Raw genomic sequence first — 54,469 nt, forward strand, 5'->3', positions numbered from 1 at the left:
ATCTTGTTATAAAAGGCGATAAGAAAATGAAAGGTTCTGAACAAAAGAACAAAGGGCATAAAAATTCTAAGGGTAAACCGAAGAGTGAGCCCACTTGTTTCTTTTGTAAGAAGAATGGTCATTTTAGAAGTGATTGCACAAGGTTTAAGAGCTGGCTGGAAAAGAAGAAAGGTCTAAAAGGGAAAGACTCAGGTATTAATCTTTCCTTAGTGTGTGAATCTAATTTTGTTAAATCCTGCTATGATTCATAGTGAATTGATTCGGGTGCAACAACCCATATTGTTAACACCATGCAGGGACTGCGAAAGACAAAGAAACCGAAGCCGGATGAACATTTCATTTTTCTGGGAGATGGAAATAAAGTGGCAGTAGAAGCCATAGGAGATTTTGAAATAATTTTAAGTACTAGTTATAAATTGATTTTGAACAATGTGGTGTGTATACCTGGATTGTCTAGGAACTTAATTTCAGTTTCTAAACTAGTACTTGATGGTTATAGACATAATTTCTTTGATTCAAAGTTAGAGATATTTTATTCATTTAGATTAATTGGTTTTGGAGATTTGATTGATAACCTGTAAAAATTGAAATGTTCATCGGATTTGGACAACTTAGTGTCCTATACTGTTGGAATAAAAAGGAGTTCAACAATAAAGGAAAGGAAAACAAATCATGAGCATTGAGGACTTTCCTACATGTCTTGATTGCACTAAAGGAAAGCAAATCAAAAGGAAAGGAAAGAAAGCCATGAGAAGTGAAGCGAGATTGGCTTTGATTCACACAGACATATGTGGACCACTCCCTACTCCCTGTTTGAGTGGGCAAAGATATTTTATAATGTTTATTGATGACTACTATATATATATATATATACCTCTTTCATGAAAAATCTGAAGCCTTGCAAGCGTTTAAGATTTTCAAGGTAGAAGTAGAAATCCAAACCGGAGACACAATAAAGTTGGTCCGGTCTGATAGAGGAGGAGAGTATTATGGGAGGCATACGGACTTGGAACAAAGTCCTGGTCCCTTTGTGTTGTTCTTAAGAGAAAATGTAATAGTCACACAGTACACCATGCCTGGATCACCAGATCAAAATGGTGTAGCTGAGAGAAGAAATAGAACCCTTATGGACATGGTGAGGAGCATGATGAATGACACCGTTGTCCCCATAAGCTTGTGGGGAGAAGCTCTAAAAAGTGCGGTATACGTATTAAATAGCGTACCAACTAAATCAGTATTGAAAACTCCACACGAGTTATGGGTTGGAAAGAAACCCAGTTTAAATCATGTACATATTTGGGGTTGCAGAGCTTAAGTAAAAGTATACAACCCACAGTTAGGAAAATTAGACCCTAGGACCATCAGTGCACATTTTGTCGAGTACGCTGAAAGATCCAAAGGGTTCAGGTTCTATTGTCCAAATAATTCTCCAAGAATTGTAGAGGCAAGAAATGCAAAGTTCTTAGATGACCTCTTAGAGAGGAAAGAGAATCTCTGGAGCATTGATATTAGAGAGGTCCAAAACATTGACAGACCTCTCAACATTATTCTGCCTACAAACTCTATTGTAGCACGAGAAGAACAACCGTTAGTATAACACACTACTGAAGTAGAGGCGACGATTACTCATCAAGAAACTTGTGGAGGAAATACCATCGGCTGTAGTGAGCACATAGGCGACAATGCTTCTAAGGAGATCAAATCGAATTAGAAAAAGCACCACATCCTTGGATTATGTATACTTTCAAGAAACTGAGTTTGATTTGGGTCCCTTTATAAACCCAATCACATTCAGAGAAGCCATGGAAAGTTGTAACTCCGCACTTTGGCTTGAAGCCGTGAAAAGCAAAATTAACTCCATGGTCACTAATGGCATCTGGGATGTAGTACCATTGCCAGTAGGTGCCAAAACAATTCCATGCAAGTGGATATTTAAGACTAAAAGGTCACCTAATGGTGAAATTGAGAGGTACAAAGCAAGACTAGTGGCCAAAGGGTACAATGCGGAAAGAGGAGTTGGCTACAATGAGACTTTTTCCCTAGTCTCTAAGAAAGATTCATTCAGAACAATCGTGGCATTGGTAGCTCATTATGACATGGAGCTACATTAAATGGATGTGAAAATAGCCTTTCTAAATGGTGATCTGAAAGAAGAAATGTACATAGAACAACCTGAAGGGTTTAAAGCTGAAGGCAGGGAACATATGGTTTGCAGATTAAAGAAGGCAATCTATGGATTGAAACAAGCCTCCTGCCAATGATACTATAAGTTCCATAGTGTAATTACATCATTCGGATACAAAGAAAATGCAGTAGATCAATGTATATACCTCAAGGTCAATGGGAGTAGTTTCATCCTACTGGTGTTATATGTCGATGACTTCCTATTGGCTAGTAGGAACATGAGCCTGTTGCATCAAACAAAAGAATTTTTGAAACAAAACTTTGATATGGAGGAATGGGAGAAGTTTCTTATGTCCTAGGAATTGAGATCCTAAGAGATAGAACCCGTAAAATTCTAGGGTTATCCCAAAAGGCCAACACTCAAAGAGTCTTAAAATGCTTTGGAATGGAAAATTGTACATCAAGTATAGTTCTCATTCATAAAGGGGATATGTTAGACAGTTTAGTGTGCCCTTAGCTCCAATCAATCTGATGTACTTATGGCATTTATTGTAAATGAATAAAGTACATATTTGATTCATGTTCCTGTGGTGTGTTTCTGTGTAATACCCTTAAACTGGACATTTATGAGACTCGTGTTAGTTTAGAACGTTCACAGCCAGTGGGTCGGTTTGGGGAGACCTATCCTGATAAGGCTGACACTGATGTGCCGCCAAGTTGGTTGGGGTGGCCTGTCTCTGCCACCAAGGTGAGACCCGAGGTATATGCAGTGTAGGATTAATTGAATATTTGAATCTGACCAGGTTTCCAGTATTGCCCTGGACCTTGGAGATTGGTGGGCAAAACTGGAAAATTACACCTGACCCCTAAACTCGATTATGATACTACACTAGGTGTCGAATTGGGATGTCTTTGATATGCCAATTAGTGAGATCCTTAGCGGGGTCAAAACTTGGGTATGTTGGGACAGTTTGAGAATTCATCTGAGTGAGTGATCATAGTGACAGAATCAGCCCCTTTGTCGGACAAAGGTAATGATCGGGGATGCACTCTCTCTGATGGAAACCAAGACTGCCGATAGCCGATTTCGATTGTTGAGATTTGTTTTGCAAAATATATTTTATATGAGATATAAAAGTATATATTACGGTTTCTAACTGTTTGCAAAATGTTTTAATTCCCGGGCAGTGTATGATCATTATGGGCTGAGAGGTTAAGTGTAAGACCATTGAGGGTAATACCCGATGGGCTAATCTTGCGTCTGCCCACAATCCTTGGCTGTTACAAGGCGGCTTGACCTAGGGACCACTTAGGGTAAGTGTTGGGCCCATAGAGCCCATGTGATGGGTTTCAGGGGGTGCACTGTCCATAACACTGTATTCGGCTAGGCCTTGTAACAAAGGCTGGGCTAAACCCATGTGACTGATGTGTAGATCAATGTTTGGGTCCCACGCCATACAAGGAAGCCCAACTGGGCAGCAGTTTGGAAGGCTAAGTGAGCACATAACCTTATTGGGCCTAAAACCCATTTTCGAATTGGGATGATTTGATCAGTTTAATAAGGGGTGAATTCTAAGATTAGATTAGCAGATAGGATTGGGTCTTAACCCTATCCACTTAGAGAACCTCCTAAAAGGATTAGGAGGTGGTTGATCTAATCTGTAGATAAGATAAGAGTTTACCCTTATCACTTAAAGGGAATTCTGATCCAAATATGATTTGGATCAGCAACTCCTAATGGGATTAGGAGCTGATCCTTTTAAGCTTATAAAAGGAGGAGGGGGTGACAACTTTTAGATGATACACATATTCACATCATTTTTAGAGCTGAAATCACAGAAGAGAGAATTCAACATCATTGCACTAAATCTCTCTTGCCGCCTCCTTCCTGTCACCGCCACATCTTCCAGTTCATTCTCCTCTTGTCAGTAGGTGATCAAGATAGGATTTTGATATCAGTCCTTTGTGAAAGGGATGATTGGAAGTAGTGCTCATGTGCCACTCAGCTGATTCTTGTGAAGGATCCGGTTCTTGTGAAGAACACTGCTGATTTTGCTCCATTCTGCACTGTGCCATCTTCAGTGGGAGCAGTTTTTGGTTCCTTCCTTGGGCGTGAACACCTCCATTGGGAGATACTATTTCTCCGTATCAGGTATATCCCTTTCCTACTTCTTTTGTTCAGATCTAGTTTAATTCATGGTTCAAGATTGATCATTAAAAAATATGATTTTTCTAAAATAGGGAATACGATTCCCGGATGGAGAAAAATTTTTGAAATTCGCCCATTCTATTCCGCAAGATTTGGGCGTCCATACGATTGATATTTCATCCCCTTCAGGATAAGCTTAGCAGTGAAAGTTGTCCTCAAATTGTACATCAAGTATAAGTGCCCTAGTATTGGATTATGTAGATAAACCAATACAACTTTACTGTGATAATGCACCAATTGTGCTTTTCTCCATAAATAACAAGAGCGGTAGCCAAAACAAGTACATAGATTTGAAGTACTTGGTAGTGAGGAACAGAATACAAAAAGGCAAGGTAGACATCCAACATATCAAAACTGAAAAAATGTTAGTAAACACCATGACTAAGGGGTTATCCCCAATGATTTATCAAAACCATGTGAAAAACATGGGTATTGTTAGTTCGTTTGATGAATGCAGTTTGATTCTGTGACATGTGTCAATGCCTTATATAATTGTGGATGTCCCGTGGTCTGTCGTATTGTGCACATATATGAGATAACATGCTATCGATTGGAAACACAACAGGGTCCATACACTGAGGGTTGTGATGTGTAATTTTATAATACATGGAAGCAAGGTTCAAAATATCGATACGCCTGATACGCTAGTATGGGCGTATTGGGCGAATCGATACAGTGTTTTAGGCCCTTTTTTTTTTCGCAACTAGTTCAAGGGGGCTGGTTTAGGTCTCCTCTACCCCCTGAACCGGTCAAACCTTCGATACACCCACTGTAGGGGCATATCGAAGGGGTCCCGGAACAATACGTTTCGGTCGATACGTGTCGATACTTTGAACCTTGCATGGAAGGAAACTTGGACGATACGAGGGTACTACCATGATTTACATTATGCTAACAATTATTTAAGTGGTTTGGTTCAGAATGTGTACTTACACATTCATTGGCCTTGATCAAGCCAACTGTTAGTATATATAAATATATACATATATGTAAATGTCTCTATGGCCACCTTTTGGGCCAAGTGAGAGATTGTTAGAAACATTACCCATAAGGTAGGATCCGGATTGTGGCCCATCATGGTGGCCATGATCTAGATTGAATTGGTCCAAATCCAATCACCCTAATTGGAGCTCATTTATGAGGGTATTGGACTTAATCAATTTACAAATAAAACAACCCATAAATTAAGGGATTTATGAAATTTAAATTTGAATTTTAAATCTCCCATTTACAAATTAGGAATCTATAGGGCTGATTGATTGAGAGAAATTATGGGAATTGAATTCCCTCTAATTAGGCAAGATCTTTGATAGGAAGATTGCCTAATAGAATGACTAGAGATGGGACCCATCTCCCCTAGGCGTGTGATCCCTCTTGGCCTCTTCCCCTTCAAGCTTTTCTCTCATTCAGCTCTCTCAAGCAAGAGAGAAAGAGTGTTCGCTATGAGCACTGAACTAGAGTGATAACACAAGAGAGATCGAATATAGCATTAAGGGGATATTACAGTTCTCGCGATTCACCGATTCCAATCGGTGTGTAGATGTTGGGTGGTTTGACTGCATCAATCCATAAGCAAGGAACCAGATCCGACGGGGTTTGAATAGAACAAGAAGGAAGCTTCAATCTCAACCAGTATATGCATATACTATTATATATTCATATATAATATCACATATTAATAAAACTTAAGTTTCGAAAATTTGAGATTCTTGCCCAAACGCCCCTAGCTCCAACTCCCAAGACCCCACCTAACCCAATTGATTCGGTCATATCACATTTCATTCCCATTTTAGTCTATACGAAAATCTCTCTCTCTCTCTCTCTCTCTCTCTCTCTCTCTCTCTCTCTCTCTCTCTTATATATATATATATATATATATATATATATATATATATTAAAACAAAGCGGTCATGAAATTTTCTCATTTTTTAATTTTTTTATTCCATGTCATTTTCAAGACAACCAATGATAAATATATATATATATATATATATATATATATATATATATATATATATATATTAAAACAAAGCGGTCAAGAATTTTTCTCATTATTTGTTTATTTTTTATTCTATGTCATTTTCAAGACAACCAATGATATACTTTCCTAATAACCTGAATAATCTATTCTCCTAAACTACCTCCCCCACTATCCCTTACTTTCTCCAAAATAATCTCTAATTCCTATTTATCTCCAAAATTATCTTTAATTTAGTAGAGAGTTTGGATTAAAAAATTATCTCTAATTCCTATTTATCGTTTCACCTACTTTTAATCTATATCTTTCTAAAGAAAGTTTAGATTAAAAAATTTAATAATTATTTAAATAATCTAACAAAATTATAAAATAATTTTAAAATATTTATTAAAAATACGAAAAATAATTTTATGTTTTTACAAAATATATCACAAAATTATATACTAGCAATGTAAATTATGTTTTTTCGGACTACGAATTTAAATGTTTATTAAATATTTGATAATATGTAATAACTTTAAATAAATAAAATTCAAATAACAAAATATTTATATATAATTTAAATATTTAAATAACTAAATGTTTACCACAAAAATATTTTAAATCGATAAAATAACGAAATTATGTAATAAATTTAAAACATTTCTTCTAAGTAGAAAAATATTTATAACATAATATTGAAATTAATAATAATTTAATATATTCAATAAATAATTCATATTTTAAAATTTAAATGTTTTACATATTAGTTAGCTATTTAAATAAATAAATATTTTAAATAACAAAATATTTAACATAACTAGATTTTAAATAGTTAAAATAAAGAAATTATGTAATAAATTTAAAAAATCCTTAAAATTAGAAAAATAATTATAACATAATATTGAAATTAAATATAATTTAATATTTTTACATAATATTGTCATTAACTAATTTCATTTTTATCAAGTAATAACTAAAGAAAATAACTTTCAAAAAATAATATTTATTTATAATAATTTTAAACTCTTAATCTGTATTGATTATATAGTATTATATACTAAAATTAGTGTTTATTGAATTTATGTAATTATTTATTGTTTTTTGTGATAAATGTATTTCCAATAATTATGTATAAATTTATTTTGTTTTACTATTTAACAGAAAACTTATAATAATTATAAGAGATGAAAAAACTATTATTGAAAATTTTAAATTTAATTTATTGTACTTATTGTATTTATTATATTTTTGTTATAACTTATTGATTAATTTTTATTATAAATTAAACTATTATTTGAGATTATACTATTTATTGACTAAGTTAATTCTTTTTTTAGTACTTATTGTATTTTTGTAATTACTATAATTTTTGTATTTTTTTTATTATCAATATGTTTTTAATAATTGTGTATTTTTGCTATAAATTTTGAATAATTATTGGAGATTAAACTATTCTTATTTATCAGAGATGAGACTAAGTGTTCGTGAGTTGGTTCGGTTCGACTGTATGCTACCTGGCCAACCAAATTGACTTGGTTAGTTTGGGGAGTTGGTCAGCTGAAACCGATTGACTTTTTGTGAAATCCAACCCACTCAAATTTTATCGGTTTGGGTCAATTTTTTGGTTTGGTTAGTTGATTTAAAAGATTTAAACTTAAAAATTTAATTTAATTTTAAAAATTATAGTTTAATTATTAGAAAATAAATTAAAAAAATAGATTTATGATATAAAATATTTTAGACTAAGAAATATGGAAAATTTCCCACCTTTTCATATTAAAATATAAAATATTAATATATATCCATGGTTAGATTGTACGATTTTGGTTGGTTTACAAATGGCCAAAGTGGAACTGATCCAACTTGGTTAAATTGAGAAATTTTTGAACCAAAGCCAACCTAAAATACTAGAAAAATGAACAACTCAAGTCGAGTTGATCAGGTTGGTCAGTTTCATCAGTTTGATGAATACACATAGCTAAAATTAATTATTTTTATTTTTTATTATAAAAAAATCAAAGTAGTATATAAAATATGAATAATTATTAGTTATTTTAAAAGTTAAAAAATATAAAGCAATTGTATACTCTTATGAGTTTCTATTAGGGTCATTTACTAGAACACACAGACCTGATTTCCCCTATCTGATGGGGCCGAGGATGGGGATTGTTTTGGTGGAGTGGGGGTGGGGGCGGAGATGGGGATTAATAAGAAATCCCTAGTCAGGGTTGGGGATGGGGATTGAGGTCCCTGCACTGATCTGACCCCGATATATTAAATGTTATTTATATTAAACATAATATTATATGATTTATATTATATATATATCAAAACATATTTAAAACATTATTTATAACTTAAAATTTTTATTTATTGTAAATTAATTTATTTTAAAAAAATATTATTATCTGAAAACATTTTGGGGATTCGGGTGTCGAGGATGGGGTTAATTTTAGAATCAGGGTCGAGAACGGGGAATATGATCCCCGCCCCGTTGCCATTCCTACACACCTTATAGTTTTACATATTTATTTAAACCTACCTTATAGTTTTCATTTTACTAAAACATCCCATATATACAACTTATTTACTTAACCAACCTTTCATTAAGGAGTGTTTGTTTTGCCATTAGACCCATGGTTTTTTATTTTTTATTGCCATTAGCAAATAGAGTGGTTGTTGTATCTTATTAAGGGAAAATGGTATTTTTATTTTTAATTTCTTTTGATTAAATGTATTTAGATGAACATTAGGGTCAACATTGTCATTTTCCACTATCATCTAATAGAAGATTGATTAAATCCATTGCAAATTATAAATGTTCTTTTAGTAAAATGCTAATTATAGGGTAGATTTTAGTAAATCCATGAAACTATAAGATGTATTTTAGTAATTGACCCTTTCTATTATTTAACTTATGCTTTAGTGGGTCAGTTTTCACAAAAGGTCAATTGGTTTCAACTAACCAACTCCCCAACCTGATCAAGTCAATTTGGTTGGCAAATAGACTACGACCGAACCAAACCAGCCAAACCAAATAACCTACCTTATAGTTTAAATTTTATTAAAATATTCCATATATTTTATAACTTATTTACTTAATCAACTTTTCATTAAGGAGTGTTTATTTTGCCATTAGGCCCATGATTTTTTTATTCTAAAAATACCTTTAACATTTTTTTTTTGTACAGAAAACAAAATTAACCAAATATAGCCAATAGAGTGGTTCTTTTGATTAAATTTATTTAAATGAACAATAGGGTCAACACTTCATTTTCCACTGTCAACTAATGGAAGATTTATTAAATCCATTGCAAATCATAAGTGGTGTTTTAGTAAAATTTTAACTATAGGATAGATTTTAGTAAATCCATGAAACTATAAGGGATATTTTAGTAAATGACCGAGTACAGCTCGGCAATTCGGTGGATGAACTACTCGTTAGGAGCCGCCTCACCCGCACCTCCTCCCCGAGGTTAAGGCACTTCGGGACATCCCGAGTTTGGGACGTTCTGACCTCTCTTAAGGCCCGAGCTCCCCCCAATGGATATCGGGCCACTCCCAGGCAAGAACGCACCGATCCACCTCTAGAAACCCCGAGGCATGGACACCTCGGGACAGCCATCTCGGCATAACCTGCTACAGGCAGCTCGTCACTCAAGAGACAGCCCAGCTCAAGGTGATTCGCGGAAGAGCAGTTCGGTATACCACAGGAAAGCTCCCTGCTCGACCGCCGTACCCGACAAATCTGTGAATAGTAGACATGTCTCTCGTTAGATAGCGATGTGCTTGTCACCTTCAGAAAGGTGTCTCACGCTTGACAGGCACGTACCCTGCAACGACGGCCCTGCACGTGCCACCTCAGCCTTGTCTGTAACGGCTGTGGCAGACTGACAGTGGCGGTTATACCTGCATTGTCAGAAGCCAGAGGGCCTAAAGCAATGGGATTCCGTTATAAGAAGTTGATTCTCAAGGAACAAGGTATCTTCAAAAAACCATTTGCGCAATCTGCACTCTTAGCCTTTGCTTTCCCTTTGCTTCTCACACAGAATACTGACTTAATCATCAGAGTGTTCCTGCCAAAAAACCCCCCGGGAGTTCTTCCTCTTTCCTCTTGTCTCAGGTACCTCTTAGGAGCCACGCGAGTGCTAGTTAGGAGTGACCAGATTGCGCTACATCATTTGGCACAGTCTGTGGGAAATGCTTCAAAAGGCCTTTCTCTCTAAACTTTCATAGTTCTCTTCTTCCTTGAAAAAAAAAATCCAGCACTCATGGCTTCCTCTAGCAACGTTGGACGAAGTGCGGAAATGGATAACTCCAGGGAACAACCCCAGTTTCCTACTGTCTATATCAGACAATTCACTGTCCCCCTCTCGGCAGACAGAATCCCCAGCTTGAATGTGCCTCTCACAATGGCACCTGTCATCGCCCCACTCCCTGCTACAGTTGGAATGACGTTCACCGAACCTTCGGTCGTGCCCCCAGCGACCAACCCGAACCAACTGGAGGACTTGATGCAGTGCATGCGGGCCATGCAAGCCCAAATGCAACAGTTCCAACAACTTCAGCTCTATCAACAACTCGTACTGCACCAGGTCTCCTAGTATTAGTATCAGCAACAGTTCCCCCAACTGCCTCAACCTCAACTTCAGCAGCCGCAGTTCCCACCCCAGCACCCAGCCTCGCAGCAAGCTAAATCTCGCTGCCAAGATGAGCACCCCTCTAGCCAAGGAGAGGCCCCTTAAAACCTTCGCCAATTGTTCCGGGTTCCTATAGTGGACCGATCTGATTACACCCCACTGAACGTGAAGCGGGCCGAAATCCTGATGGCGATCAAAGATGCCCCGTACGTGAAGTGGCCACCCCATCTGAGGGGGAATCCCAATGAAAGAAATAAGAGTCTATATTGCAGTTTTCATAAAGATCACGATCACAGTACTGAGAGTTGTAAAAACCTCCGTGACGAGATAAATGAGCTCATCCATCACGGATATTTGAGAAACTTTGTACAAAATAATAATAACAATAGTAATAGAGCGGGTCGGCAAGGGGAGCACAGTAAGGATTCTCCCGAGTCCAGCAGCAGGCCGGCCAAACAACTGCAAAGGCAGCCTCCGGAGGAGAGGCCAGTTCGGGGGACAATTCACATGATAGTGGGAGGTTCGGTCATTGTGGGTTGCACTTCAGAAGCATCTCGGATGTCAGTTCATGAGGCCACCCAGGAAGAGCAGAACCCCCCAAAGCGGTTGAAGACGGGAGACCCAATTTTCTTCACAGAAGACGACACGCGAGGGGTCCACTACCCCCACGATGATGCGCTCGTAATAAAGCTAAGAATCAACGACTTCGAGATCAGGCGCGTACTCGTTGACTCAGGCAGCTCAGTCGACATCCTTTTCAAAGCTGCGTTCAACCAGCTTCAGTTGCAAAGAAGTGACCTGAGGCCTATAGACATTCCTTTGGTGGGCTTCAGCAGAGAAGAAGTCCGTCACCTTGGGAAAATAATAGTACCCGTGGAGGTCGGCACATGGCCTTGTGTGGTCAGATTCAAACACGACTTCCTGGTGGTCGCGACCCCCTCCCCCTACAATGCCATAATAGGTCGACCGATCACCCATGTCCTACGGGCGGTGGTCTCCACTTACCATTTAGCTATGGAGTTCCCAACAGACTTCGGTGTGGGGGTAGCGCGGGGCGACCAGCTCGAGTCCCGCAAGTGCTATGTTGCCGCCCTGAAGGGGAAAACCAAGGTGGCTGACGACCTCGAATTGGAGCAGCCCACGGAGCAAGGCGAAGAGCGAGCCGCGCCCACAGAAGAAACAGTCATGGTCCGCGGCAGAGATGCCCGGTATAGACCCCGACCTTATAACTCACAAGCTGAATACTGACACTGTAGTTAGGCCTGTTAGACAGAAGAAACGCAACCTAGCCCCAGAGTGGTGGAAAGCGGTCGACGAGGAGGTCGAGAAGCTCCTCGCAGCTAACTTCATAAGAGAAGTCCACTACTCGAGCTGGGTAGCCAACTTCATCCTGGTAAAGAAGGCCAACGGTAAGTGGCGCATGTGCGTCGACTACACCGACCTGAACCGGGCTTGCCCAAAAGACAGCTTCCTGCTCCCTATAATCGACCGTTTGGTGGACGCGACCTCAGGGCATGAGTTGCTAAGTTTCTTGGACGCCTATTTTGGCTATAACCAAATCAAGATGGACCCGCGCGGACGAATAAAAGACTGCCTTCATCATGGAATTCGGCCAACACTGTTACAAGGTTATGCCCTTCGGTTTGAAAAACATAGGGGCAACCTTTCAAAGGCTTGTAAATAAATTGTTTGCGCCGATAATCAGTAAAAAAATAGAATGCTATGTAGATGACATGGTTGTCAAAACTCAATTCTCACATGAATTAATACAAGACTTGCATTCTGTTTTTGAAATTTTGCGTAAGTTTAATACGAGACCGAACCCAAACAAATGTGTATTTGGTGTGACCTCGGGCAAATTCCTGGGATACATCATTAACTGGCACGTCATTGAAGCCAATCCAGATAAGATTAAGGCCATTTTAGATATGAGACCACCCTGTAAGTTAAAGGAGGTTCAGAGGTTGAATGGCCGCATAGCCGCCTTGAGCCGCTTCATGTCCAAATCCGTGGACCGCTGCCTGCCATTCTTTAAGGCAATCAAGAGCAAAGGGTTCGAGTGGACCCAAGACTGTCAGTTCGCGTTTGACGAGCTCAAGAAATACCTCGCTAGTGTTCCAATCTTAACCCGGCCCGAGGAGGGTGATGTTTTAGGACTTTACCTCTCGGTAAGCGACGAAGTGGTCAGTTTGGTACTAATAAAAGAGGTAAATCGGGTTCAACGACCCATCTATTATGTCAGTAAAGTATTGCAGGGAGCAGAGACGAGATACCTAGAGATAGAAAAGCTAGCATACGCACTGGTAATTGTAGCTCGGAAGCTCTGCCCATACTTCCAGGTTCACACTGTTATCGTTCTCACCGACAAACCTCTGAGGCAGGTCTTAGTTAAGCCTGAGGTCTTTGGTCAGCTAACGAAGTGGGCCATTGAGCTCAGTGAGTACAATCTCGAGTACAAGCTGCAAACTACCATCATGGCCCAAGCCTTAGCAAATTTCATAGCCGAGTGCACATTTAGCTCCGAAGCCCCCAGGCCGGTTGAGCACAAGGCTCCCAGCTCGGGTGAGCCCGAAGCTCCCACACTAGTCAAGTCTGAACCTCGTGAGGTAGCAACCAGTGTGGCATCTCTCCTGGCTCGGCCAACCGCGATTTGGGATACAGAGCCTTGGATCCTTCACATAGATGGCTCCTCAAACCAACAGGGCAACGAAGCCAGAATAGTTCTCCACGGCCCAAGTAGCACGAAACTGAAGTGTGCGCTATGCTTCGAGTTCACGGCATCTAACAATGAAGCGGAATACGAGGCATTGATAGCTGGACTAGCTCTACCCAGAGAAGTAAAAGCCAAGCACATCGTTATCTGCAGCGACTCTCAGCTTGTGGTCAACCAGGTCACTGGCGAGTATGAAGCTCGTGACCCAACCATGATTGCCTACTTGACCAAAGTTAGAGAGGCCCTGCTCAACTTCCAGTCACACTTCATCAGGCAGATACCAAGATCAAAGAACGTTGAGGCCGACGCCCTGTCCAGACTAGCCAGTGTCAGCGACATCACCATGAGGATTGTGTACATAGAGGACTTGCTCCGGCCTAACATTCTCGGGGGGGGGGGGGAGAAGAGGTCGCTCCTATCATTCAAGCAGAGCCGAGCTGGATTGACCCACTCACGACCTTCCTGCTACACAGGACCTTCCCTGCAGATCACAATGCAGCCAGAAGGGTGCAGCGCCAGGCAGCCAAATACGTCATGATAGACGAACGACTGTACAGGAGATCCTACACGCTCCCCTATCTGCGTTGCCTGTGACCTACCGAAGCTGAGATCGTACTCCGCGACACTCATGAGGGATTATGCGGCGGACATTTGGGGGGTAGAGCCCTCACCCAGAAGGTGCTTCGATAGGGGTATTATCGGCCAACAATGAAAGCAGATGCTATTGAGCTTGTTAGAAAATGCGACAAATGCCATAGGCATGCCAATATTCACCACCAACCCACTGCCAACCTCAAGTATCTCACCAGCCCGTGGCCCTTTGCACAATGGGGCATCGATCTACTCGGGCCATTCCCACCAGGAATGGGTGGGAGGAAGTTCTAGTAGTAGCAGTGGACTACTTCACCAAGTGGGTAGAAGCTGAACCCCTTGTAACGATCACAGCCCGGAACATTCAAAACTTATTTTGGAAGAACATCGTGTGCCGTTTCGGGTTACCTCGGGTATTGATTTTGACAACAGCAAGCAATCCGATGACATTAAATTCCAAGACTGGTGCCAAGACATGGGAATCAGACAGAATTTTACTTCAGTCGCACACCCTCAAGCAGACGGTCAAGCAGAAGTCACGAACAGAGCCATCCTTCGCAGATTGAGCTAAAGGGTTGTGGGCAGATGAGCTACCCAGTGTTGTATGGGCATGTCGGACCACAGAGAAGACCGCCACGGGAGAGACACCCTTCAATCTCACTTACGGCACTGAAGCAGTGATCCTCCCAGAGATCGAAGTACCTACGCTACGACTAGAAGCATACACTGATCAGACAAACGAATATGAGCTACGTACCAACCTTGATCTACTCGATGAAGTAACGGATCTCGCGTACATCAGGATTGTAGCCTACCAACAGAGAGTAGCTTGGTACTATAATGCCAGGGTCAGAAGGCGAAACCTCCACGTTGGCGACCTGGTCCTTCGTAAAGTTATGGTACCCGAGCTCGGCGCTGGCAAGCTCAGGTCTAACTGGGAAGGTCCCTACTAAGTGAAGCGAGTGCTCGGGGAAGGAACTTACGAGCTCGAGACCCTCGAAGTGAAACAATTACCTCGGGCATGGAATATTGTCAACCTAAGACAATACTATCTGTAAGAATTGAGTAGGCCATGAGCCACTCCCAAAGCCTAAGGGCCAGAATACCGAGCTAATATGATCTCGGCACAATAGGACCCAGTCGCCTCTATGGCGTGGGCAAACTTCGAGAGTGGGCCACGATCCACTCCTCCAGCCTAAGGGCTAAAATTCCAAGCCAATGAAGGAACCTCGGCGACATACAAAGTTAAGTTGCCACATCAGCACGAACTAAGTACTTGCAGCACCTGAGGTGCAGGCGGCTCGGGCACGAACCTTACGACAAATAGCCTACCCTGGCATGCGAAGAGTTAAACCCATAAGGACAACTGACAGCAGGCTACCTCGGGTGCAGACAGGTCGGGCATACGCCCTACTATGTCCCTCACCCCGGCATACACAAGTTTATCCCTACTAAACAGTTCAGGGCCACGATAGTCGATTAAGGAACACCCACTTCGGAAGTTCAATAAGGTAGGCTAACAGCTCGGAGTGAATGACCACTTCGACAAAATAAATTGCACAAACTTTTGGTAAAAAGAAAAAATCTTTTCATTGTAGAAAACTCATTACATAAAATCTATTAAGGAATGTCTTGGTTACGAGAAAGAAAAAGGGGGATGGCGCCAGTATCCTCTGCCTCATCTTCGGTGCCCTCATCTTCAGAATCTGGATCATCTTTGGACTAACGCACGATGTCATCAGTGATCCGCGAAGTGGTGATGGCGCTCGTATCCAGGTCGGGGTAGAGATGCCTGATCAGCCACCGACTAAGCTTGAAGCCCTTACAGTAGGCCTTTGTTATCACGTCGTCGAACCTTAAAGAGTTGACATAGTCAATGATGGCCTGAGTCTTGGCCTCCTCGAGAGCACCCTCAAAGATTGCAGTCTTCTCTCTTATGTCTTCTTGGAGGTACCCCACTTCATGTTCCAGCTTACCCTTTGCCTCCTTGAGGCCTTGCACTTCAAGCTTCAAGGCATCCCGCTTAGCCTTGAGGCTGTTCACCTCAAGCCCTAAGGCCTCCTAACCAACCTTGAGGCCATTCACCTCGGCCCTCAGCCTATTCTTGTCTCAGGCCAACTCCCCCTTCTTTGCCATTAACACCTCGATGAAGCTCTTTTGAGCCGAGGCGTCACTCTCCAGGCGAAGGACCTGGTAGCGAGCTGCCCTCAACTCGGTATAGGCTGCGTGAGATGACTTCTCAGCCTCTAGAGCCCGCCTCAGGTGCCGATCTAATTGAAGAGTCAAGGCGCGAATGGCGGCGTTCACCTGCAAAAGGAAAACCGGTCAAAAGAGGAACCAAAAAAAAAGAGAAGAAAAAAGAAAAGAAAAGAGAGACTCACCACCATAGTATGAGTGGCAACTCGGGCACCGAGCTGACCAGGAGTGAGTTCGGCCCACTCGCTGACCTCCCCTGGGTATGCAGCCAGCTTGCTCTTCTCCAGGCTGCACAGGGGGTTCAGAACAGTTTGACTCCCTTGGCCCTCTGAGCTAGATGTCGTCATCTCCATGTTGTGAGTGGAACTCTCAGAGGCCTCGGCGGCCACCTCGGCAGGACGAGCCCCGGCAACAGCCTCTATAGCACGAGCCTCGGTAGCGCTTTCAATAGCAGGCTCAGTAGGTTGGGCAACAGGATCAGCGGGCCTAGCAGAAAGCTCCGCTACCACCTCGGGCCCCCGAGGCACCGCCTCTCCTTCCAAATCGATGACAGGCTTCACTACCACCTCGGGCCCCAAAGTTGAAGTCTGTGGAGGTGGGGCCTCGGTTGAAACTCGCGGGGACTCAATGTGCGCCTTCTTGGCTACGCGTTTCTTTCTCCTCATCCGGTAGAAGAGTTTCTGGTTGTCTATTCTCTCCACCTCCATGGGACCTGCAGCAAAACATGACATCAATAACCTGAAGTAAACATACGAGCAGAAAGCCGAAGTGAAGGAAAACCTACCTGGGCTCAAGCTTGCCTGGACGAGCTTCTCCTCAGAAGTGAAGTCTTTATAGAGCCGGTGACTGGAGCACCTTCTTGGTCTTCCCGTCTAGTATAACACCGGGATCTTGAATGGCTATCCTCCAATCGGTGGGGAAGGGCCACCCCGTACTGCTCCAGACTACGAAGTAGTCTCGCTTCCAAACTGGGACTTTGCTCAGGAGCTTGTGCATGAGTTTAAAACTCGGGCGGGGGGACAGGTAGTAGAATCGCTTGTGCCTGGGGAGAGCACCCGAAGCGCTATTCTTTATGGCCAAAATGGTGCTGAGAATATCTAAATCTAGAGAGAGGGAACGGTCAAAACAAAGAGAGATGGACCCCACCACATTTCGTATGGAGTTTGGGTGGAGTTGGTCCAGGGTAATGCTGAAGTGTACCAACACCTCAACGATCAAAGGGTGAAGAGGAAGTCGGAGCCAGGCTATCAGTTGCTCCTTGAAGATCACGATCTCGTTGGGACCGTGCTCCCATCGGAAGTTGCCGGTGGGAAAGCTATACGGATATTCCTTAGGAAGGCAAAGCCTCTGTATGAGGTCCTGAAGACTCTTCGAAGTCATTATGGAAGGGCCGAACTGATCTGGCTCCCGACCTCGGTGGGATGCGGACACCAGATGACCCGAAGCCACCCAAACTTCGGATGGCTGAGTAACAAAGGAGCCACCTTGAGCCGAGGTGCCTACCACGGGCACATCGATAAGGCTGTCTATGCTAGACGACATAGCAGACTAGAGGGAAGAAACAAATTGAAAAAGGGAAAGGAAGCTCGGGAGGACTCACCAAAAGAAACGCAACCGGACTAGGAGAACAAGACGAACTGGAAGACCCAAGCTAAGAGACCCCAGGCGCAAGCTCAAACACTGATGACAAGAACTTTGTGGCGAAGAAAATGGCCAAGGGACCCCCTATTTATAGCCATAGCTGTGGGTTCCTCGAGGCGAAAGCGATTTAGCGCGTTTTTGACTTCCGCGAAGTCCAAATCGCGTGAAATCTGTGCGTAATCCAGACGCAACTCGAGACCTTTTTTGGTCAAATCGGGTGCTAAACCAGGTCAGCTAGATGGAGTGTGTGACAAAGTAGCATGAAGATCAACGCCAAATCCACCCGGCGTGTCATGACCTCCTCGCGCTAGGTCATCACCGCCAGTGCAGGGAGTGGGGGCAATTGATGGAGGGTGATTTGGCCCGACCTCGCGCAGTACGGGTACACGTGGGCGTGACCTTGCTCAAACAGTGACTCAGCATGACAGCGCAACGAGCATGAACACAACTCGGAGGGAAAGTCCCACCGAGTATAGCTCGACAACTCAGCGGATGAACTACTCGCCGGGAAACGCCTTACTCGCACCTCCTCCCCGGGGTTAAGGCACTTCGAGACATCCCGAGTTTGGGATGTCCTGACCTCTCTTAAGGCTCGAGCTCCCCCCAATGGATCTCGGGCCACTCCTAGGCAAGAACGCACTAATCCATCTCTGGACACCCCGAGGCATGGACACCTCGGGTCAGCCAGCTCGGCATAACCTACTACAGGTAGCTTGTCACTCAAGAGACAGCCCAGCTCAAGGTGATTCGCGAAAGAGCAGTTCGGTATACCACAAGAAAGCTCCCTGCTCGACCGCCGTACCCGACAAATCTATGAATAGCAGACATGCCCCTCGTCAGATAGCGTTGTGCCTGTCACCTTCAAAAAGGTGTCTCACCCATAACAGGCATGTACCCTGCAACGATGTCCCCGTGCATGCCACATCAGCCTTGCCTGTAATGGTTGTGGCAGACTGACAGTGGCGGTTATACCTGCCCTGTCAGAAGCCAGAGGGCCTGAAGCAACGGGCCAGAGGGCCTCAAGGAACAAGGTATCTTCGAAAAACCATCTATGCAATATGCACTCTTAGCCTTTGCTTTTCCTTTGCTTTTCACACAGAATACTGACTTAATCATCGGAGTGTTCCCGCCGAGAAACCCCCCGGGAAGAATTCCCCTTTCCTCTCGTCTCAGGTACCTCTCGGAAGCTATGCGAGTACCAGCTAGGAGTGACCGGATTGCGCTACATCAGATCCTTTCCATAGTAATCGATGCATTGAGATGCTTCCCTTTATGTCTACCACTCCAATTGAAGGATAGTTGAAATTGTAGGAGGGAATTGATGGTTTTTTGCAAACAAATTTCTTTCCTGTTAAGTTGAAGAATTGTGCAGGTGTGGCATCGTAACTACAAAGGAATTGGATGATATCAGTGGAATCAAATTCGTATACTAGTCCAGGATCAAGTGCTGCAATTGGGTTTATGTGTCCCGACCCATAATCAAAAGGTGTTGCTGCTGTTGCCACTGACTGATTTGATGTGATACCTAATATGGGTTTTTGAGTATTGTCGAGTACCGTAGCTGTAAAAAAAAAAAAAAAAGAGGAAACCTCACTCCATGTAATGTAAATTAGTAGAAATTAGGGTGGTGGAGAAAGATGTAAGAAATTTGTCACCTGTTGTCATAATTGCTGATTTTATGGCGAAAGGACTCCATGAAGGATGAACAGATTTTATAATAGCAGCAACTCCTGAAACATGTGGGCAGGGCCATGGAGGTACCAGATATTATGTTATAATCAGTAGATCGACCACCAGTTTCATCAGTTGATATCGAAGGCCAAGCTGCCAAAATTTGCACTCCTGGAGCTGTGATGTCCGGCTACAAGCACAAAGATTTTATTTTGCATTAATTAGCTAGTGTCAACATTTTTGTATCGGGGAGGACCCCTTGTAGTCAAATTAACTATGTATTAAAGAATCATAAAGTAACATACTTTGATAATATCAGGCGTTATGGTATTGGGACCCCTTGTAGAGAACCTAGCCACAGTTGGTGCTGGACTTGTGTGGACAACAGTCTGGGTGGGGGAAATTTTTGCAGTTGGATTCCTATTATTTGCAAAATAAACATAAATCATCATTCTCAGAAATCGATCAGAATGGTCTTTGTCGTAGAATATTAGGGCTGCATGCATGAAGAATTTTAACCATATCTTCGCCCCAACCGAACCCGACCCAAATTTGGGTTAGTGGTGAGGTTGGAGTGTTGGGTTCAACCCGGTCCAAAATCCAAATTATATGCTTGTGAACCATTCATTGGATGGCTCTCACTACATTCCATCAAGCAACCATGTCATATTGCCGTTTACTTACTTTTCTGTATCAAAATATGCTATAAGAACTTTTGCGTCATCTACAGGAAGCACAGTGGCAGGAAGGGCAAGCTGGAGCTCTAGCTCCCAGGGAAACTGACAGTTGAATATAATCCCACTGGCGCCACCCTGTTGTATGCTTTTCCCTGAAGTGTCTGTTTCCGACGAAAGGACGCACACCACGATCTTTCCCTTAATCAACCTGCGATTAAGAGTGTTGTTCTGGCACACGCTGAAAACAGCAAGCATTTGTTAATTATTCCAGAGTAAAATCGGATATGGAATATTAATACTTTCATGGACAAATTGGTTAAAAGTGTTATAATTAAGCCATGAGACGACGACAGACATATACCTTGCATTCAGAGGAGGAACGCCTGGAAGAGCTGCATCACTAGCCTTTATTAGACCATTATACCTTTCCATCTTGAATGGGTTTAAGGCGTATCCCTGATCAAGATCTCAATCAATCAAAATGCACTTCGATCCATATTCAAGATTTAATAAATAAATCTTGGAAAAATTAACTAAGACAGACACCAGCAGCTGGTAACAAGTTAATTACTTTTAAAACTTTGGAATTTCCGAGATACACATCCGATCTGAATTCTCGATCCACAGTACTTGCTGCCACTGTGAGGATCCAAGGAGCCCTGTTAGATATTGGCTCACTAACTCCCTCGTTTCCAGCTGATGCTGAAAACAGAATTCCCTTCTTAAATGCATGAAAGGCTCCGATGGCTGTTGTGTCCACGAAGTAGATAGGATAGAATTTGGCCCGCCCACTGAGAGCGAGATTATATCGACACCATCATCAATAGCGTCATCAATGGCGGAGAGTATGTCTGCATCAGTGCATTGCCCGTCAAGCCAACAAGCCTTGTAGTTGGAAAGCCGAGCAGTAGGTGCACCTCCTCTTGCAACACCAGCAGCCATGCCGAATAAGTTGGCATTGCCCACTTCAGATCCTGCCGCTGTTGAGGCAGTGTGTGTGCCATGTTCATTCTAATCTCGAGCTGACCGGAAGAAAGGAACGCCGAGAGCTTCAAGAGGTGCACCGGTTGCTGCTTCATATCCTTTCGTGTAGTACCGGGCCCCTATGATTTTCCTGCAAAATTCAAATCCACAATATTCACTGTTATGAATTATTGAGGGGAGCCATTAAAACCGAGGGACACCACATACAACCCAAAAGCTTAAACTATTAGATTATGAGTCGCTCTAGTACAAGTTTCTTGCACTTCTCATTCCTTTCCTTTCTAATGTAGGATTCTTTTTAACTACTCATACCTAAATCCCAGCAATAAGTAATTGAGAAAGCTTGGAAATCCAAATCTCATGCTTTATACAGTGCCTACCCACTGCTCCATCGGTCCACAACCTCTTAACATACCTGTTGCAGTTGACCACTGTAAAATTTTGTCCAGGGACACACTTCCCCTTAAATCTCTTGGGCACAGGTCCTAACCCTCTATCGTTGAAGCTCTCCGATTCAGGCCAAATTCCTGGCAAGTCCAAAACTCATATTTAATTTATTTATAGTCACTGTATATGATGATCAGTGATTACATAATCAAATAAGCTTGCTCATATATATATATATATATATATATATATATATATATAAATAAAGAAAACTAGAGCATTTACCACTGTCGATGACTCCGATAATCAAATCAGACTTGGCGTCCATCGGCAGGTTGTTATATTGATGAATAGAATCGACTCCTAGAAATTCCCAAGAATGTGTTGTATGGAGATGATGTTCCCTACTCTCGAAGATGGAGACAACCGATTCGCTCTCTGAAACATCAACCGAAACTGGTTCATTCAAGGTGTTCAAGAAATCCTTCACAGCCTTTATTCCTGGCTTAGGTAAAACAAGCATATATATATATACCAGAAAGGAGACGTGCTTGTTCTGGCGTAAGCATAGCAGAGAAGCCTCTGAAGCTCTTCGTATAATGGTGCACTGCTTTCTCTTGTGCTCCTTCAACACTGAAAAATGGTTGAGCATGCATTAATTTGTTCAGAACTTCCCTGAAGGGAAGATGTACAAACATAATCTAATCCATTACATTCAGAAATTTGGAGCAATTCGTGTCCTACCTGCAGCCAAGGACTGAAGCAAGTAGTTCATGGTTGGCGCTGATCACAGAACCTGAGTTTGGGTAAGAGCGATCTCCCATGTAAACTACGTAATGCTGCCATTTTTGATGAATTATCTTCCTCTAATTAGTTAATAAGATCAAAGGAAAAAAAATCTCTAATCTATCTATAAATTAAATATCATAATCTAATGAGTCCAAAAGAAAAGTAATCTGTTCTGTACATAAGAGAACTTTGAACTACCCAGTACCCACTGAGTGTAGAAATTGTAACCTCACCTTAGTGGTGGCAGTAGTGCTGATTCCATAAGAAGAATAAAATCTAAAGAAAATGAGTATAGTAGTCAGAATTCTGGCAACTCTCATCATGTTAATGTAGCTATATTGGATTAGAGAACAAGAGAAGAAAGGGGGCAAGTGATTAACTTGTGACTGAGTTCTCCTATTTATAGCAATAGATTGGTAATTTGAAACTTTGAAACCAATTTGTACATCCATTTACACGTTCAACGTACGTCTATATATCCAAATACATAATTCCATTTGGTATTAAACTACTAACAATGTAACAGTACTACTTGTATTAATTAATGGCGCAATCCATGTTATAATTTGAATGGTGAACCCACCAGTTCTTGGTCGTGGTCTCTTCTTTCACACTGAATTCTTTAACACTTTTACTTTGTGCAACTGAAACTTCCAATGAATGGTTATAAAGTATACATCAAATGGGTAAATGACAATATAATAATCTATTTACTGTTGTAGGTTGACTACTGTTGAGCACTAGTATGCATGCCATTGTTAGATCGATCCATTAAAGATCTTTACTTGGCGACTTGAATCGGGTTGGCCGGGTTGAGAATTCGTCAAATTTTCAATGACCTGAATCATAACCAGGGCAATCCAACTTGCAGCCCTAATCTTTACAAGCAGTAGTCCAGTTATGGCTTTGTCGTAAACCCATTTTGACCCAATCCTATTGGATTGGATTTGGGGCAACACTAACTCGCACCACAGCTGAATTGTCGACGTAGTGATATTGTAAATAGGGCTCTTAATGGGTTGTCAGTTCTGATTTCCTGAGTTTGTTTGATTAATAATCAGATCGGTTTGGGTTCTTGTTTGTCCCAAATCAAATATTTTATTAAATATATATGATATTTCCTAATTCTATTATAATTTTCATTATATTTCATTCCTGAAATAGTAAATTTGATAGATAATATATATGATAATTATATTAGCTAAAAATGTTTATTATATTAACATATAAACAATTTAGTATTTTATTATCATTTTTTTATTAAGTTTACATTATCAAAATTTACATTTTATGCTATTATTTAAATAAATAAATATAATTTTCAGAATAATTGAGTCTATCAGATAAGACCCGATAGGACCAGGTTATTAATCGGAACGGTTCTGGGTCCATTCTTTTGTCCCAATTAATAATTGGTTCAGGAATGGTTCTACTTACTAGAACCAATCCAGACCCGACTCCTTAAGAATACATAGTCGGGTCAATCTAGATTTTGGGTTGGATTGGATTGATTTTGTAGCCTTCACTAAGAATATGGAGGTGGTTGGGTTGGATTGATTTTGGGTCAATCTAGGTTCTGGTTGCTCTGGTTCACAGTTTGTACCGACCCGTTTACATATGTCATTACAAGCAATTGTGTTTCTCTCATGTACATGTTATGGACTTATGTGGTTTTCAATGGAAAAGAATTTCTGGACAGCTTATCAATATTCTCTACCCAACTATATGATTTTAATTGAAATGAAATGACTTATAAAAGTCAATTTTGGCATCTCAAAAAAATGTCGTCTCATCAAAAATTTAAAATTCCTCTCCTTCTATGTGATTATCTTTAGCTTGATATATAATAATTAAGCTTGTATCTATTATTATTATAAAAAAAAAGTTAATCAGTTGTATAAAATTAGTTGTGTAATTGTGTTTTCCAGATTTGTCATATGTCATGTGAAGGGATCCTTTTGTAGTAAACAAACGATGGATTTTTTATTCGTTTTTGAATCTAGACTAGAAAGATGATGATCAAAGTTGTGAATGGGACCATTACAGTAGTCGTGGCTTGTCCAAGACAAGATAGAGCAGCAAGTGTTCTTCTGACGCGGTATTGGCGAGTTGGTCAATTTCAATCCTGAACCCAATGTTGTAGAAAAATAAAAAATAAAAAAATCAACCTCCGGGAAGGATCCATGCCAATCACTTTCCATCTTTTCTCATAAGACCTTTAAGGGTCTATATGGTTTGCAGTCACAGTCAGAATAGGAATCGAAATTGAAATACCTTGGAATCGGAGTTAGACTGATGTATTCCCATAGTCTGTCTGTTGGGTTCAAACAGGAATCAAAAAGTTAATTTGAATCAGTTGGGATGTGATTTCATACTCAAGAGAGGAAGAGGGAATTGCCATTCCCTCAAATGCAAATGGGGAATGCCATTCCACCAACCGAACAGCTAGAAACCGAAATGATGCATTCTGATTCGAATCCAGACCCCTATACCCATGAACCAAACAAGCCCTTAGAGGAGTCTCATCAACTGCTTCCACTCCATTGTAAATCACAATGCACTAGCAGATTTGATGGAAACAAGGTAGAGACTTCATTCAAAATTGTTGGTTCTTTTCCGAGGTTGCTTCATCTTCGTCCTCGAACTTTCGGGTTTAGAGGATGAGCATTAACAGTGTCAAAAAGGTATTCTTCCATTAAGAAAGTCTATGTTTCTGACAAATAAAGAAATTTGTGGGTGAAGGATTTTGGGATCCTATTGTACACTCGGTGTTGGGCATTCATTAAAGAGTTAGTGGATGCGCTCAATGACTGCAGTGGAGGAGAGCCTAGAGTGGAGATTAGTGGACTCCCCATGTCATCATCATACATAGTTCTCTAACGATGGAAGTCCTAGCTAGGTGAAAGATTCATTATTAAAGCTGTAAAGGAGAAATTTGTCAAGAGGAGATGAATGCTAGGTAGGATGCTAAACCAACGCGACAAGAGGAGGGAAAGCTTTTTAAAGTCCCACAATCAAAGCCAAAATTGACAACGGAACCTTCTTATTGGTATGTTAAAGAAACACTAAAACTAGTATACATCTGCTCCTCACACTGACCTCACAGCATGAGTCAGGTGGGAGGTACACGGGATCTGCTCCTCACAGGCACATACAAGGTGTAAGGAGCAAATCTGGTTTCATTTTAATTTTACCATTTTCCGTGCGATATACCCAATATCCAATTTAATGACAAAGATGACTGAAATGCGTTTGATGTACTCCCGGTGGGTAGTGGTAGTAGAGAAAGAGAGGAATCCAGTGACTGTGTCCAATGGCCAGGTCTCGTTTGGTCCACAGGAGACAGTATTCGCAGAGTGGAGCTGCGGCCAGGGTCGGGGGGAAGGAAACGAAGAGTGTTTTACGGGCGGCAGTGGCCAACGTTCACCTAGAATAGCACTGGTTCCATTGGCATTGGAGGACCGGAGGATGGCAGGGTGGGGTCCACTTTGGTGCTGATTTTGAATTTGAATTTGTCTTCGAAGCATGGTATGGGTGGGGGCCCATGTCTATCGATCTCTTGAGTGGACCTAGTTGTGGATAGGTGAGCCCTGTGGGCTGCTGGATTAGTGTGTGAAGAACAATCCCAGAGCATAGGTGAGCCCTGTGGAGCTCAAGCATTAATCCCTGATTCGACAATTTGGAGTCATTTGAGGTTTGTTGCAGCATCGAAAAAATCAAGGCTAAGCTTGAATGTTGTGAGGAAGAAATTGAGGAGGGTGGTTTACGGGCAGTGCCGCAGTGGAAAATATGATGTCAGCCTCCTTAGACCAAGCCAAGGAAGGCAAATAGGGATCTTCTGCTAATAAAAGACGTTCCAACTCCTTACCAACTTGATCAAATAATATCGCACATTTTACCATGAGATTAGGACCCGCCATAAAAGTGGGGCTCATCATGTTGGTAGGTTGTTGGCAAGTGATCTGGACTCAATGAAGCTTCGATCTCCAAGGACTAGCTGCAAGCAGGAAATGAAGGAAGTTGTATACATGGCAAGGGATTTTTGGTGGGGTTGGCGATATGCTAAACGTCACATTTCTTTGAAGAGACGGGAATCCTGCTTGCAACACAAGGATGAGGGTGCATTAGGATTCAGAGGTATATACACGCAGAATCAATTACTTGGGTGGCAGTTTGAACGAAAACAGCACAAACCTTAGGCCTCTATGTTGTGAAGTAGGGCTCAGTTTGAACGAAAACAACACATATATTTGTAGTTTGGAAGCTCTAGACCATTGATTCATCCATTGCTTATCATGAAACCATATGGCTTGGTGCTGCCCCCTTTATTTGCAATGAAGCACAACCACAAAGGTCCTTGTTTAAATTGATCACTAATGCTCAAATTTCAGAGGTGCTTTCTACTATCTCTGCCCCTCCCCAAAATATATACTGCATTAATTGTTGGACAAACCTGTAGCTAATATCACTTCTTCTCATGGTTGGATACTCCCTCCACCGGGTATTCTCGAAATTAATCGTGATGGTGCTTCGTCCCCAGATAGAGTACGAGCAGGTTTCATGATCCGCAACTCCGGGGGTTGTTTTGTTTATGAGAGATCAATCAGATTGTCATTGATGTCGCTCGAGGAGGCTGAAGCTAACAGGCTTGTCCACTATTAGTCAACTCAAGTCCGATTGTCTACTTTTGGTGAAACTTATGTAGGCAAAGTCCCAACCTCCTTGGAATATTGCCAATTTAGTAACAGATTGCATGACTTCAGCAGCACTAGGGACCCCTAACCACTTTTTTACTTATTGATGCCAATTGGCAACAAGAACACTCGGAGCTTATCACATATCCTCCTGCAGAAAAGAGGGCACACACCAAGTTTGAGAAGTCATCACCGACTTCTCTAGGTAGTGTGTTGTGGGTAGTGTTCGCGTGGGCAGGAGATCCGGAGTCCTTCTTTACTTGGTTTATAAATCGACTTAAATTTTTTGGATTGAAAGGACCCACGTGGTCCATTAAAACCCCACAAAATCTTTTTTTTTTTTAACTGCCTACGTGGGGTTCACCCCCTATAAATATGTGTAATTCCATGTTAAATAGTAAGTGTGTGATGTTTTTGTTCGTATATAGCTTAAGTTTGTATCTATAAATGTTTGTGAATTTGTGTGTTTTAAGTAATATGCATAGTAGATAATTTTAGTTATAGTGTATTCATTTGCTTCTCTTTAAATATTGCTATATTGTTTCTTTTTGTGTGGGTCCACTTATTTGTTGTGCTCTACATTTGGTATTAGAGCAGGTTGTCCGACATTGTTGCCAGGTTGATGCTTGAATAACCAAGATCTACCTATTGCTCTATCGGATTAGAACCATCCATTGTGAGCAGCACGATGTTGTGAAGCCGATTAGTCTAGGACTAAGCTTCTTGGTGAAAGAAAGTAGAAGAGGATCTCACCAATCATAATAGTGGGTTTAGCTAGTATGCTTGCGGGAATGGAGAAGCTAAACCACTATAACTATGATAGTTGGCACACGTGCATGGAGTCATCTACAAGGCAAAGACTTGTTGGAAGTAACAATCGAAGGTGAAACTACTGCTCCCCATTGACGAGAATGCCAAAAAGAAGTGAAAAGTCAAGGCAGATAAGGCTCATTACACTATTTAAATTACTGTTGAGAAAGAATTTTTAGAGCATATAAAAAAGGCCCACACTCCAAGCGAAGCCTAGGATGTTTTATCTAAATTATTTTTCAAAATGGGTTTGCATTGATCAGTCAAGGATCAAATAACAATCAACTAATATTTTACAAAGGGAAAGAGCTTCTATGATGAAATCTCAGTTAGATAAAGAGTCCACAATTAATGAAACCCAAATGAGACGAATAATTATACGAGGGTTGAGACCCGAGTATAACAGATTTATGACAGTTATTAGAGGCTGTCCAACACATCCATCACTTGTTGAATTAGAAAATATGTTGGCCAAGAAAGAGACACTAAACAAGTAGATGGTTAGTGTTTCAATCAAGGAAACAAAAGAAGCACTTCTCACTCAGAAAAAGGGGCCAAGCAGAAAGCCTATGCAGTAGAAGCCTCCTAAATTTTATTAGCAGAAGGAATGATATCAGCAAAGGAGCTTTACAAACACGTGTAGATGGCACTCAGTAGTATAAGAGTAATTAACGCAACGTAATATGTTATAATTGTTCCAAGAAGGGTCATTATGTGCACATGAATGCTGGTACAACAAAAAGAAGTCAGCTAAAGGAAATTCAGCAACATCAGCCAATCATCAAGAAGATAAAGAAAGTGAAGAACAACAGCATGCTAAAGCTTCCTATTGTATTATAGAGCCAGATGAGCACGATTGCTATGTTGAAGACTACTCAACCAAATTAACACTTGTTTTGTCAAATCTTGGAGTAGTTGATTATAGCCAAGATTGGATCTCTAGATGCTCAAATCTTATGACAGGAGATAAACAGATGTTTTGATCTTTGTAAGAATATAAAGGCAAGAAAGCTATTGTTACAGTTAATGATGCAAGGCTTTCAACCACCCATATTGGTCAAGCATTATGCATCTTGTGTTTCAACAAGGTAAAAGCACAACTCCAAAATGTCTACCATGTGCTAGGTATGAAAAAGAATTTATTATCAATATCTCAATTAACTGTATTTGGCAGTTTTGTAATATTTGGTCCAAATGATGTTAAAGTATATCGGAGTATACATACACCAGAAGCACCACTTATGAAAGGACAGAAATTAGAGTCTATCTACATAATGTCTGCTGAATCAGCTAATGTAGAAAAGACTCGACGCAATGAAACTACTAATCTCTAGCATGAAAGGCTTGGCCATGTTGGATACAACAGGCTCAAAGTAATGATGGTAAAGCCAATGTTGAAAGGACTTCCTCAATTGAAAGTATGGATCAATATAGTATGTGTTGGATGTCAATATGGCAAGGCACACCAATTGCCATATACTGAATCAAAGTTTCGAGCTAAACAACCTTTGGAGCTCATTCACTCTGATGTGTTTGGACGAGTGAAGTAAGAATCAAACACCGGGGTATGGTATATGATAACATTTATAGATGATTTCTTAAGGTACGTATGGGTGTACTTAAAGGAAAATTTTGAAGTTAAGAGAATGCACAAAAAAAATTTGAAGTTGAGAGTCAATATGGCAAGGCACTAATAATGGAGGAGAATACACATCAAAAAAATTCTCAAAATATCTCAAGAAACATGGGATACAACGATAGTTGACATGTCCAAACACTCCGCAATAAAATGGAGTAGTTGAGAGAAAGAACTGGCATCTTGCTGAAGTATGTAGAAGCATACTGCAAAGTAAAATGTGTCAAGACGTTTTTGGGTAGAAGGCTTGAAGACAACAACACATGTCATCAATCGACGACCATTGCATCACTTGACTTTCTCTCACCATATGAGAAGTTATGGAATCATCGACCCACTATAAGTCACTTTTGCGTATTTGGTTGTGTATGTTATGTATTTGTGCCAAACCATCTATGCAAGAAGTTCGACAAGAAAACTATCTGGTGTATAATCCTCAACTACAATAATGAAAGAAAAGGATGGAAGTGCAATGGTCCAAATACCAATCGTTGCTATACATCTTGAAATATGGTATTTGATGAAGCTTCATCTTGGTAGTCCCTGAGTGAGTGGTACTACCCAACTCTGAAGTCATGGAGGAGAATGTACATGAAAATTTAAATGAGGAAAAAAATTCAGAGCCTCAACCTAGCTCATCAGATTCTCAAAAATCTCCAGGACCATGGAGCACTAGTGTTCATGAGTAGAAAACACCAGAAGATATTAGACCAAGTCAAATGGAAGAGCTAGAAGAACAACCAAGACATGAATTACGAAGGTCAACTAAGGTTAGACATCCTAACACTAAGAATGTAGATACTGCATTAGCTAAAGAAATTAACAACTTAGAACCAACTAGTTATGAAGATGTTTTTTCAATGCAAAAGATGGCAAAAGGCAATAAGAAAAGATATTCAAAACCTAAAGCAAAAAGAAGACTTTGGATGATTAGCAAGAAAGAAGTCATTGCTGAAGGGGAGAAATGAGAAGTCATCACCAACTTCTTTAGTCAATTTACAAACTGACTTAATTTTTTTGGATTATAAGGACCCATGTGGTCCATTAAAACACCATAAAGTTTTTAAAACTGCCTCATGTAAAGCAATTAGCTCATATATTATAAATGTCAAAATAGTCATAAATAAAGCATAAATACATAAAGAAATATATTACAAAAATATAACAAGTTAAATAAATACCATAGAATTTTGCCGATAATCCACCAATCAAGAGTCCAAGATTCATATTATAGAGTTTTTAAAAAGTAAAACATGCACAAAACCATTATTATGTTAAATTCTATAAGTCCAAGACACAAAACACAAGCAATTACTATATTTTAATTACTATAGAAATTATTCTATATTTTTACTTTTCAAAATTAACAAAAATATTAATTTAATATTAACTTTTGAAATGTTTGATAATATCAAAATCACTATCATATGAAGTTTATAGTTTTTCTAAGATACATATATTATTATCATATTTTTACTTTTAATCTTAACTAAAAATATATCAAAATTATTAAAATTTATAAGATACATATCATATGAAATTCATAATTTTTAATTATTAAAGTAACAATTCCATTATTAACATTTTTATTTCTATAGTTTTTTTTGAAATAACAAATAATTTTATTATATAAATTTAAATTAGTGAATTTGATAAATTCAATTTAATATTATATTCTTAAATATTTTGTATACAACTTTTTATTTTTCTAAATAATAAATATGTTATTTTTTAGTCTAAATTAAAATATCTATGAGTAATTTATAAACATATTTTAAAATTTAAAGATACATATAATGTAGAAATTTATGAATTTTAAGTATAAAATAATTATGTATCATTAATATTTTTATTTGTATAAATTAATTGAGAGTAAAAAACAATTTTTGATATAAATGTAAATTTAATAGATTGTTTACTTCATTAAGGTTTATAAATAGTAATTTTTAATAGTATTTTTTTATTTTAAGATAGAATTATTGAACATAAACATATAGTATTTGTCTAGGTTTATGTTAATGATAAAGTTAACAAATTTTATTTTATTTCACTTAATATCGCAAGTTGAATGATGGAATAGTGCCTTAGAATGTTAGCGCACAGCAAAATGGGTGGCTGGGCACCAAGGCTTGAGTTCGAATCTTCATAAGAGTACTTGTTAAACAAGAGATGCGTGCATATCAGCATGTATTGACACGTATCGGTCAATATCGGCTGATATAGTGCGACACACTGATACTAATTGTATTTTCTCAATACGATTGAATGGACATGTATCGTACTAGTTGTAGCGTATCTCGCTTCTGTTCTTATCAATACCGATACGATACACCCAGTATTGATTGTATCATGTCAATATTTTAATCCTTGACTACACTTCAGGTTGTTAGTTTGACCGCATTTCATTTTTTTTTCTTTTCAATTTTCCAATTCAAATACATCCTAATCTTTTTTTGTTATTTTTTCTGTGTTGAAAACCTCAAGAAATTCTTCTTAGTCAGAGCTTATGCATCCTATCATTCCCCTTCTTGTTTTTTATTTTATTTTATTTTTATTTTTCTCTTGCCTTGTGTCGAAAGTAACTACAATAGATGAACTGTGCTATCTTTAGCTTATTTCAGATCAAACCGTAATGAATCAACATGTGATTTCATGTTGCATCAGAAGCAACATGTTTATTTTTATCAATAGAAAAAAAAAAAAAAAAAAAGCTAGGAAACAAAGTCTAACTTGAGTTATCATATTCTAGATGGAGATTTTCTCATGACTTCAATTTCATCTTTAAGTCTTGTAGTTATATTTAGTTAGGGCCTTCCAGGGTGTATACAGAAATGAAATTTGCAGTAGGGCCTGCTAAGGTTCTTGTTTGCTTTAAGTTGTCGAAGTTTTGAGGAGATAATAAGGGTATAATGCAGAGTTCAATTAATTGTGACTCTGCTTCCTTTTCTAGAACTGCTATTACTGAATTAGTAAGGTAGTTCTTACAATCTTATACTTGTCTTTTATTCAAAGAAACATGACCAACAGGGTAGAATGTAAAGTTCAACATCTTGTGCAAAGTTTAGTATCTTGTACTGGGTTGAATGTAGAGTTCAGTTTCATTGATAGGATATCAACCCATAGTAGAATGCAAAGTTCTATTGACTTGTAAAACAGCTTAGAAAATGATACTTGAACCAAATAATCAAAGCCCATTTCCCCCCATTGTTAATAAAAAGTTGTAACGGTCATAATACATCAGAAACTGTGAAAGTGAGCCAACGGTTAAATTTGTTGCCTTAAATGGTCAAGTTTGGCACAAAAATTGGCTAGAGCAGTTTTTGGAGTTGGGATGCTTTATCTTGTATCCATAAAAAAGCCAAATATGAATCAGCGGAAATGTGTATTTCAAAACAAATAACGAGAATGCAAAGAGCTCCCGAATGTGCAGCCCTACTTTGCATACACTTGAACCAGTGTCCATTTCCACAAAAAATGTATAGTGCATATTTGTATTTGCACTGCATCCAAACGGAGCCTTAATTCCTAGTTAAAAACAAATATTCTATATGCTGATTTAATTGTGAAGATTCCATCTTTTGTAGGTTTCCAAATACTTTGTCTCCCTCTTCCAATCTACTAGGGATCACAACCATTGCTAGAATTTGGACATGATTTTTTGACTTCTATCTATTTTGTCAACCTTACCACTCAACGAAGCAGGTACCCATGGATTTGAAAAGAGAAAAACTTGTGATTCATCTTTTATTCCAGAAGAAATTCTTTTTCACTTCTTCTTTTAGTTTAATTAAATTATTCCACCATATTGAATGGGATTATTTTGGCTTGACATGATGGAAGAAGATTTCAAAATACTTTGCACAAATCACCTTAATTTGTCTGTAGATTATTTTTATCATTGAAGAGCCTCCTTACCTGTTTTATAGATAAGACTTTGTTCTTACTCAAAATAAAACAAAGAAGGCTTTTTTTATATCTTTGTCTCTAAAATTCCAACACCACCTTCATTTTGAGGTCTCACCATTTTTCCTTCAAGTTATGGTTTGAAGCCTAAAGTTCCATTTCCACCAAAATCAACTTTTTAATTTTATAGTGGGTGTTAAGTATGTTTTCATTTGATATAGAGATATGGCTTGAGAAACTACTTTCATCAAAGTAATTATGCTCCCTAGGGGTGTTTACGGGTCAGGTCCCAACCGACCCGACTTGGTCGGATTACCTGAGGTGGAAACCCAAATCGACCCACTGATAGGTCAAACCGACCTGGTCGGTTTGAGTCAGGTTGGGTCGGTTTCGGTTTTGCTTCTATACAAAAGGACACCTAATTGAATTCTAATTGTAATTGCCTAATGGATTGCCTATTTGGTGTAAAAGATTATAGAAAGTTAGAAACTAGGATATATTGCCTATTCTAATTGTAATTGCCTAATGAGCCTTCTATTTCTAGTAGAAGACTAGTTATAGTTAAGTAGGAAACTACTCAAACTATGAACTACCGAATTAGTAGAAGTCTGGTTTAGTTCGGGTCAGGTCGGTTTCGGTTTTCACACAAGAAAACCGAAATCCACCTGATATATCGGTTTATATATTTGCCCAACCCGAAACCGACCGGTATTGATGAAACCCCGGCCGACTTGGGTTGGGTCGGTCCGGGTCGGTTAGTTTGGTCAGGTTGGGCATTCTTATGAACAGCCCTAATGCTCCCTACTTATAATAAATTTTTAGCTTGCAGCCACAATTCTCTTCTTCACTCTTTCAACAATTTATTTGTATTCTTGCCATTTATTTTTTCCCTCACATAAATTCATGCCCACGTATTCATCCTTTGAATTCATCATCTTGAGAACCACCAGCTATTTGATGTACTAATAATAATGAAGCCTTGGAACATTATTATACTAAACAAAATTGTTGACTTTTGTTAATTTATTTTTTGACCATCAACTTATTCAAATTGATCCAATAACTCTTTCAACTTTAGTATTTGCTTTGGGTGAACTTTGCAAATAGTAATCATTTGCAAATAAGAGAAGAGAAACTAAAGGTTTTTCATGGAATACCTTGAATTGATTTCTCAGCTTTAGCTTTCTACATCATTGCTGAAAAATACTACATGCCAAGAACAAAGATATAGGGAGAGAAGGGATCACCTTATCTCAATCCCTTTTTTATTCAAAAAAAAAAAAAAAATAGAAGGATCGCCATTTAGAAGAACAGAAAACATAGATGATGATAGACATTGATCAATCATTTGATTATATTGAGAAGGAAAGCCCATGATTTCCATCGGTTTAAGGATTTTCAACTCATCCTATCAAAAGCATTTTCCATGTCTACCTCAATTGCAACCCAACTTGACTTTCCTTTTGATTTGTTCATGGTGTGAAACATTTCTTTGCAAGATTAAGGTTACCAGTGGTCTGTCTTCCTTGTACAAATATAGCTTGATTAGGAGCAATCAAGTTTGGTAACAATTTTTTTATTTGCCAGAAGTTTGGCAATAATCCTATGAGAAACATTACATAAACTAGGGGTGTTCACGGTTCAGTTAATCGAACCGTGAGATGATTTTTTGGACCGAACTAACTTGTTTAGTTTTTATATTTAACTGAACCGAAATTGAACCAATGCAATCGGTCGACTGATTAACCGCAATTCAGTTTTTCTGTTTTTTTTATGCCCTCAAAATTAAAAAAAAAAATGGAAACAGGGAGAGTGGGAGTCAGAGAGAGTGGGAGAGTGGGAGAAACATAAAGAGCTCAGTGACTAGGGAAGAACAAAGAAGAAAATTGATTTTTGGGAGTGCCGAAGGCCATCGCCCATTGGTCCATTGAAGCTATTGCAGTTGGGAGTGCCAAAGGCCATCATCTGAAGGTCGTCGCTCATTGGTCCATTGATTTTTGGGAGTGTCGAAGGCCGTATATGAAGCTATTGCAGTTCATAAGTAATTTTGGGAGCACCAAAGGCCGATGCCTGTTGGTCCGTTGGGGAAGAACGAAGAAGAAAATTGGGACCGAGACTCTGGGAGAGTGGGAGTCTGAGTCTGAGAGAGTGAAAGTCAGAGAGAGAGAGAGAGAGAGAGAGAGAGAGAGAGAGAGAGAGAGAGAGAGAGAGAGAGAGAGAGAGAGAGAAAGATAGAGGAAAAGAAAGGAAAAGGGAAAAGCTAGGTTGAAAAGTCTAGCTGTTGTCTACCAGACTGGCGAACACTCTAGAGTCTAGACTGCTGAACTGAAAAGTCTCAATTCGGCATTTATTAGATTTTCAAAAAACAATAAAAAATAATATATAAATATATAATATTATAATATTATATAAATATATATTATTCTATATATATCGATTGGTTCAATTAACTAACATTTTTTTTTAAATGGTTAACCAAAACCGAACTGAAACTGTTGGTTTTTCGAAAACATCGAACTGAAATCAAACCGACCAGTTCGATTAATCAGTTTTCTGGTTCGGTTTTGATCGGTTTTTTAATTGATTCGGTTTTCCGGATTTTTTCTCACCCCTAACATAAACCATTCGATCTACATTATTGTAAGGATTTCCAAATTCAATAACTATAGGAATAAAGATGAGGAGACTAGTAAAGTTTAGGTGGTTAAATAATTTATGTTTAATAAAAACATGCTTTCTTGGTTGAATTTCAAGATGTTTTTGATAAGCCAAAAGGACCACCCCACTAGAAACAATGATCACCACATTCCTCTTAAGCTTAATTCCATTCCTATGAAGTGTGAACACAAGGGCTACCCCGCAGTGCCTTTGCTGCCCCCCGTGCTTTTGGTGAGAAAGAAGATGGAATTTGGAAGTTTTGTTTAGACTATAGAGAAGTCAATGAGATGAATATCATGACAAGTTTCCTATGCCTACCTTAGATGGTTAATAGATGAGTTGTATGGTGCTAAGGTGCACTCAGAATTGGACTTAGAGTTAAGGCACCATCAAACCAAGGTGAGAGAGGAAGATGTCACAAACTAGTGCCTTTAAAACTCATCATGGTCAGTATGAGTTTAGGGCCATTCCTTTTTGGCTTGACCAATGTCCAAGCCACCTTTCAAACCCTTATGAATGAGGTATTTGCACCATATTTTAGGATGTTTGTCGTCATATTTTTTTATGACCTCTGAGTTGATAGCCTATATTTATAGAGTCGCTTGGATCACTTAAGAACAATATTTTATACACTAAGACAACATCATCTCTATGCCAAAATGTTCAAATGTTCATTTAGGCAAGCTCAGGTTGAATACTTAGGGCATATCAGTACAATTGAGGGAGTAAAAGAAGATCTGCTTAAGATTGAGTTTATGTTTCAATGACCTAAACCTACTACCATCAAGTCCTTGCAAAGATTTTTAGGATTGATATATAGGGTATTCTAGAAAATTTGTCCAAGGTTATGGGATGATCAGTAGACCATTGACAGAACTACTCAGGAAAGATCAAAGTTGGAACTATAGATCCCTGCTTCCTTGCTTTTCTCACTGACAAGCCTCCTCAGCTTGGCCTGGTGACCCCTTTCCCACTTCTTCACTTATGCATCAAAAACTAACTAGGAGACATACTTTAGGACTCTACCCTTTATAGGATCTTCTTTATCAATTGACCAAATTTTGTGTACAACAAATTGGCGTCGTCTAGGGCAACCAAGCAAAGAAACCATATCACCATGATTCTAAAGACACACAACAATAGAGGCATAGGTCATGTAACTAATATAAATTAACTCATGTAACTAATTAATACTTATTATAATCTCATAACTTTGTTGCAAGATAAAGGGGGTTGGAGGGCTAGAGGAAGACCAAAAGGGACATTGTCAAGGTAGTAAGATATGATTCAAACACTCAAAATTCAATAAAAACTAACCAAAATAGAATGGTGAAACATGATTCATATGATATATAGTCTGTATATAAATGGGACAAGGCTTGGATTATGATGATGGTCGTAATAATCCTACCCACCCCTCCCCTTCAATTAGTTCAAATGAAGGGAAGGTACAAAATTATTGGTGTTTAATCCAGGTTGATTGGAACAATTATTCAATTAGACCAGCCTCAAACGCATTTAGTGTTAAAAGAAAATATTAATTTGCATATATGATGTAAACAATCTAAGACAACAACATAAGAACCACTGGCCATAATTACATTATGTATGTTTCAGTAGATTCTAAAGTTACATATGGTAATGCAACTTACAAGCCTGAAATTGCTAGCTAGGTCCTTCTTTATTATTCCTTGGGAACCACGGAGTAGCATGTGTGTGTACTCCCTGCTACGGTTCTTTATTGGAAATATCGTCTAGGAGAAGAGAAAAAGAGTACATAATATAGTTAGCTAGGCTGCTTAAACACCAAATTGCTAGACTGAGAGAACATTGAGGCCAATGGGACTCCTAACATTATGGATGCCATTGCTCCATGTCAAGTCCCCAAAGACAAAGCTCTCTTTACTTTTCTTGTAGGGCTTAAAATGCACCTCAAAAGACTTCTTCTCACCAGCTTTACTGAATTTGAGCTTGCTAGGTCTGACCACAACGTCCACACCTGCTGGCTTGTTTATAGATGCAACATAAATTGTTCGGCCCTTACCATATTAAGTAACTGTTCGATGTACTGCTATGCTCCTATTCATATTTACCACTCCAATTGAAGGATAATTGAGATTGTAGGAGGGAATTGATGGGCTTTTGCAAGCAATTCTCTTTCTTGCTAAGTTGAAGAATTCAGAAGCTGTAGTATTATAACTACAGAGGAATTGGATGATATCTGTGGAATCAAATTCATATACTAGTCCAGGATCTATTGCTGCAATTGGGTTGATGTGTCCCGACCCATAATCAAAAGGTGTCGCTAGAGAGTCACTTGATGAGATACTTAATATGGGTTTTTGAGTGTTGTCAAGTACCGAAGCTGTAGGAAAAAGAAACAAACTGTAAGAACATTATAAATATGATTATGTGCTCATATATAGGTACGTAATTTGGCATTAAACTATTGTTTGAGCTCGTTAGGAGTTGAGCATGCATGTTTCCTATTAGTAGTAACACTTTGAAGAATTAATTTATTCTTAAACAAACGTATATAGATTGATTGAGACTTAATGCGTGTCTTAAAAATGCTAGGTCTTGAGCTACCAACCTAGCTAACTGTTATGGTCAATATGTGAAAGAGGAGAAAGAAGAAGAATTCACTTTGAATATTTTTAGAAAGGAGGGATATCAGATATGCTTTTTTATGTTGGATATTAAAGCCACAACACCCTGCTTAGCTGTTATTGTAACAAGTTTAAGGTTCTATAGAGCCAATTAATCCAAATTAGCTGCACTTGAAGGTTCCTTTCCAGGCTGCTAAACCAATAATATATGCAAAATGAGATATTGGAGTAGTTGTGGGGTAATATGCACAGCACACTTGATGGATAAATAAACATGGGGTGTTATTATTGGTTAAATAGGACCACTCTCAAAACATTGACAATATTCCCATGATCCAATAATTGGGCTAGTCTTACATGAGATGCTCACAGTTCGGTGGAACCAGTCCTTCAGCGTTTGTTTGGTATCATTGTCGTTGTTTCAGAAAACAGTGATACATCAATGTTATGTCAGAAAAAATGGTGCTCCAGGAAACGTTTGTTTATTTGGAACTGTTTTTCATAAAAAACAGTGCTTTAAGTCACTCTTTAGAAATCGAGAAAGTATGGTTTGAAACAATGTTAAATTTGACATTTTTTAGATTAGAGCTCGTTGCTACCAAAAAGGATATGATGTGGCAGTGACCTGGAAGTTTTGTATAAATGTATCGCCGTGTTATTAAGTATTTTGATTTAAGTTCTTTTCTTTCTAAGAGGTGGAATAGAATAACCCGGTATAATGGGTAATTGAGCACTGGTACCAAAAAAAAGTATTGTTGTTACTCCAGGAAACATCCTACTTGACAACGACGTTTCCAAACAAAAAAAAAGGTACCATTTTCTTAAAAAACGGTGCTTCCAACCCATACATCAACAGCACCATTTTCTGAAGCATTGATGTCAAACATATACTCAGTTTTTGTAAAATCCCAAACTGATACAGAACCAAAATAAATCGATTAGCAAGATGATCATTTCGGTTTTTTGCTTTTTAGTTTTATAATATTATAATATATATTATAAATAAATTATTACAAATAAATAATTATAAATATAATATATATATACATACTGATCAGTTCGACCAACCACCGATTTTTCTTTTAGGTTTACTGAAAAATACTAATCAATCAGTTCTGTTAGTTGGATTTTTTGGTTCAGTTTTCTGAATTTGGTTGGTGCTTTTTTTTTTCTTTAGTTTTCTTATGAACATCTCTAATCTCACACTGTCCCTCCTAAAGTGGAGGTGCTGACGTGGAAGATCAAACCCATGAATTATGTAAATTAAAATAAACATATAATATTCTCACCCGTTGTCATCATTGCCGATTTTATGGCTGATGGGCTCCATGAAGGATGAAGGGATTTTATAATAGCAGCAACTCCTGCAACATGTGGGCAGGACATGGAGGTTCCAGATATTATGTTATAGTCAGTAGGCCGACCACCAGTTATGCCGGTTGCTATTGGCGGCCAAGCTGCCAAAATTTGCACTCCAGGGGCTGTAATGTCAGGCTGCAACATATATTTTTCTTTTGTATTAGTATGAAGATTTGTTGAAAAATAGAAATTAATTTTTTATACTTCATTTTGTGTTATGTAAAAGTTTATAACTTATTTCTCTTTTGTTCCTTAATACATATAATGCTACCAATTTGAGCCCGAAATTTGTACAATCTTAAATTGGTACTCGGTCAGTGGATACATGACTCTACTCCGGAAGAATTAGAGCAGGGTATATATATATTTATATACGAGAGAAAGTTAGGAGATCAAATCAGCCCCTCACAATGTTTCATAGCACATTTTGGCCATATATTGATAACATCTTCCGATGATAATATCATATGATGATTTTAACATTGAGAGATGTCTCTAATACATGACAGAGATATGCTATGGAACATTGTGGGAGGCTGATTTAAATTCCAAACTTAGACTGAAATGGTTCAATCATCTGGATAGATGACTTAAGCTGATGTTGGGTCGATTACTTTACCCTTGCACCTTATACAAGCCAATAATTAACCCTGAACCTAACCCGACCACAAATTCCTCAACCCTACCCGAATTTAATTAGTAGCGTTCAACCCTGATCCATTTAGTAACATAATGTTATGAATTTGCAAGAGAAAATAGCAATAGATGGTATAAATAAATAAATAAATCAAACATACTTTGATAATATCAGGCGTTATGAAATTAGGACCTCTTGAAGAAAACTAGCCACAACCGGTGTTGGACTTGTGTTGAGAACAGTCTTCGTGGGAGATATTTTTGCAGTTGGATTCCTATTTGCAAAATAAACACCAATCATCCATACATGCACGAGAACAATTTCAACTTCATCGGGCTGAGCCGGGTTAGGGCTTGCCCCCATTGAAAATTTTGGCAAATTCTCAACCCAGCCCGACCCAAATTGGGTTAGTCAGGTCCAAGTTAAATTAGCCCATTATTCCGTTTAATTGGGTTAATCAGGTCGGTGTTCAACCCGGGCCAAATTGCATGGTTATGAATCATTGAATTGCTCGACATTCCATCGTCGTTTACTTACTTTTTTGTAGCTAGATATGCTAGGAGAACTTTTGCTTCATTTTCATCAATCATTGTGGCTGGAAGTACAAACTGGAGGTTTGCTTTCTCCTTGGAAAATTCATAAATGAATATAACTCCTCTAGCGCCACCCTGTTTTAAGCTTTTCCCTGAGTCGGTCGACCCCATGATGCAGACCACAATTTTTCCCTTAATCAACGTGGGATCAAGAGTATTGTTCTGGCACAAGCTAAACAAACAAAGAAATACTGAAACCCCATTAGAAAAGAACTAGTAGTAAGGCAGCAGCATTTGTTTCAGGACATAAGATTGGATGGAATATTTTCATGAACAACTAAATAATATCGATTGGTATTAATTAAAGGGGTTAAGCCATGAGACGCGGACATGCATGCCTTGCATTACGAGAAGGAACGCCTGGAGCAGCTGCAGCACTAGCATTTATTACACCATAATACCCTTCCATCTTGAATGGGTTTAATGCGTATCCCTGATCAAAATGTATTAAAGCACTTTGATCTGCAGGAATTTATAAATCGTCTCAAATAAAGACAAATTCCAGCAGCTGGTAAGTTAATAATTACCTTCAAAACTTTGGAATTTCCAAGACACACATCCGATCTGAATTCTCGATCCACAGTACTTGCTGCCACCGTGAGGATCCAAGGAGCCCCATTAGACAATGACAGCGGACTAACTCCCTTGTTTCCAGCTGATGCTGAAAACAGAATTCCCTTCTTAAATGCATGAAAGGCTCCGATGGCTATTGTGTCCACGAAGTAGGTAGGACTTGTCCCGCCCACTGAGACCGAGATTATATCGACACCATCATCAATAGCATCATCAATGGCGGAGAGTAGGTCTGCATCACTGCAAAGCCCGGCAAGCCAACAAGCCTTGTAGATGGAAAGCCGAGCAGTGGGTGCACCTCCTCTTGCAACACCAGCAGCCATGCCGAATAAGCTGGCATTGCTCACTTCAGATCCTGCCGCTGTTGAGGCAGTGTGTGTGCCATGCCCATTCTCATCTCGAGCTGACCGGAAGAAAGGAACGCCGAGAGCTTCAAGAGGTGCACCGATTTCTGCTTCATATCCTTTCGTGTAGTACCGGGCACCTATAACTTTCCTGCATAATTCAAATCAACAATACCCATATATACGTAATTGCAGAAAGCTTGGAAATCCAGATTTCATGCTTTATACAGTATTCAAATCCACTATTCAATCGGCTGGCCCCGATCGTTAACCTCTTAATAATATATACCTGTTGCAATTAGCCACTGTAAAATTTTGTCCAGGGACACACTTCCCTTTGAATCTCTTGGGCACTGGCCCTAACCCTCTATCATTGAAGCTCTCTGATTCCGGCCAAATTCCTGTCAAGTCCACAAGTCATGAAGTTACTCTCCGTACTCCTTTACATTAATACAAATCGGTAATCTTGCGTAAAGCCATATCATAAGTGTCATTCTATAGTAAATAAACAAAAAGAGCATTTACCGCTGTCGATAACACCGATAATCATATCGGATTTCACGTCAATTGGAAGTTGCTTATATTGATAAATGGAATCGACTCCTAGAAACTCCCATGAATGTGTGGTATGGACGTGACTTTCCCTGCTCTCGAAGACAGAAACAACCGATTCGCTCTCTGCAGCATCAAGGGAGAGTCATTCATTAATTCCAGCTGGTGTTGCAAAAATCCTTGGTAGCCCGGCCTCACATTCATATTTGTTGAACAAGCTTACCAGAAAGGAGTTGTGCTTGTTCTGGTGTAAGCATGGCAGAGAAGCCTCTGAAGCTTTTCGTATAATGGAGAACCGTTGCCTCTTGTGCTCCTTCATAACTGGAAAAAAGGTTGGGGTCATAGTGGTTCAGAACTTCCTAAAGGGTGGGTGTACTCTCATGATCTAATCCAATTAATGTCCTACCTGCCAAGGACTGAAGCAAGCAAATCATGATTGGCACTGATCACAGAATCTGAGTTTGGGTGCGAGTGATCTCCCATGTAAACTATGTAGTGCTGCCATTTTTTATCAATAAATATACACATGCATTATCTTCCTACATATAATTAGTTAATAAGATAAAAGAGAAAAGGAATCAAGTTCTCTACCCCATAAAGTTAAGTATCATAAATTGTTTCTATATGAGAACTCTGAAGTCTGAACTGATCAGAGATTTTGCCATCCACAAAACACTACAGCACAATGTCATCTCTTGTACTTGTATATTACCATTCGTAGTAAATGTTCCAAATGTACATCCATAGTGTCTTGTGGGTAGGATGTTAGAATAGTATAGATCTGAACTACTCTCTGAACCACCGATTGAGGCATTCAGATTGTCTGAATGCGATGGTTATGCATAACGGGCTATGAAGCAAGAGTGACTGGTTGTGGACGGGGAATAGAACTTTATGGTTAGTTACCCAGAGCCCACTACACAGCCATCATATCGCCTGGCCTTCATCAGAATTCAGATAATCCCTCCCATCCCATCCCGTTTGTGTGTGTAAAAAGCTAGCAACCTTACCTTAAGGATGGCAGTTGTGCTGGTTCCTTGTGACCAATAAGTTGTGCAGAAAATGAGCAGGGTGAGAATTATGCCAAGTCTCAGCATGATTTTAATAGAACAAGCTGGTCGGGTTTAGAGGATAGAGGACAAGATCAGAGGAGGTTGGGGGCAAATATCAGAAGAAAAGAAAAGAAGTAATTAGTTGCTTTGTGAATTCTCCTATTTATAGATTCATTAGCTTTGCGTGTGTAGATGTCGAATAAGATATAATACCGCAAAAAATTTTAACAATCAAAAGTACCCTATATAAATTAATTTTGATGAATATTCATCTGATTGGTACGTTAACCCTTTTATATGCCGGTTGATTGGTTATAACATTTTCCCCTTATCATATAATATTCCATGTGGTGATAATCTATTATCAACTATATATAAAGTTTACTTTTATTAATCTTTACCTTTGTCAAAAAAATATATATATTGTGGAATCCAGTAGGTTGTCAGGCGTGGCCTCTTCTCCACGCTTTGAATTATACTGCGCAATAATTTGTGGATAATATACGCCACTTGCGGAAAGAAACTTTAGTATAATAAGGTATTTGCTATTTTACCAAGAAAAAATAATATATGGGTTATTGTTGGGCACTAATATTGCCATTCTTAATACCACTTAAGATCTTTACTAGGTATGCAACTCGTCTCATGCTCGGTTTGGAATTTATCAAATTTTCAATAGTCCAATGTATTTGTTTGTTATATTCTTATACCAGTCATGGCCAGTGTGATGCACGAGCTTTGTTGTATATTCCTAATTGGGTTAATTCAGATTAAATCCATAAAACATTATTTTTGCGATATATATGTATTGGTTGATAAATCTGTATTAATTTTTTATTGTTAATAATATTTATTAAGGTTGATTATACAATACTATGTATTGTATACAACGATACATAATATAAAATGTTATATAATATAAAATAATATATTATCCACATTATTTATCGATTGATGGGTCAATTTAAGGCTGGGCTGGGGTGGGCTGGAAAAATGTCATCCCACCCTGTCCCTGGTCACCAAAGCTTAGGTTTCCCTGAGACCTACCTTGAACTTGATCAACAATAAAAAAAAAATGCTCTGATCAAGTTGATGCAAGTCAGAGCCTCAACAAGGGCAAGTTAGATTGTCATCCTTATATGGGTTTTCAAACACATTATAGAAAAAATACAATTAAACAGATGAAAGTTTGATTGACATCAAGTTGAACCCCTATAGTGTTAAGTTAGGGTTCAAGTAGAAGCATTGGAGGGTTAAGTTAGGGTGAAAGGAAAACCCGTATTGAACCCAGCTTGTAGTGTTTATTTTTCATTATTTTAAAGTTGAATTTAAATCAATTTCAAATTAATAATATTTATTTTTATTAAATTTTAATTTATTTAGTAAATTATTATTAATGTATAATTTATGTTATTATAATAAATTTATTATTTCTGTAATTTATTTTGAATTTTCTATTAAGATAATCATTTTTAAATACGAATGAAATGAATAATTTTATGAATTAATTTTGCAAACTATTATTATCATTGTTTTCAAAACCGGACCGGAAAAACCAGGAACTGGTCACCTGACTAACCGTTTGGATCGAATGGTCGAACCGTTCAAACCAATAACCGGACCCCTGACCAGTTCGGTCACCGGTTCGTTTTTAAAAACCATGATTATTTTTAATTGAGTTTAATAGTGGTATGGATAATGTGAAGACATGGGACCCAGATTATACATTATACCGTAAATAATTCAAATTGTCTCTCTCTAATTGATCCACATAAATTAATAGAAAGAGAGAGAGAGAGAGAAATTTTAAGGTAATTAAAATATAATTTAATGAGAGAGATAAAAAAAGATAGTAGAGAATGAGAGAGAAAGAGTTAAAGAGAAAGCAGAAAGGGAGATGGGGAAAAGAGAAACATTTTGACATGATGATAATCTATTATCAACATAAGTTTACTTTTATTAATTAATTGTGGAATCCTTGTGACGTTAATAAGAAAGCCGGTAGGCTGTCAGGCGTGGCCTCTTCTTCCACGCTTTGAATTATATTGTGCAATAACTTGTCGGCAATATATGCCACTACTTGTGGAAAAAACAGTATAATAACGTATTTGCTATTTTACCAAGAAAAAAATAATATATTGGTTGTTGTGGAGCACTAAATTGGGTCGAATTCGGTTTAGAATTTATCAAATTTTCAATGGTCCAAAGGCCCCAAATTGTTGTTTCTACATGAAACATGAAACTTCACAATCTTAACTATAAACATCAACATCAGTCCTATACATACATTTTTCTATAGCTGAAATGACTTTCATATGTGATGTAATGACACATATTTCTCGCCTAACTTATATTGATCAGTTCAAGAAGTTTGAAGTAAAAACAATAGTGGTACCAAACACAACTTATATTTATCCGATACTCGTTAGAGTTGTTCATCACATGTTCAACTTCTGGATTTCCATGTTTGAATAAAGTGTATTGTATGGGCTATTCCTAGGTCTGTATATAGGGCAGCCCATTATGTAGCCCAGGGTGGCAAAATACTTTTTTGTAAATAGGCTTGTATGGGCTAGCCTTCCCCCTGATGTGGACCCTGTTATATTTGCTTTTAAGTAATAGTTATTTTCATTTTGTAGAAGAAGAAAGTTGAGCGTCTGTCGGTCTGTGGTTAATTAAAAATGAGTAATTAGTATTTCGTAGACATGGACCAGGATACGATGGCTAAAGACGGTATACCGTATACCCCAACAATTACTATGGGCATTTAAACGTACTTAAACCATCTGTAGAGATGGTTTTGGGTACCTCTAATTAATTCGTGATCTAGTCTCAGCTTGTTAACGACAAACTCACTGTCATTCTCGCATCTCATTAGAACATTAAAGTTTAAGGGAGAAGGAAAAATATATATTTTAGTTAATTGATTAACCAGGTGCAATTATTAGAAAGTAAAAAGGAGAGCCTGCATGGGCTTTCTTCTATTTTTCCATTGTCATTCCTCAACCTACTTATTTGATTTTGTGATTCTTGGAGAACAAACCAAACACCGAAAGATGTTCTTGGAGGAGGCTCCATGACTCTAAGGTTGGAGCTTGGACCGGCAGCGTCCATGGCCAATTGTGGTTCGAACTGTCGGGCATAATAAGTTTCAGGCAGTACCGTCGGAGAACAAGAAGAAAACTCAAGCTGATAGCCGATAATTGCTGCTTCATCTCATCTCACATTTATGATCCGAAAATAACAAGAAACCGTCACTCTCTTTTCTACGATTACCTTTCATTAATTAGAAATATAGAGATTAGAGATAAGTATATCAAGAGAAGAAGAAGAAAGAATAATTTGGTAAGAGAGAAAAACCAATGGGCACAATTGAGTTTTTTTTTTTTTTTTTGTTTTTGATATGTTATTTGTAGCGTTGGGGTCGTATATTAGCCACCGGGTCGGGATGTAGTAGGCACGTTAGGAAAGCACATTAAGTAAGCACCCAATAGCTGTGTGACAATCGTCTCAGCTATTAGGTGCCTTACTTTTAAACGTTTTTGTTCCATTAGGTGTTTATCTATTATTTTATTATTTGTATAAAAATAAAATAAAAAAGAAAATTTGTCCCAGTTAATGCGCCTTTCTCTCCATATCCAACATTTTTCCATTTAGGGCATGGTTTTTAAAATTGAACCGGTGACCCCAGTCAGGGATCTGGTTATCAATTCAAACAGTCTGACCATTCGACCCGAACGGCCAGCCTGTTCTGAGAAAAATAATAAAAAAATTTAAAATTTGGAAAATGGTCAAAACGGTTTGAGCGGTTCAAATGGTTAACCGACCAGTTCAGCGATTTGTTGACCAAAATCAACAGCTTTGGGGGGGGGGGGGGGGGGGAAGCGATTTTGGAGAAAAACGGAACCTATCAATTGACCGGTTCCCGGTTTTTCCAGTCCTACCATCCGGTCCAATCCGGTTTTGAAAACAGTGGTTTAGGGTTCTCCCACCTATGGACCTTCAGCCATTGCAACTGGTTGGTTGGGACAGCAGTTCTTGAAGCTCTCACCTGCGATTTCATCTCAAGAAACCCATTCATCCAATCTCTAGCCATCATATTCCTCATTCACCTACATGGTCGTGTTGGGCTTGGCACGGCCCGCGGACTGTCGTGCCGGGCTGCGGGCGGAATGACCGGATTTACACCTCTAAGTAGAAACACTAGTATTAACTCTATCAGTTCGTGAGAATAGTTTATGTGTATTCCTAGAAAATTGATTCATATCTTTTTGTCAAAATTAATTATGTCTTTTTTAGTCAGAACCATAATAGTTTATGTCTTTCTCAATAAACAAAACAAGACAAATACAATAAGCATTAAAATTCATCTATGCTAGTATCATAAAATAATCAATTTCTTCAAAAATTAGTAATTTATTTAAAAGGTCCAAAGGTGGGAGAAGTTCAGAACCTGCAAATGAGGAATACGATGGCTAGAGATTGGATGAATGGGTTTCTTGAGATGAAATCGCAAATGAGGGCTCCAAGAACTAGTGCCCCAACCAAACAGTTGCAATGGCTGAAGGTCCTGAGGTGGGAGAACCCTAAATGGCAAAAGGTTGGAGATGGAGAAAAAGGCACATTAATTGGGATAGGTTTTCCTTTTTTATTTTTTTACATAAATAATAAAATAATAGATAAGCACCTAACGGAACAAAAATGTTTGGACGTAAGGCACCTGATAGCTAGGACAAGTGTCACACAACTATTAGGTGCTTACTTAATATGCTTTCCTAACGTGCCTACTACATCCGGACCCATTAGCCACCACCGCTCATCGTGTAGGCACCGATGCAATAGGGCTAGAGGTGTTAATTGGACTGGATTTGGTCCAATCCGATCCAGCCTAATGTGAGTTCACTTACAAATGGACTGAACCCAATTCAGTCCAAATCTAATACAAACCAAATCCATGCCAATCCATTAAAACATAAATGGATTGGATTGGATATCCAAACCGAATGAAATATCAAAAATTATAGAAAACCACTTTTATAAAAGTATTTTCATAAAAGTACTTTTGTAAAAATGCTTTCATAAAAGTACTTTTCTTGTAGAAGTGTTTTTATAAAACGCTTTCATTAAAGTGCTTTTGTAGAAGTGCTTTCATAAAAGTGCTTTCATAAAAGTGCTTTTATAAAAGTGCATTCATAAAAGTGCTTTTATAAAAGTGCATTCATAAGAGTGCTTTTATAAAAGTAATTCCATAAAAGTTCTTTTATAAAAGTACTTCTATAAAAGTGCTTTCGTAAAAGTTCTTTTATGAAAGTACTTCTATAAAAGTGCTTTCATAAAAGTATTTCCATAAAAGTTTTTTGTAAAAGTGATTTCATAAAAGTGCTTTCATTTAAAAGTACTTTTATAAAAGTTCTTTTGTAAAAGTACTTTTGTAAAAGTGATTTTATTAAAGTGCTTTTGTAAAAGTGTTTTTATTAAAGTGCTTTTGTAAAAGTGTTTTTATAAAACTACTTCTGTAAAAGTGTTTTTATAAAACTACTTCTGTAAAAGTGTTTTCATAAAAGTACTTTTTTAAAATTGCTTTCGTAAAAGCATTTTTATAAAAGTGCTTTCGTAAAAATACTTTTCATAAAATTACTTTTATAAAAGTGTTTTCGTAAAAGTACTTTCATAAAATTGATTTTATGTTGGCTTCAGTCTTGATTGATTTCAAATTGGACAAGGATTTGGCATCATGATTAGATTATTATAAATTTGGTTCAGGTCCAATTCAAACCAATAAGAATATGGACAATTTTATTTTGGATTGGCCTAATCCAATAATTATAATGAACAGTCCAAATTCGATTTGATAAGGTTTGGATCGGATTGGATCCAAACCAAAACTAGTCAATTGGCACCCCTAAAGAGGGCCCATTTGATGACTTTGGCCATTTTAGCAGTTTTGAGTCAACACTAGGTAGATGATCAAGCCACCTTGTGAAGACCCTAGGCGGATAAGTTCCATGACACCCCGCGCCATAGACCATGGAACCTCTGAAGATCATGGACCTTGGTCTCTTTAAAGATGTGATACGTGGGACGCAAAGCAAAACTCAACTGGTTATGATATGCATCTATTTAAAGGTATCTCCCCTCAAGATATAGGCTCTCTATTCTCTCTCGCTCTTTAGCCCTCTTGCTTTCCTAACCACCTCATACTTCCCTCTTTGGCATGGATCAACTCATCCTCAATAGCTCAACTCGGCTAACCACTGCCCATAATTTATTGACTTGAGCGTCAGAGTGCCTTCCCCGAGGACCTCATCCTTTGGACCTTTGACCACTCTTAGGTTACAGATCTGCACAATGCATTATGATGTCCTTCCACTTCGGCTCATCTAGGTTGATAGAATTACCTATTGCATATCCACCTCGGCATTGACTTGATTCAAACAACGTCATATTGGTGTCATCAATGGGAACTGGTATGAAAAGCCTTTAGTTTCTCTCATCTCTCACGCACTAGCGATCATGACTCCAAAAAACACCTTCGACCACTCTAGTGCGCAATCCCCATCATGGGGATCTCACTCCGAATGTACCTTCTCTCCCCACGAGGCTTAGCAGTTGAAACTTGTAACCCACAAAGAATTCAGTCCATTGCAGAGAATAGTCAATCGGCTCGTCATGATAATGGAAGCGATGGGGCAGCCCAGATGTACCACAGCAATTGCCCTACCTATCATGTACTCCCTTAGGCCAATCCTCCAATTGTAGACCCCAAAGGGTGCCTAGAAGACCTTTTGGAAGCCAAAACTTGAACATGAATGGCCCAAGCTATTTCGGAAGTCTAGCTCTGAAGCCTAGAACTGAGCGCACAATGCTCACCATGGGGATGATCAAGAGGAGCCACTTTGACCATAATGTGCCTGCCATTGGAACCCCCCCCCCCCCCCCGGCGACCACCTCAATTCAAAAAATATGATGGCACCTCAGACTCCACGGATCACTTGGAAGGGTCTCAACAACAAGTCAATTAAAGTCCAAAACCTTAACCAATCTATAGTGGTGACCACCCTAATGAACAACTTGTGGTCCTTTTGCTTCAATTTCACACTACAGTAAAAGGCCCCTACCAACATGACCAAACTCTCGGCACATGCACAAAAGTACATCAACTCCAATGAAGCACATATGCAGTGAAGGTAGGACGAGAATGACTAATATGATTTGAAGCACAAACACAAAGATGACCATCAAGTTGATTGCGACCGAAAGAGGTCAGACTACTGTAGAGACCACAGGCCGAGGACTCTACTGCAAACTTTCAGAAACTGCATGCCCCTAATGCTACATGGACTGAAGTGTTGATGTAGACCCGTGACCAACCTTTAGTCTAATGACTAGAGAAGCTGAAGTTCCAAGGCAACAAGAGAAGTTGAGAGAAAAACTGTGAATTCCAAAGAGACCATGACCACGACGTGGAGAGCTACATGGACCACTGCAATAACACAGAAGACATCGTTTGACGATGATACCTTGGTGAGTTTGTAGCTAATCCTTTAAGTACCTTGTAGAGATAGCCCTGGCCGTACCGATACACCCAATGACTAAGACCTTCCTTCAATCAAAGTCATCGCCACCATCCACGGTAGAACGACTTCGAAGGAAGAGACCTTGGCCCTGAAGGCCTACACCTGCTTCAACCAAGTAGAAGACCGAATGCTGAAGAAGCCTAAGGTCGTTGACACACCCATCATGTTTTTCGAGGACAATCTCAAAGGAGTCTAGATGTCGCATGACAATGCCTTGGTCATAATGGTGAACATCACTAACTTCAAAGTGCGTCGAATGCTCGTAGTCACAAGAAGCTCACCTGACATCATTTTTGAAGAGGCCTTCTCAAAGATGAAGATTAGATGTGACCAACTACGATCGATGAATGCCCCACGGTCGGTTTCTCTGGTGACTCATTAATACCAGAGGGGAAAATCACTATACCAATAACAATAGGAGATGGTACCCAAAGAGCACTCTAATGGTAGAATTCCTTGTGGTGAAAGTTCAATCATCATACATTGTCATCCTCAGTTGACAGATTCTAAATGCATTTCGAGCTTTTCTCTCTTCTTACCATCTAGCACTCAAATTCCCCACCAAGCACACAACACTAGCATCACCCAAGGACACCAATGCGCCATGCAAAAGTGCTATGTAGCTACTTGCAAACGAAAATCCAACCCCTAAGAAGATCTTTCCACTAACGAATGACCTAGACCTCCGGGATGAGCTCTGCACACAACACGATTAATGTGTGGAAGGTATAACTTAGGTACCTCTCTTCGACGGTGACTCAGAAAAAATTGTCCAAGAGGGCTCCCTACTTTAGGACAGTCTCTGGGATAACATCATCCAGTTTTTGAAAGCTAATGCCAATGTTTCTGCCTAATTTGCAACAAACATTTCAAGGATTGAACCCTCAAGAATATCTGCAAAAAGACAAAACAAGCATGTTAGTACTTACAAGTAAAACAACAAACCGATGTGTTAAGCTGACAACAGGAGTTCTCCTACCAAGGCGGGCGGGACTGAGGCTAGCCCACACCAAAGCCTCCTCCTGCACTAGGGGCTCAGCACAAATCTTCCTCGACATCCAAATACGGGTAATGACCTCAGCCTCCTCGCCTCGAAGATAAGGGGATGTCGTCTCGACTACCAGGTTTAGCCTCCCCCAGTTTGACCTAAGCAACCAACCCTTAGGGCAAGAAGCAAAGTACTTCCTCTTCCAGTTATGCACAAACGATGGGTTGTCAACCACTCTATCGTGACGGGCCTAGAAATAGTATATTCACATCTCATGGGGCTGCGGCCTTAGGACAAAAATGCCACAGAAGATCTTCTCGGTCAGCTCAACACCTCAGAGCCGAGCCATCACCAACACAACGACTATGGTTTTGACAGCATTAAGGATGAGGTGGCTTAGGGTGATGTCGTACCACCTCAGTAGCTTAGGGATGAAGGGATGAAGTAGAAACCTAAAGCCGAACATTAAGTAGTGGTGATGGACGCACACCTCACCCTCCTCCAACAGCCACGGCTGATCACCGATGTCAGGGACCCTAAGTTGATATCCCTTTGGGATATGATATTGCTTAGCAAGAGCCTTCACTTGCTCTATGCTAAGGGTGCTATCTAACTTGGAGCGGGCAAGGCGTTCCACTACTACCCTCCAAGCCACATACTCAACCACTATTCTTGGATTGGGCTCTAGGACTTCCTCACCCTCGAGTACCTCGAACGACCCTAAGGCCCCCTCAGCTTCCCTCAATTTCATCGACCTAGCACTTTCATGGGGAGACTCATCACCCCTTCAGCTGCACTCGGTGCCTACAGAGGAAGTCCTCTCCCTCAGCATGCAGGGTCCTTGAACTTGCCAGAGTAGCCCTCACTACTACTGGCCGAAGTAGCTGTACGAGAAGAGCTTGCTCTCGAGAAGTCAGGGAGGTCATAGCACTTGAGACCATAATTGAAGTAAGACATGGCTAACGGCTGAAGTTTTTACCTAATGGGTGAGATCTTGGAAGGTCTAAAGGTGAGCGAGGTTGAAGGCCAAGGTCTCTGAAGGTTCAAGATCTTGAAGGCAAATGGTGAAGTCTGTCTCGACTAAGTGCCCTATTTAAAGGAAAATGGACTGCTCAAGTTATCTCCGTTCCAACGGCCACGGAGCAACTGCCTTAACAGTCCAAAATGACGTCGAGCAAGTCAGCTAGTCCACTAACTGAGTCAAGCAGTTCGTCCAACGATCCTGAGAGAGAAGGAACTTGACCCAGTCGACTTGACACTCGTCTCATGTACGGACATGACGCGATGACCCGTCTTGCGTACAGACATGGCCTGATGCCCGTTTTGAGCATGGTCCTGACCCATCAACATTGAGACCCATTGCATGCACAGTTAGCACCCGGTGTCGAGACCCATCTCTTGTACCACCCCAACTTGTTGACGGCAACACCTATCTCGCGGACAGCCATGGCATGCCCATTCATCACCCATACTTCATACGAAAACTACCAATCGAGGCCGACACCTGGCTCAAGCGTAGACACATCAGCACACCTGTGAAGCACGCGAATGGGGGGGCACATATGCCTCAGACCCATATCCAACACAGTACCAAACTCTCGAAAGCCGAGGTCAATGCCTTCGCACACCCGGTCCTCCACAACCTCTCCCAAGAGGCAGAACCCAAGAAGTAGTTGTCATCAAAACGACTAAGGGAAGCCAGCCCTCAGGGACCGAGGTTGACACCTCCACGCCCCTGAAATAAGGCTCTCCCTGACATAGCCAAAGCCCTAATCGAGGCATACCCATAAAAGCAGCTGCCACCAAGACAAGAGAAGCCCTTTGAAGCCGAGGTCAACATCTCCCCACTTCTGAGCCAAGCTATCTCCGATGTCTCCAAAGTCGAAGTCGATGCTCCGTGCT

General features: G+C 39.5%; 1 protein-coding gene across 1 annotated transcript; it reads right to left on the bottom strand.

Moving 5' to 3' along the window:
* Positions 1 to 15,959: 15,959 nt before the first annotated feature.
* LOC148871156 (uncharacterized) lies at positions 15,960 to 53,318 on the bottom strand. The gene is given in 26 exon segments (XM_088970013.1): positions 15,960 to 16,298; positions 16,428 to 16,544; positions 16,685 to 17,145; positions 19,465 to 19,635; positions 19,836 to 19,935; positions 20,051 to 20,165; positions 20,430 to 20,660; positions 20,784 to 20,889; positions 20,969 to 21,199; positions 21,202 to 21,536; positions 21,822 to 21,933; positions 22,079 to 22,231; positions 22,329 to 22,426; positions 22,538 to 22,659; positions 38,137 to 38,648; positions 40,182 to 40,403; positions 41,045 to 41,095; positions 41,098 to 41,162; positions 41,426 to 41,653; positions 41,820 to 41,890; positions 42,009 to 42,549; positions 42,688 to 42,799; positions 42,924 to 43,076; positions 43,174 to 43,271; positions 43,357 to 43,448; positions 53,058 to 53,318. Coding segments are annotated over 26 exon segments (5,097 nt in total).
* Between the last annotated feature and the right edge of the window lie 1,151 nt (positions 53,319 to 54,469).

The sequence above is a fragment of the Nelumbo lutea genome, chromosome 2 (assembly GCF_056320005.1).
Source record: "Nelumbo lutea isolate HS-2025 chromosome 2, American lotus-T2T, whole genome shotgun sequence".
Taxonomy (NCBI): Eukaryota; Viridiplantae; Streptophyta; class Magnoliopsida; order Proteales; family Nelumbonaceae; genus Nelumbo; species Nelumbo lutea.